This window comes from Hordeum vulgare, chromosome 5H, assembly GCF_904849725.1.
Source record: "Hordeum vulgare subsp. vulgare chromosome 5H, MorexV3_pseudomolecules_assembly, whole genome shotgun sequence".
Taxonomy (NCBI): domain Eukaryota; kingdom Viridiplantae; phylum Streptophyta; class Magnoliopsida; order Poales; family Poaceae; genus Hordeum; species Hordeum vulgare.
Genome location: NC_058522.1, coordinates 531,828,944 through 531,901,032, shown reverse-complemented (window position 1 = coordinate 531,901,032; position 72,089 = coordinate 531,828,944). Strand labels below are relative to the sequence as shown.

The 72,089-nt window shown below is 46.6% G+C and overlaps 2 protein-coding genes and 1 pseudogene across 2 annotated transcripts; all 3 read right to left on the bottom strand.

The window, feature by feature from the left end:
- Positions 1-31,644: 31,644 nt before the first annotated feature.
- On the bottom strand, positions 31,645-33,971 carry LOC123452362 (peroxidase 35-like). The gene is made up of 4 exons (XM_045129007.1): positions 33,495-33,971; positions 33,212-33,412; positions 32,914-33,079; positions 31,645-32,273 (listed from the first exon to the last, which is right to left on the bottom strand). The coding sequence occupies exons 1-4, from the start codon at positions 33,702-33,704 to the stop codon at positions 31,873-31,875; spliced, it is 978 nt and encodes a 325-aa protein (XP_044984942.1). The 5' UTR covers positions 33,705-33,971; the 3' UTR covers positions 31,645-31,872.
- A 13,373-nt stretch (positions 33,972-47,344) lies between these two features.
- On the bottom strand, positions 47,345-49,023 carry LOC123398444 (peroxidase 50-like). The gene is made up of 4 exons (XM_045092914.1): positions 48,642-49,023; positions 48,330-48,524; positions 48,085-48,250; positions 47,345-47,988 (listed from the first exon to the last, which is right to left on the bottom strand). Exons 1-4 carry the CDS (start codon positions 48,918-48,920, stop codon positions 47,594-47,596), a joined length of 1,035 nt encoding a protein of 344 aa, XP_044948849.1. The 5' UTR covers positions 48,921-49,023; the 3' UTR covers positions 47,345-47,593.
- A 2,183-nt stretch (positions 49,024-51,206) lies between these two features.
- Positions 51,207-64,413, bottom strand: LOC123397166 (annotated as a pseudogene).
- Between the last annotated feature and the right edge of the window lie 7,676 nt (positions 64,414-72,089).

Below are 72,089 nucleotides of genomic sequence, written 5' to 3'. Positions count from 1 at the left end.
CAACATTCGGTAACCAACCATATAACTCAAATACGCATAAAACAACGTCGAACCTTAAGTGTGCAGACCCTGCGGGTTCGAGAACTATGTAGACATGACCCGAGTGACTCCTCGGTCAATATCCAATAGCTGGACCTGGATGCCCATATTGGATCCTACATATTCTACGAAGATCTTATCGTTTGAACCTCAGTGCCAAGGATTCATATAATCCCGTATGTCATTCCCTTTGTCCTTCGGTATGTTACTTGTCTAAGATTCGATCGTCAATATCCGCATACCCATTTCAATATCGTTTACCGGCAAGTCTCTTTACTCGTTCCGTGATACAAGATCCCGCAACTTACACTAAGTCACATTGCTTGCAAGGCTTGTGTGTGTGATGTTGTATTACCGAGTGGGCCCCGAGATACCTCTCCGTCATACGGAGTGACAAATCCCAGTCTTGATCCATACTAACTCAACGAACACCTTCGGAGATACCTGTAGAGCATCTTTATAGTCACCCAGTTACGTTGCGACGTTTGATACACACAAAGCATTCCTCCGGTGTCAGTGAGTTATATGATCTCATGGTCATAGGAACAAATACTTGACACGCAGAAAACAGTAGCAACAAAATGACACGATCAACATGCTACGTCTATTAGTTTGGGTCTAGTCCATCACATGATTCTCCTAATGATGTGATCCCGTTATCAAGTAACAACACTTGCCTATGGCCAGGAAACCTTGACCATCTTTGATCAACGAGCTAGTCAACTAGAGGCTTACTAGGAACAGTGTTTTGTCTATGTATCCACACAAGTATTGTGTTTCCAATCAATACAATTATAGCATGGATAATAAACGATTATCGTGAACAAAGAAATATAATAATTACTAATTTATTATTGCCTCTAGGGCATATTTCCAACAGTTCCTAAGAATGGCCAGCTTCATAGACTCCTCGACATGATCGATATCTCCGACGACCCCCGTGTCGTTGTTGCCTTCACGAAGGCCTACAACCTAAAGGTGAACGGAAGGGAAAAAGGACATGTAAGGCACTTGTCACAGGAATGATCCTGACAATAGTACCGTGGGTACGAATGAGGGGCGGAGCCTAGCTAAGACGCAGAGGATACACTCGAATGTACGAGTTCGGGGCCCACTCGGGAGTGGTATCGACCCTACGTATCGAGCCCCGGAGGCTGGTGTTCAATTATAGAGTATGAGATAGTACAGAATGTTAAATCCTTGCTCAGGAGCCCGGGGTGGCTTATATAGAGTGCGCCACGACCGGCCGGACTTCATTACAAGGGCGAGTAAATGCTAATAGCTATGGAAGTTACTAGTAACGACAGCTCTAACTTTAGTGTTACTGGTAACGCGCGTCTTCACTGCACTTTATGTGATAGTTCAAGTTTGTGACCGTTGTAGTCTCTTTGTCGCCCACATTCTGCTGCGTTCCAAGTGTTGAGGGACGTCCGACTGATACGAAGCAGGCCGAGTGAAGTCATGTGAGCCGAGTGACATACACTTGTCCGAGTGAGACCATGACTGTATAAGTGACTTTTGGGACGCTGTTGTCCATGTAGGGTCTTGGGCGGGCCTAGGGACTCATGTCCGTAAGACTACCCCTAATGTACAACCCTGTCAGTAGCCCCCAAATCGGTTGAGGTTTTACTGTCCAATGCTTGGATGATGTTGCCCGTTCTGGGAGTGACACAACTCGTAGAACTCCTCTGAGTCGAAGTTAGTTCCGTTGTCAGTGATGATGTTCTGAGGGACTCCAAATATGAAGATAATCTGCCGAATGAAGCTGACGACAGTCGCTGCGTCCAGGATTTTGATGGGTTTTGCTTTGACCCACATGATGAGCTTATCCACCGCAACTAGGAGGTGGGTGAATCCACACGTACCAGTGCGCAAAGAACCGTCCATCTCGAGGCCCCACACGACGAATGGGTAGGTGAGCGAAATCGTTTTCAGCGCGGATGCATGCTGGTGCGACTTATTTTTTATAGAACTAGCATCCAACGCATAGTTCGACCAAATCTTTTGCTGCCTCATTCGCTCGGGTCTAATAAAAACCTGCTCGGAGGGCCTCGTGGTTGCACGTCGCGGCCGCCGCGCTGGCGATGCTCCTCATGCTCGACCGCGAACCAAACCTTCCAGTCGAGAGAGTCTGCCGCGTACACTAGATTGAGCCGCTACTCCGGCGTCAGCTGCCGCCGCCAGCGACTCACCTCCTTCGCGTGCATCCGCACCGACCACGGCACGGCCGACACCGGGATCCTCTCCGGATCCAGGTCTCACTGGTGCGGGAGGGTCCCGTCCGGTTATGGCAGTGGGATGTGGTGCTCCTAGTGCCACCGCGCTTGGTGCACCGGGACGCTGGCAAGCTCGCGAGGCCGACGAGAAGATCGTGCGGGGATAGACGGGGGACTTGCCCTTGTTTTGGGAGGAGCCTCGCTAGGGTTTGGTCGCCGATGAGGAACGGAGAGGTGACGAGACGGGGACCGGAGGGGGTCTGAAAGCAGATGAGGCAGAACCCCATCACACGTTCGGATTAAAAAAGGCCGACCGCGATCGCTGACGCGTGGCCTCGTGGAGGGTGACCGTAATTAATTAAGTTGACTTAGGGTAGTTCGGACGGACACGGCCCGTGCGCCCGCGCTGACGCATTTGAATCGCAAAGTTAGACCGAAAATGAATCGGGTGAGACATGTTTTGACAATAGATCCTCGCGTTGGGTTTACTTTTGTCCGTACGGATCCAAAAGTAATCCAATAGACACTACGGGAATCAGGTAATTTGCCATCTGTTAAGATCTTTGCCGTTAGCTTTTCTTCGTGGATGACGGCAAAGAGCACTTTTGCCGTCAGTTGCCGTCAGCTGCTGACGGCAAAGAATGACTGCCGGCGTAAACATATTTTGCCGTCTATAATAAAAATTGCAAACGGCAAAATTATTTTGCCGTCTGTAAAAATAAGCGGATGACGGCAAAGACATAATTTGCCGCCTCTAATAGAAAGTGATGACGGCAAAGAAGAAGCACAACACACGGATCGATCACGTGGATCGATGACGTGGCAAGATATGAGACACACCAGCCTACCCCATCCCACCACGCACGGACATGGATGAAAAAATATTTTGCCGTCTTTAAAAATAACTAGATGACGGCAAAGACGTATTTTGCCGTCTGTAAAAATAACTAGTAAAAGTAACTAGATGACGGCAAAATAAGAAGCACAACACACGGATTGATCACGCGGATCAATGACGTGGAAAGATCTCAGACACACCACCCCACCCCATCGCACCACGCGCGAAAGTGGGTGAAAAAATATTTTGCCGTCTGTAAAAATAACCGGATGACGGCAAAGAATTAATTTGCCGTCTTGAAAAATAACCGGATGACGACAAAGAGAAAGCACACCACGCAGATCGATCCCACGGATCGATGACGTGGCGGCCCATCCCAGCGTCGCTGCCTCTCCCACCCAGGATCCACCCCATCCACTCAACCCGGCTGGCACACCACTCACCTCCACCCGACCTTATCCTCTCTCCACCTCTCTTCTCTCTCGTACCCATCCATCTCCCCCGCCGCCCCCGTCGCACCACGCACGTACCCACCGTCTCCCCCACCGCCCCCGTCGGCCGCCGGCCCCGACTCCTCCCTCGTCTCCCCCGCCGCCCCCATCGGCCGCCGGCCCCGACTCCTCCCTCGTCTCCCCCGTCTTACCACGCACGTACCCACCGTCTCCCCTGCCGCCCCTGTCGGCCGCCGGGCCCGTCTCCTCCCTCGTCTCCCCCGCCGCCCCCGTCGGTCGCCGGCCCCGACTCCTCCCCCGTCACCCCCGTCGGCCGCCGGCCCCGACTCCTCCCCCGTCGCCCCTGTCGGCCGCCGGCCCCGACTCCTCCCTCATCTCCCCCGGCACCATCGGCCTCCTCACGCGTCGCCCCTGGTACTGCTGGCCTATGTGCCCCATCACCCACGGCGCCACCACTTGGGAGTGGCAGCGGCTGCGCCGGCTTTGCACGGGGGGCAGGGCAGGGGCAGGAGCAGGAGCGCACGCAGGGGAGCGCTACCGCGCCAGGCGGGCGGGAAGAAGAGGCGGGGAGGCTGGGCTCCGGCCGGTGACCGGTAAGGCCGCGAGGTCGACAAGAGCGCGATGCGGCTGGGCGTTGGGCAGTGATGCAGTGGGTGAAGCGGCTGGTGTATTATGTGTATTGTGATGCATTATGTGTATTGTGATGCATTATGTACATCGTAGTGTGTGTATATTGTGATAATTGATGATTGAGCCTTTGGGTTTTTTAATAATGAAGATTATGTGTTATGCAATACATTTTTTGATAACTGAGGATTGTGCATAACCTGTGCATTGTGGGCTTAGTTTTTTTAATTAAAGAGTTCTTTGTCGTCTTTGATAATTGAGGATGACGTCAAAGATGGTAGTCTTGCCGTGTGGGCTATCATGAGGCTGACGGCAAAAAGACTAACGTCGTCCGTTAGTCCGACCGTTCCGTCTGTTAACTTTGTTTGCCGTCTATAGGGTCTTGCTGACGGCAAAATATATTCACTCACGGTAATTTTTTTGCCGTCTGCCCGAAAAAATGCTGACGGTAAAATTATCCTTTGCGGGCACATGGTCTGACGACATTTTTTGCCGTCATGGGTTGACGGCAAAAAATTTGCCGTCTGTAATTCTCTCTTTGCCGTCTTTAGCGTCCTGACGGCAAAATGCCCGATTCTTGTAGTGTTGTGACCGTTGTAGTCTCTTTGTCGCCCACATTCTGCTGCGTTCCGAGTGTTGAGGGACGTCCAACTAATACGAAGCAGGCCGAGTGAAGTCATGTGAGCCGAGTGACATACACTTGTCCGAGTGAGACCATGACTGTATAAGTGACTTTTAGGACGCTGTTGTCCATGTAGGGTCTTGGGCGGGCCGAGTGAGACCACGAGTGCGCAAAGAACCGTCCATCTCGAGGCCCCACACGACGAATGGGTAGGTGAGCGAAATCGTTTTTAGCGCGGATGCATGCTTGGGTGACTGATTTTTTATAGAACTAGCATCCAACGCATAGTTCGACCAAATCTTTTGCTGCCTCATTCGTTCGGGGCTAATAAAAACCTGCTCGGAGGGCCTCGCGGCTGCACGTCGCGGCCGCCGCGCTGGCGATGCTCCTCATGCTCGACCGCGAACCAAACCTTCCAGTCGCGAGAGTCTGCCGCGTACACTGGATTGAGCCGCTGCTCCGGCGTCAGCCGCCGCCGCCAGCGACTCACCTCCTTCGCGTGCATCTGCACCGACCACGGCACGGCCGACACCGGGATCCTCTCCGGATCCAGGTCTCACTGGTGCGGGAGGGTCGCGTCCGGTTATGGCAGTGGGATGTGGTGCTCCTAGTGCCACCGCGCTTGGTGCACCGGGACGCTAGCACGCTTGCGAGGCCGGCGAGAAGATCGTGCGGGGATAGACGGGGGACTTGCCCTTGTTTTGGGAGGATCCTCGCTAGGGTTTGGTCGCCGACGAGGAACGGAGAGGTGACGAGATGGGGACCGGAGGGGGTCTGAAAGCAGATGAGGCAGAACCCCATCTCACGTTCGGATTAAAAAAGGCCAACCGCGATCGCTGACGCGTGGCGTCGTGGAAGGTGACCGTCATTAATTAAGTTGACTGAGGGTAGTTGGGACGGACACGGCCCGTGCGCCCGCGCTGACGCATTTGAATCGCAAAGTTAGACCGAAAATGAATCGGGTCAGACATGTTTTGACAATAGATCCTCGCGTTAGGTTTACTTTTGTCCGTACGGATCCAAACATACCAGGTGAGACGGAATTGGTTGACACGCGTTGCACTTACTCTAACAGCGGTGAGTGAATGGGATTACAGGGAGGTAGGCGTGCTCACGTCAAAAGCACGAGGCGATTTCTAGAAAATGGTTCTCAAGTGCCGTATTACGTAGCACTACGAGCTTTCTCGATGCCCTGCACCTCGTCGTCGATCGCTCTCGCGAGTTCGGCCAGTATGCATGCAACATGCGCCGGCGGTGGATCGAGGCGAGTGGGTCGCTCTCTCAGCCGTCGCCGTCCCCGTCGCCGGCCGATGTGAACACATGTATACATGGCGCTGTTGCTGGCGTCGTGCATGCACCGCGACGCAGCCTGTCAATCGCATACTATCTCTTGGGTTGCATCACTCGCAGGGTGGTAATAGTAAAACACAGACGAGTCCAAGCCTGGGGCGCACCATGGCCGGTCGTGTCGGCGTCACGCCGCCTTTTCGCGCCCGTGCCTGAGGATGAGGATAACTTCGCTGCGTCTGCGTGTGTGAACAGTCACACCCCACTGCCGCCCCTGCCCACTGGATACACTCCCATCCTACATGCCCTGGAAGGAACCGGAAAGAGTCGTTCTTTCTTCTCGTTCCAGAAGTTCACACCGTACGACTATCTCTGAATGGGCGCCAGTAGTACGTAGGAGCTTGCGTGTCGGTGACTGTCCACCGGTCAGGCGTATGCGCTAGCTGTATTTTCCATTTCGCCAACGTGTTGCACGCGACTAGAAGCCCATAATCTGTAGCCTATGGCCTATGGGTATGTCTGTCTGCTGTGGGATCGCGATGGGAGATTCTGAGATATCTGAACCAGTGAACACGCTTGCGCGTGGATTTTTATTTTTATTTTTGCATCCTGCTCGGCCAGTTGGATCTCTGGCCGCATACCAAATGGATGTTTTCGGCTCGTGTGTAGTAGTGCCGTCCCACTCTGAAATTGCGGTCGTGGGAAGTGGGTGCCTGTCCACCAACTAAACTCATTCGGAATCATCACGCACGGCCTCCACTGGTGCCGAACGATGGCATTCATTGGCCTGCTTAATTATCCAGCGTCATAAAGCTACTGCGGGAAATGAAACTCTACTGCTACCCAAGAGAAGAAAATGCTGCTCACATTCCATGGTTCTATTTGTGTTTACCGGAGCATCTGAGACTCAATCATTGTGCCGTTGATTTCTTATTTGAGGCCCCCTTTTGTTCATCGTGACACTAGCGGTTCCCAGTTATCCAAGCCTAATCCCCTGTGTAAAATAACCTGGATGTGTGATGCCAAAGACACCATAGAATAACAAATCCGTGGGCCGATTGCTAACGACAGAAGGATTGATGTTACTGCTAGCAGTGCTTAGAGTCGTTGAGGTCCCTTTTTGTAGTTAAAAAAATGCATTGGTTTCCGCGTTCTGTTCCAGCTAGTAGTTGCAAGATTGTTTGAACGTAGCTCCAGCTAAGATTAATTTGGAGTTCACTTGTTGTAGTTGAGCACGGCTTTGGTTTATTCCACACGCGAAAGTCATTCTCTCGCAAGATCGTGTGGGCAAACTGTGCACAGTTGTCTCGCTCTCTGTCTCGTTCTCCCCCGTCTTTGTCTGAACCAAGAGGATAAGTTCACAATCAGGTCATTTTTGTTTGTATTTGACCAGCAAAGGATAGCTGCAACAGGCGTGTACATTCAATTTTTCTAGAAAGGGCCCAAGGCGACAATTTCTTTCCTTCAATCCGCGCAGCAGGCCACCCCCTATGAGTTAATCACGTTGTCATGTAGGATTAGGAAAGAAAGCCAAACCGAGTCCTAATAGTATTAGGATTCCTAATCCTAGTCTATTTTCATAGTCCCTTGTGGACGTGTATAAAAGACACCCTAGGGGTGTTGATTGTAACACCAGAAAAACGAAAAGCAATACAAAGCAAAGGCTCGACACGGGCCTTTAGCCATCAAATCCATCGATCAGTTTTATTCGTGTCGCTAGTTACGCAAGTTCCGTCAAGTAGCCGGCCGAAGCAAGAATCGCGTAGGCACGCCTGTACAGCTGCATACGCACGTTCAAAAGCCAACATTTGGTATCTAGAGCCTCGACGATCTACGATCTACGATGACGGACAGCGACGCTGAGTCGGTCAAGTCCGGCAGCGGCGGTGCCAAGGCGAACAAGAACGGCGACAAGGTGAAGAAGGGCGTCAAGTCAGCAACCAGTGGTGGAGGAACGAGCGGCGCCAACGTCCAGGCGCATCGCAACATCCCCATCCAGTACCCGATGCTCACCGACGCCAACTACTGCGTGTGGGCGGTGAAGATGAAGATTATTCTCCGAACCCTTCGAGTGTGGCAGGCAATCACGGACGATGACGTCGATGACGAGTCCGACGAAGGTGCCATGGCCGCCATAGCCCAGTCTGTGCCGGATTCCGTGCTGATGACATTGGCGGAGTTCGAGACGGCAAGAGAGGCGTGGAACACACTCAAGGAGATGAGGATCGGAGAAGATCGCGTCACCAAGGCAAGGGCACAAGTGCTGAAGCGCCAATTTCACAAGTTGCAGATGGAGGAAACTGAATCGGTGAACGACTATGCCATGCGTCTTACTACTCTGGTGGGAGAGATCCGCGCGCTTGGTTCAAAGCTCGAGGAGACCGAGATCGTGGAGAAGTTTTTCAGTTCAGTGACTGATAAATTCACGTACATCATCGGCACGCTCGAGCAGCTTTACGACATCGACGACATGACCATAACGGAGGCGATCGGACGCCTGCGGACGTGGGAAGAGAATGCTCGTGGTTGTCGAAAAGGCAAAGGAGGAGGTAGTGACCAACTCATGTACTCGCGCGCAGATTGGGAGGCCCCAAGTAGCAAAGGAAGGCGTGACGGTGGCGAAGGCTCAAGCAACACGAAGGGCGATGGACAAACCGGAAAAGGCAAAGGAAAAGGCAAACCACAAGGTCGTGGTAAGGCGGGCCAATCTAAAGAGCAGAAACCACGGAACTTGGACTTATCCGAGGTCAAGTGCTATAACTGCAATAAGATGGGTCACTTTGCGAAGGATTGTCCAAAGCCTAACAAGCGGGAGATCAAGGCAAATTTGGCAAAGCAGGAAGACGAAGGTCCAGGTCTTCTGATGGCCGAAGTTTGTGATCTCGCTGAAACGGTGGTTGTAAAACCAAGCCGGAAGGTGCTACTTCATGAGGAAAAAGTGACACCAAAGTTATCCGGTGATCAGAACGTGTCGTGGTATCTCGACACGGGTGCCAGTAACCACATGACGGGGTGCAAGGAGAAATTCCTCGAGCTGGAATACGATGTTGAAGGCTCGGTCAAGTTCGGTGATGGTTCAGCTGTGGAGATTTGCGGGCAAGGATCTGTCCTCTTTGAGGGTCTCACAGGCGAACATCGCATACTCACCGGAGTGTACTACATCCCACGGCTGCGCAACAACATCATCTCTATTGGGAAGCTTGACGAGAATGGATGCAAGGTGAATATAGAGAGCGGAGTGATGACGATCTTCGACAACCTCCGAAACGTGCTAGCTCGTGTTAATCACACACGGAATAGGCTCTATATCCTCAACCTTCATCAATCTCAACCGGAGTGTTGGCTTGCCAAGAGTGATGATGATTCGTGGTTATGGCATGCTAGATTTGGACACGTTAACTTCTACGCCTTGAAGAAGATGTCAAAGATGCAGATGGTATCCGGGATGCCAGTTATCGACCATGTTGATCGAGTATGTGACGGGTGCTTGGTTGGAAAACAGCACCGCAGGCCATTCCCTGCTCAGTCTACCTATCGTGCAAGTGATGCACTCGAGCTGCTCCATGGTGATCTATGTGGCCCTATCACCCCGGCAACTCACGCTGGAAAGAAGTATTTCTTCCTTGTGGTAGACGACTACTCGAGATATATGTGGGTCATTCTCCTACGATCTAAAGATGAGGCGTTTGAAGCGTTCAAGAAATTGAAGGCTGCAACAGAGATGGAACACAAGCTGAAGGTTCGCGCTCTACGGACAGATCGCGGCGGAGAGTTTACGTCGAATGAGTTCAACGACTACTGCGAGAAGATTGGCATAAAGAGGTTCCTCACGGCACCTTACACGCCGCAGCAGAATGGGGTCGTTGAAAGGCGCAATCGAACCGTTGTTAACATGGCAAGGAGTTTACTCAAGAGCAAGAACCTGCCAGGGACTTTTTGGGGAGAAGCTGTCTCGACGGCGGTCTATCTTCTCAACCGGGCTCCAACGAAGGCGGTGATCGGCAAGACTCCGTATGAAGCAATTTACGGACGTAAGCCGAATGTGTCTCATCTACGGACATTCGGGTGCGTGGCACATGTGAAGACGGCGGAGCCGCACCTCTCAAAGCTTGCCGATCGTAGCACCAAGATGGTGTTCATCGGATACGAGAGCAGTTCTGGCACCAAGGCATGCCGTTTCTACGATCCACAAACCAAGCGTCTACGGATTTCACGCGACGTCGTGTTTGAAGAAAACCAAGCGTGGAATTGGAGCGCCGCAGCCGACGATGCTCCAAACAGTAACATATTTGCAGTTGAATTTCCAACTGATGATGATGCAGGGGAGGATGTCCAGGTGATTGGCAAGACACCCAACCAAGGTGACCACAATGGTAGTGATCATCATGGTGCCGACACCGACGATGACGCGCATAGGTCGCAAGGAGATAGCGACAACGCCGCGCACGACACAGGCGGAGATCTCGACGACAACATCGACAACGAGGCGCATAGTGACGACGACAATCAAGATGATGGTCACGGTCACGACGATTACGCCGACGACACGGATGTCGATGACACACCAAGGTCTCAGCCGTCTTCCTCAAGTGCATCAACACCGACACAATTTGTGTCGCCTCCTTCGCAAGCCACAACGGACTCCTCAGGGCCTCGTCGCTACAAGACCCTCAAGAAAGTCTACAAGTACACAAAGCCAGTTACGCTCGAGTACTCCGGACTATGTCTGTTCGGAGTTGAGGAGCCGGCGAACTTCGTAGAGGCGAGAAAAAGTCCTAGCTGGACGCACGCCATGGATGAGGAGATGAAGGAAATTGAGAGCAAAGGCACGTGGACTTTGGTAACTCGACCTCCAAACCGAAAGACGATAGGTTTGAAGTGGGTTTACAAGTTAAAGAAGGACACGGAGGGTGCCATTGTGAAGTACAAGGCAAGACTCGTTGCAAAGGGCTACGTTCAACGTCAAGGAGTTGACTATGATGAGATGTTTGCACCGGTTGCTCGAATCGAGACGGTGAGAGTGCTCCTAGCTTTGGCAGCACAAGAGGATTGGAAGGTTCATCATATGGATGTTAAATCCGCTTTCCTCAACGGCGATCTCACAGAAGAAGTGTACGTGGAACAACCCCTCGGCTACGAGAAGAAAGGCGAAGAAGGGAAAGTTTACAAACTCAAGAAGGCACTTTACGGGCTGATGCAAGCGCCAAGAGCTTGGAATTAAAGTTAGACCAAAGTATGGTCACACTCGGGTTCAAAAGATGTGCCCTCGATGATCCGAAGGACAGTCTACAAAGCACCGAAGAAGAGGTGAAGATTGAAGACACAACCAAAAAGGAGTGTTGTCATCGAGCTACGGACGAGCCAACGACAGTAAAGACGGTCCATAAAATGCTGCAAGGGACGACAAAGGCCATGCCAATGATAACAGTTGAGAAGCAGCAATCGTGTTTGGGACCCAGGTCGAAAGTAAGGACATCGTGATTAGGGGGTGAATGTGAGTTAATCACGTTGTCATGTAGGATTAGGAAAGAAAGCCAAACCGAGTCCTAGTAGTATTAGGATTCCTAGTCCTAGTCTATTTCCATAGTCCCTTGTGGACGTGTATAAAAGACACCCTAGGGGTGTTGATTGTAACACCAGAAAAACGAAAAGCAATACAAAGCAAAGGCTCGACACGGGCCTTTAGCCATCAAATCCATCGATCAGTTTTATTCGTGTCGCTACTTACGCAAGTTCCGTCAAGTAGCCGGCCGAAGCAAGAATCGCGTAGGCACGCCTGTACAGCTGCATACGCACGTTCAAAAGCCAACACCCCCCCTCCCCCTCCATCTTCGTCGGAGAGATTGTGCCTTCGCCTTCTTTATAATTGTCACTCCCACAGCTTTATCTTCGTTCCTCCTTGAGTTCGTCCATCGGGACAAGGGCACAATGCTCCAGTGCAGATTCATATCGGCTGCTTGGGACAGCAAGGTTAGATTTTCTCACCGTGGGTATACGACGGAGAGATTTGGTGTCCGATACTTCGGATCGAGTAAATGGATCAATCGCGATTGGCGCTGGTCATGAGGAACATGTGCACGAAGACTTAGGACAGGCTTGGTTTGCATTCACATTTTGCAACACTTTTTTGGCACAAGGCTGCAATATCCAAATGATTTTTTTTCTACAAGCTTTCATTGATCAGTCCAGTAATTCGAAATAGATTTTCGTCTGTTTTCTGAAACTTGCTACATGAAAACTTTTATAAATGTGATCTCCATACCCTCCATGTGGAGGAAGATGTTGCTTGTACTCTTGCCCAAATATTATGTTGCCAAATTGGGCCCTTCCCTTTTGAAGTACGTGTCTCGTTGCACTATAAAAACCTATTCCCTCCGAGTTCCTAAATATAGTTTTTTTTTAGAGATTTCACTATGGTTGACTTGGAAGAAATGTATCTGATATGGAAAACTTATCATTAAAACCACTAGAACGAGCTAACATGCTTGTTCACCATCAGGATAGAACACTTCTTCTAGTACAACACTAAATACTAAACACAATATTCATTATTTCAAAAGAAAATCCACAAAAATTAAGAAAACCACAAATTGTTCATCACTTTTGAAAAAGTTCAGCGGATTTGAAAATTAGTTCATCCATTCTGAAAATAGTTCATAAATTTGAAAAATAAAATCACCGAATTTGAAAAACTTCAACAAATTTGAAAAAGTACATCGAATTTGGAAAAAACTTTATTGAAATCAAACAAAGTTCATCCAAATTCTAAAAAGTTCATCAAATTCAAAAAGGTTAATCCATACTTAAAAACTTCATCGAATTGAGAAAATTTCATGCATTTTGAAAATAAAAAAGTTCAGCTGTTTGAAGAAAAAGTTTGCAAATTAGAAAAAGGAAAAAAGGATAGGGAAAAAGAAAAACTTCGCGGGAGTTGTTGTGCGCTTCACGCCCCATTTGCAAAAGGAACTGCCCACCTCTTCCGGGTAATATGGATGATAAGCATAAATATCATTTAGCTATCGAGGACCTATGTCCAGGGAAAAAGATTTTGGAAGGATGGGGGTTCCTATTATTAGTGACTTTAACCTGCCTATGTTTGCTTACTTGAGTAAGAGATATTTTGATGGTCGCCCAAATGATTGGAAAGCTTTGGTTAATTGTAAATGCAACAATGATATCCCAAACTTGCTTTGAACTAAATTGAGATGGCTTCTTCCTTCTAGAAAGGAGCAACTTGGGCCTTTTTAGCCGTGAGACCTTTTTATCACCGGAAAATTGATAATGGCCAAAAAATTGTCTTTTGGCATGATACTTGTTGTGGTGATTATGCACCTAACCAATTTTTTAGAATTCTTATTTTATCCACCAATTACAAAATGTTTCTATTATTCGGGTGTGGGATGGTTCTTTACTAAAACTAACATTCAGGAGATGTGCTAATGAGCAAATGGTTGCTGCCTTGACTGAAATGGTGTCTTCTTTTAGAAAAGTTGCTTTATCTAGTGATGAGTATGTTCCAGTTTGGTTACTAGAACCATGGTTACTAAAACCACCTGGAACCTACGCGATTAAATCCCTTTGTAAAATGATCAATTGAGGGAGGGGGTACTCGTGACATTAAAGACTATATTACGAAAATCAAACCGACTATATATGTTTTCTTACGGTTGAATAAGAGCTTTCCTAGAGACAATTTAGCTAAGAGTCATGTGGCAGATCCCACGTGTGTCTTTTGCAGTGTGTCAACATTTATATTTGATTGTATTGTAGTTATTACAACTTTTGAAAATTATTGTTAAAACACTTGATATCCTTATATCTTGTTGTTTTGAAGATTTGTCTTTCTTTTGGAAAAAGATAAAGAATGCTATTGTTATCAACATGGTCACTTCTGATATTCTCTGGAGTTTATGAACGTTATGGAATGAATTAGTCTGTCGATCATGGTGGACACGTCTCTACGTATCTATAATTTTTAAAGTATTCTTGCTACATTCACGTCAATTATACATGGTTTTGGTGCACTTCTGTATTATTATTTTTATTGGACAAACATATTAATTAGTGCCTAGATAGAGTTGTTATCTTCATGTTTTTTGTTTTTCAGAAAACCCTTACTTGTTGAGCTACAAAATACACGGAATTTACATTGATTTTTCTTTAAAAATAAGAGACACACGAGACTTAAACCCACCAGGAGAGGAGCTCTAGGGGCCCACACATGGCTTCATGAAGTGACAAAAGCCTAACATGTGAGGGGCACCCGCGTCGGAGGTGTGAAGATCGGTTTGGGCTCTAATTTAGTCACGAGGAAACTATTTTTATGGGAGAAATTCCATGAAAATTTCAGCCCGATCGGTGTTATGGATGTTCGTCGGTCGATAAAATGGTGAAACCTCCTAGATTTCAACCAATGGAGCTCTCGTGTAAGACTGACCCAAGACACGTGTAGTACATCTGGCGTCGTCTTGTGAGATTCGTCATGGGTTGCCAGTACGGCCGTCTCCACTATTACCATGCCAAGCTTGGTAATAGAATGGGTTCTGATGGGCCTATACTGTGTTGGTTTGACGGATCGGAGTCAGTCTAGGTCAGCGGCATGGCCGCTGAAACTGTATTTGTCGTGCGCCCCTATCTCGTACATGTGCTGACGTGTATCCACCTTTATTCGTAGATCCTAGTCCCAGCCTAGGGTTGAATGTGACTAGGACTGCCTAGCCGGCTAGCGGCCTCGCTAGCCGGCCTTGAAGTTGCCGTCTCGCTCCTAGCCGGCAGGCGCTTTCCAGCCAGCCAGGTGGGATTGCCGTCTCGTCCCTAGCCGGCGGGAGCGCTCCAGTCGGCCAGGAAGGATTGCCGTCTCACTCCTAGCCGGCAGGAGCTTTCCAGACGGCCAAGAAGAGTTGACCGTGTAGAATAAGCTAATGCTTCCCTTTACTCCTGGATGCAAAGGAGTAGGCACGATGAGCCTACCCCGGGGTTATCCCCCCGCCACGCCTCACACTTCTCTAATCGTTCGTGTCCATGTAACCATGTCATACCCCGAAGAGATAGGTGTCGTTACGGTGCTATAATAGGGAGAACACTAACTACTTAATATTTTTAAGTGAGAGATCACCCTAACAAAAAGCGATTATCGTGCAATCAAGAAGGGTGTATCATGCATAACAGATAAAATCTCAAACAATTCATAATAGCATGATATGGTATAACCCTTTCTGACGAGAAGTCATTAATTTCTTTGTCTTCGACATTTGCGTCTGTGTTCACCTTCGAGAAGATTACCACCACCTTGTTGATGCACTAGATAATATTGCTATCTCTATAGGTAATAAAATAAGTGCACTACATAAGTGTGACAGCCCGATGCCGACGTCCCACAAGATTCCCCCTTTATTTCCGTTTCCGTTGTGTGCCTATTTTATTTTATTGGTTGTATCATCATTTAGTTTGCATCATCGCATCATGCATGGCATCATGTCAACTGTGATTTGTCGGTGTTGCTTGTTGCTCCGTGTTGATGCTTGTGAGTACTTGTGAGTGTGGCGTTGTTCGTTGGCGTGACGAGAGTGGGTGCAACAGAGCCACTTCAAACCTTGTTGCACCGAGGACGTAAACCTTCTCCCCTTCTCTCCCCTCTTATTTCGTTTTTGTGGTTTTGCTAAAGTCTTCGTTTAAACCCCTATTTAAAAAGGTTCGTTTTCTTTTTAATAAAAGTTCCTTTTATTAAATGTGGGGGCAACCCTTGGGTTTTTATTTTATTCCTTCTTTTGTTTTATTTTAAAACCGTATCTTTTTTCTTTTCTCTTTTAAAAGGTTTTAATTTTATTCGTTAAATAAAAGAGGTTTATTTTATTCTTAAAAAAGGTTTCATTTTTATTTGTTTAAAAATGCCCAACTATTTCTTATAGTTGGGGTGTGGTTTTTAAAGGAGCCAAAGAGTATTTTTTATTTGTTTAAACCTTTTGTTTTGGTGTGTGTTTTTCTGTTTTTAAAGGAAAAAAAACCAAATAGGAAAGAGGGAGCGTGCCAGGCCTTCCCAGGCCCATGCCCAGCTGCCCTGGCTAGCCCTAGCGAGCCAGCTCCCTCTGTCCCGATCCCTTCCCAGCGCGCCGTCTCCTTCCTCCCCCTGCTGAGCCTCTCTCTCGATCCCCATCTTCCCTGGCGTGCCTCCTCCATCCGCCTCCTCCCGCGCCTTGGCCGACCTCCGCCACGGATCCCCTAGCCGCGCCGCCGTGGGACCTCGCCGGACCGAGTCGCGCACCCCCCAATCGCGCCCGGGATCCGCGCCGGCCCGAGGTCGCCCTGCTGAAGCCTCCAGCGCCGCCTTGCCCCCTCGCCCGCATGCGCGCCTCCAGGCCGCCGGCGCCGCCCCGCGCCCCGCGCATCCCCGTCGCCGCGCCTGCCCGGGTCGCCGCGCCGTGGCCTCTTCCCGTTTCCCGCGCCTCCCGCGCCCCGCCATGGACTACCCCGCGCCGCTAGCATCCAGGCTGTCATGCTCGTCGTAGGCTCGCCCTGCAGCGCCACCGTCCGGCCCGACCTCGCCTCCTGCCGTGCTCGCCTGTGCTGTCACTGCCAAGCTTGCTGCCGAGCTTATGCTGTTGCTCTTGCTGCCGTGGCTGTTGCGTGCAGGTTGCTGTTGTTGTTCATGCTGCTAGGCTGCTTCGTGTTGGTTGCTTGCTGCACTTGCTTGCTAGGCTGCTAGATAGATGCTAGTAGCTACTATAGTTAGTTGTTGTTGGATGTTGCTTGTGATGTTGCCGCTGGATGCTAGCTGATGCGTCTCTTGCTATTGCCTACTGCCGATGCTAGCTGCAGTTGTTGCTTGTTACTGCTTGCTTGCGTAGCTTGTAGCTTGTTGTTTGCTGCTAGGCTAGTTGATGTTGCTTGTCGCTAAAATGCTTGCGTGTAGCTGTTGCTCTTAGTTGCTGTCGCTTGTAGTTGTGGCCTCCGTCGCTAGCTTGTGCTGCTGTTTGCCGCCGCCGCGTGCGCCATTCCCTCCTTCATGGTTCCGACGAGACCCGAGTACCACGACGACAACTACGTCCTCGACGACCCCGACGACCCCGGAAACGAGTTCGACTACCGACGCCGAAGACCCGAGAACCACGACGTCGAGCGAACGACTACCGTCGACGAGACCGTGTACGACTACTTCCACGCCTTCCACGACGTCCACTTCGACCCGAACCCCTCCGATGTGCACGCTTCGAAGGTATAACGTTGAGACGTTGTCGTGACCGTGTGTAGTGTTGTATGAGTTGTATCGTTTGTTGCACCGTATGTTGCCCGTTGCACGTTGTCCTCTTATGTTGTGCCCGACACATGGGAACCCAGTATCGGGATCACCCCATCTTTATTTGCCGTTCCCGCACACGTTCCCAGTACGTTGGCACGAGATCTCGACGAGTTGTTGGGATAGGAACGTTGCCGTGGCTTCGTTTCCGTTTTGCCGCCATGGTTCCCTCTCGCTCGCCGTGACGACACATGTGTCTTCTTTTCTTGCCCGTGTTGTTTGAACTCGCATGCATGACGCATTCATGGCATATAATCTTGTGTTGCATGTTCTTGTGTCGTAGCTCCGTTCTATGTTTCACGTGTTAACCGACTAGTATGACAGGTAGAATCATCGCTTCATCCTTGCCATGTTAACAACAATTTAATATGGCCGTGTAAATAATCGGGAGTGAATTAAATAATTAAACATGGAGTTTCGTCGATATGCAACCCGTTGCATATCGAGCTTCACTTAATGTGTAGAGTTTGCGTGAGATGAATTGCCATGCCATCCCTTACATCGTTGAACTGATCATGCATCATAGTAGGTTGTGCATCATGTTGTGCATCGTGTGGTGAATATCTGTGTTGATGTTTGTTTCCGGTTTGCTCCGTCTCGATAGAGTTTTGCAAGCGCGTCGGAATGTGAGGACCCGTTCGACTACATTGGTTCGTCTGCTTCTCCGAGTTGTTCTTCTTCCAAGCGGGATCTCAGGCAAGATGACCATTTCCCCAGATACCATTACTATCATTGCCATGCTAGTTTTATCGCTTCTATCGTTTATGTACCGATGCCTACCACATGTTAAATATCAGCCTCTCAACAATGCCATGATTACCTTCAACTTGTTCGACCTAGCAAACCACCGATTGGCTATGTTACTGCTTGCTTAACCCTGTTGTTAGCGTTGCTAGTTGTAGGAGTAGTTGCTTCCATGTGATAACATGGGTTCCTTGTCTTATCACCATATTTAATGCTATTTAATTTAATGCACCTATATACTTGGTAAAAGGTGGAAGGCTCGGCCTTGCTAGCCTGGTGTTTTGTTCCACCTTTGCCCCCTTAGTTTCGGCTACCGGTGTTATGTTCCATAAATGACCGCTCCTAACACGATCGGGGTTGTTATGGGGACCCCCTTGATAATTCGTTTTCGATTAAAGCTCGTCTGGCAGGGCCCAACTTTGGTACTACATTTGCCTAATAACTAATGAAGTGCATAGGGAGTAATTAACCCGAGGAAATTTAATCAACCCCCGGGACAGTGCTCCTCATGAGTGTTGGTCCACCCACCTAGCAGTCGGCGGTGCCACCACGGGGCAACTCGAGGTTTGGTTCCAGTCCACTTTGCATAGACGGTATGTCCTGAGAACGAGATATGCGGCTCCTATCGGGTTCGTCGACACACCGGGTGGCCTTGCTGGATTAGTTTTACCTTTGATGAGATATCTTGTGCATCGGGATTCCGGTTATGCTTTGGGTAAACTCAGAGTTGAGGTTTTCCACTAGGGAATCCGACAAGATCGCGAGCTTCGTGATTGAGGATTTCTATGCGGCTTGTGGTAATTTGTGATGGACTAGTTGGAGCACCCCTGCAGGGTTTAATCTTTTCGGAAAGCCGTGCCCGCGGTTATGTGGCAATGTGGAAACTTTGTTTAACACTGGTTCTAGACAACTTGAAGTTAACTTAATTAAAATATGCCAACTGTGTGTGTAACCGTGACTGTCTCTTTCATGAGTTCCTTCTCCGATCGAGGACACGGTGGGGTTGTGTCTGACGTAGGTAGGTGTTCAGGATCATTCATTTGGTTATCAGTAGTTCACGTCCGTTTTGCGTAGATCTTCCCCGTCTTACTTCTTGTACTCGTAAGTTAGCCACCAAATATATGCTTATCCGCTGTTGGAACCTCACCACTTAACCATGCCTCACCCATTAAGCTTTGCTAGTCTTGATACCTTTGGAAATGAGATTGCTGAGTCCCCTGTGGCTCACAGATTACTACCACACCAGTTGTAGGTACATGTAAAGGTTACTGGACGCGAGCGCGTTGATTGTTCATTTGGAGTTGCTTCTTCTTCTTCTTCTTCATCGATCTAGGATGGGTTCCAAGCCGGCAGCCTGGGATAGCAAGGATGGACGTCGTTCTTCTTTTGTCGTTTATTTTCGTCCGTAGTCGGACCCTGCTCTTACTCTTGATGTTTATGTAATGTACTGCTCTGACTCTGATGTAGCTTGTGGCGAGTGTAAGCCAACTCTCTTTATATATCTCTTTTTTTCAGTACATGTACTTGTAACGATATCCATTCTTGCGACACGACGAGATGCGCTTCTATCCCTGACGAGGCCTTCGTGCCAAATTGAGGATAGGGTCGCATCTTGGGCGTGACAAGTTGATATCAGAGCAGTACCGACCTAGGAGCCCCCTTGATTGATCGAACTTGGCCGAGTCGAATCTAGTGAAAAACTGCTTTGAGTGTAGTTATATATCGGAGAGTAGGATTCTTTTTTCTCCTCTTCTATGCTCTGGTGAGGAATCTTGACGTAATAATTTATTTCTACTCCTCTTCTCACTCAAATTTTTTTTAGGATCACGCGGATATTTTTGAGATCTATATGATGCCGATGTGACGGAGTTCTGTCTTGGTGCCTCCTATCTGCTCTAAGTCTCACGGGAGTTGAGCTCCAGGGGATTCTTGAGCACATCGTTATCATTCAGATTTCTTAGTATCTCAGAACGAAGGATGTTCATAATTGCTTCAATACTAGTAGTGGCGAGATAACCCCGATGTCCCCAGTACTAGTGCAGATTGTTCGGGAGTACTGCCATACTTTGTATCGTTGTGATCACGAGGGTCTGTTGTAGATGAAGGTCCGAGATTCTGGTCGTGTGTTGACGGATGTGATACAGGCGACGGGTTAGTATAGGAGTTGTGTGATATTACTCCTTGTATCCGTGTACCAGATTGCATGACCAGATAATTTCGGGAATTCTTAGGTGGGAATTCAAGTAGTTACTTATAGGACAATCTTCCAACAAATGCATGATGTTAGGTTGGGGTTCGACATCTAGTGGATTCCTGTCCACGAAAATATCGGACGAAATCTTTCTCATGAGTTTGTTCTGGCTTGATTCATAAGCCTTTCCCTTTGTCTTGTTGATTATGGTAATGCGAGTTGCTTCGATGTCAATGGTGATTTCAGATCTTTCCTAATCGGTGTTCTCATATTTTTATGTGAATGCAATTCTTTGCTCAATCAGATTGTCTTATCATTTCTTGTCAACCGGAGTCGTCGTGCTATTTTTTTTTCAACCGGTGTGTTTCTCTTCAAGTAATCCTATCCTCTCCAATTTTGCAAGATCATTCTCTCATTTTATTCCGGAGTTCATCTCATCCGTCCCAAGTTGTCTTTGTTTTTTCCCGCCCTCCCGCCCTTTTCTCAGTGATTCAATTTTTATCCAAGAGTTTTCTTTTCATTGTGCTTCCGCTGTCTGTTCTTTCTCTTTTACCCGGTGATTCATTGTGAAGATTCTCAGGAGACTCGTGTCATATTTGTTCATTCTTGTCATCTTTTTCCGGTGAATTCAATTCAGTTATCCGTGTTCATCATATCCTTTTCGTGCTTGTAATTCTTTCCTATGTTGGAGATTCGTTTCAGCCTATCTTGTTTATTCAGTTATCTCTATTCCATCCGGAGCGTTGAAGATGTCTCTGAGTTTCTTGTTTTCAATTCCTTAAGTATTTTGAGGTGCTCAACCTCATCAAGTTTTCATTTCTACGGGTGCAATATCTCTCTTTCTAGCAATCTTTTCAACGGTGGTTTCTTTGAGTGGGCCCATAACCCACAGGTTTTTCCCAGGATCTTATATGTCTCTTCTAATCTTTTCGGAGATTATTAATTCTTTTCAACTATGACGTAAGTATGAATTTCATCATTCATATCCCTTCTCCAAAATCTATTCGAATTAATACTCATATTTGACTCAACCTTTCAGTCGTCATTATTCCGGAATGTCTCATTAATTCTTGGTGGTGTTCTTCTCTTCATTCTTTTCTTTCAAGACCGAAGGAGTGTTTCTCTCGAATCTTGGTACATTCTCTTGCAGATTCATCATTTCAGCTTTGTGCCATCATCTTATTTGTTCCAATCATGAGTAATCTCTTTCTTGCTATCCGGTGCGTTTCTGAGTTGTTTTTATTTCTCGTTCTTCCGAAGGCCATCATTTCAGAAGATTCTTCGTTCTCAGCTTTCAGCTTTCATCCTCAATTCTTCTCAATTGTTGTCTCTTCGTTCGTCTCTCGGTTATTCCGGCGCTTTGTTCAAGTTTATCTCTCAGGTGGCTCATGAGCTCTTCATTTTCATGTATCTTCATTAATTCATAGTATTTCCATTAATTGGTATTCTTACCGGTGCTTCTTTCATTTATGCTTCAAGTGGTGCTTATCTCTCTGCCTCTTCAAGATTCTTTCAAGAAGAATAAGTGGTATGCTAAATCCGTTGCTTGTCATCAATTTAACTTGATGAAGGGTAAGCATAACATAATTCTTATTCTTGTTCATAGTAATCTGAATTCTTCTTCCGGAGTGGCTCATGATATCAATTCTTTTCTCAAGTGCTTATCTTTCTTTTCCGGAGTTCCAAGTTCTTTTAAGTATCTCTTTGTGAGGCTTCATCTTAATTTTGGCAAGGTCATAATCTTATTATTTCATTCTTCATATCTTTGCATCATTTATTTGTATACGGAGGTCCTTCATGGTGATTCATCAAGGTTTCAATTCATTCTCAAGTGTTCTTCAAGATTCTTGTTGGAGAACCTAAGTATCATTTCTCTTGCATTTATATGTGCAATTGTTCTTCCTTTACCCTTTGAGGTGGTATTATAGCATTCTTGTTAGTGTAGGAGCCTCGAAGAGATTTCCTTTCAAGAATGAGATAATTAAATCCATCGATTCTGTGATCATGAGATATTTTCAAACCTTGATTTCTTCATTGAGTTGTCTTGGTTTGGATTTCACCTAAAGCGTTTCCTATGGATTGTGCTATCATGGTGCTTGTCATTAATCCCAGTTCTCAATGCACACTCTTGGTGTAAGAAGTTTTGATATCTTTGCTTTCAACTATCCTTGTTTCTTTTAGTGGTTGGTTGTCACCTCATTTATGTTGAGATGATTTTCATAAGCCCACTACTATCTTGTTCTTTTCGTTGTTGGTTTTCCAACTACTCTGTCAATTCTCTGTCCGGAGGCTCTTCAATCCTATTGTGATGATAGTTGTCTTTCTTTCTTCATTCTCTTCTTCTGCTTGAGCTAGTTCATATTGTCTTGTTCCGTAGGCATTGTGATGTTGCTCTTTTGGGTCTATTATGTTGTTCTATCAAGATCATGGTGTTCCCTCGTTCTATTTACTTGTTTGTTATGAATATTGTCCAATTCTCTCTTCTTATCGAATTTTTTTTGTCCCATTTTCCTACCGAAGTGCTCCCGAAATTTTCCGTGAATTCTTGCTTCTTTCTCATATCATTCCTCATCTCGTTGCAACCTTCAAGGATCGTTGGTTTCACTCGTTTGTCAAAGACGCAACTTAGTTTTTACCTCTTGTTCTTTCTCATCCTCTCCCCCTTTCATTCTTGGATCTCGGGGCGAGATCCTCTTGTAGTGTAGGAGAGTTGTGACAGCCCGATGCCGACGTCCCACAAGATTCCCCCTTTATTTCCGTTTCCGTCGTGTGGCTATTTTATTTTGTTGGTTGCATCATCATTTAGTTTGCATCATCGCATCATGCATGTCATCATGTCAACTATGATTTGTCGGTGTTGCTTGGTGCTCCGTGTTGATGCTTGTGAGTGCTTGTGAGTGTGGCGTTGTTCGTTGGCGTGACGAGAGTGGGTGCAACAGAGTCGCTTCAAACCCTGTTGCACCGAGGACGTAAACCTTCTCCCCTTCTCTCCCCTCTTATTTCGTTTTTGTGGTTTTGCTAAAGTCTTCGTTTAAACCCCTATTTAAAAAGGTTCGTTTTCTTTTTAATAAAAGTTCCTTTTATTAAATGTGGGGGCAACCCTTGGGTTTTTATTTTATTCCTTCTTTTGTTTTATTTTAAAACCATCTCTTTTTATTTTCTCTTTTAAAAGGCTTTAATTTTATTCGTTAAATAAAAGAGGTTTATTTTATTCTTAAAAAAAGTTTCATTTTTTATTTGTTTAAAAATGCCCAACTATTTCTTATAGTTGGGGTGTGGTTTTTAAAGGAGCCAAAGAGTATTTTTTATTTGTTTAAACCTTTTGTTTTGGTGTGTGTTTTTCTATTTTTAAAGGAAAAAAACCAAATAGGAAAGAGGGAGCCTGCCCATGCCTTCCCAGGCCCAGGCCCAGCTGCCCTGGCTAGCCCTAGCGAGCCAGCTCCCTTTGTCCCGTTCCCTTCCCAGCGCGCCGTCTCCTTCCTCCCCCTGCCGAGCCTCTCTCTCGATCCCCATCTTCCCTCGCGTGCCTCCTCCATCCTCCTCCTCCCGCGCCTTGGCCGACCTCTGCCAGGGATCCCCTGGCCCCGCCGCCGTGGGGCCTCACCGGACCAAGCCGCGCACCCCCAATCGCGCCCGGGTTCCCGTCGGCCCAAGGTCGCCCTGCTGAAGCCTCCAGCGCCGCCTCGCCCCCTCGCCCGCGTGCGCGCCTCCAAGCCGCCGGAGCCGCCCCGCGCCTCCCCATCGCCGCGCCTGCCCGGGTCGCCGCGCCGTGGCCTCTTCCCGTTTCCCGCGCCTCCCGCGCCCCGCCATGGACTACCCCGCACTGCTAGCATCCAGGCTGCCTTGCTCGTCGTAGGCTCGCCCTGCAGTGCCACCGTCCGGCCCGACCTCGCCTCCTGCCGTGCTTTCCTGTGCTGCCGCTGCCAAGCTTGCTGCCGAGCTTATGTTGTTGCTCTTGTTGCCGTGGTTGTTGCCTGCAGGTTGCTGTTGAGGTTCATTCTGCTAGGCTGCTTCGTGCTGGTTGCTTGCTGCACTTGCTTGCTGGCCTGCTAGATAGATGTTAGTAGCTACTATAGTTAGTTGTTGTTGGATGTTGCTTGTGATGTTGCCGCTGGATGCTAGCTGATGCGTCTCTTGCTATTGCCTGCTGCCGATGCTAGCTGCAGTTGTTGCTTGTTACTGCTTGCTTGCGTAGCTTATAGCTTGCTGTTTGCTGCTAGGCTAGTTGATGTTGCTTGTCGCTAAAATGCTTGCTAGATGTGCTAGTTGCTATTGTTAGCATTTCTAGCTGTAGCTGCTGCTTGCCTGGCTATCTAGCTAGTTGCTGTAGATGTTATTGCTTGCTTGCGTGTAGCTGTTGCTCTTAGTTGCTGCCGCTTGTAGCCGTGGCCTCCGTCGCTAGCTTGTGCTGCTGTTTGCCGCCGCCGCGTGCGCCATTCCCTCCTTCATGGTTCCGACGAGACCCGAGTACCACGACGACAACTACGTCCTCGACGACCCCGACGACCCCGGAAACGAGTTCTACTACCGACGCCGAAGACCCGAGAACCACGATGCCGAGTGAACGACTACCGTCGACGAGACCGTGTACGACTACTTCCACGCCTTCCATGACGTCCGCTTCGACCCGAACCCCTCCAATATGCACGCTTCGAAGGTATAACGTTGAGACGTTGTCGTGACGGTGTGTAGTGTTGTATGAGTTGTATCGTTTGTTGCACCGTATGTTGCCCGTTGGACGTTGTCCTCTTATGTTGTGCCCGACACATGGGAACCCAGTATCGGGATCACCCCATCTTTATTTGCCGTTACCGCACGCGTTCCCAGTATGTTGGCACGAGATCTCGACGAGTTGTCGGGATAGGAACGTTGCCGTGGCTTCGTTTCCGTTTTGCCGCCATGGTTCCCTCTCGCTCGTCGTGGCGACACATGTGTCTTCTCTTCTTGCCCGTGTTGTTTGAACTCGCATGCATGACGCATTCATGGCATATAATCTTGTGTTGCATGTTATTGTGCCGTAGCTCCGTTCTATGTTTCACGTGTTAACCGACTAGTATGACAGGTAGAATCATCGCTTCATCCTTGCCATGTTAACAACAATTTAATATGGCCGTGTAAATAATCAGGAGTGAATTAAATAATTAAACGTGGAGTTTCCTCGATATGCAACCCGTTGCATATCGAGCTTCACTTAATGTGTAGAGTTTGCGTGAGGTGAATTGCCCTGCCATCCCTTGCATCGTTGAACTGATCATGCATCATAGTAGGTTGTGCATCATGTTGTGCATCGTGTGGTGAATATGTGTGTTGATGTTTGTTTCCGGTTTGCTCCGTCTCGATAGAGTTCCGCAAGCGTGTCGGAATGTGAGGACCCGTTCGACTACATTGGTTCGTCTGCTTCTCCGAGTTGTTCTTCTTCCAAGCGGGATCTCAGGCAAGATGACCATTTCCCCAGATACCATTACTATCATTGCCATGCTAGTTTTATCGCTTCTATCGTTTATGTCTCGATGCCTACCACATGTTAAATATCAGCCTCTCAACAATGCCATGATTAGCTTCAACCTGTTCGACCTAGCAAACCACCGATTGGCTATGTTACTGCTTGCTTAACCCTGTTATTAGCGTTGCTAGTTGCAGGAGTAGTTGCTTCCATGTGATAACATGGGTTCTTTGTCTTATCACCATATTTAATGCTATTTAATTTAATGGACCTATATACTTGGTAAAAGGTGGAAGGCTCGGCCTTGCTAGCCTGGTGTTTTGTTCCACCTTTGCCCCCTTAGTTTCGGCTACCGGTGTTATGTTCCATAAATGAGCGCTCCTAACACGATCGGGGTTGTTATGGGGACCCCCTTGATAATTCGTTTTAGATTAAAGCTGGTCTAGCAGGGCCCAACTTTGGTACTACATTTGCCTAATAACTAATGAACTGCATATGGAGTAATTAACCCGAGGAAATTTAATCAACCCCCGAGCCAGTGCTCCTCATGAGTGTTGGTCCACCCACCAAGCAGTCGGCGGTGCCACCACGGGGCAACTCGAGGTTCTGTTCCCGTCCACTTTGCATAGACGGTGTGTCCTGAGAACGAGATACGCGGCTCCTATCGGGTTCGTCGACACACCGGGTGGCCTTGCTGGATTAGTTTTACCTTTGACGAGATATCTTGTGCATCGGGATTCCGGTGATGCTTTGAGTAAACTCAGAGTTGAGGTTTTCCACTAGGGAATCCGACAAGATCGCGAGCTTCGTGATTGAGGATTTCTATGCGGCTTGTGGTAATTTGTGATGGACTAGTTGGAGCACCCCTGCAGGGTTTAATCTTTTCGGAAAGCCGTGCCCGCGGTTATGTGGCAACGTGGAAACTTTCTTTAACACTGGTTCTAGACAACTTGAAGTTAACTTAATTAAAATATGCCAACTGTGTGTGTAACCGTGATTGTCTCTTTCGTGAGTTCCTTCTCCGATCGAGGACACGGTGGGGTTATGTCTGACGTAGGTAGGTGTTCAAGATCATTCATTTGGTTATCAGTAGTTCACGTCCGTTTTGCGTAGATCTTCCCCCTCTTACTTCTTGTACTCGTAAGTTAGCCACCAAATATATGCTTATCCGCTGGTGCAACCTCACCACTTAACCATGCCTCACCCATTAAGCTTTGCTAGTCTTGATACCTTTGGAAATGAGATTGCTGAGTCCCCTGTGGCTCACAGATTACTACAACACCAGTTGCAGGTACATGTAAAGGTTACTGGACTTGAGCGCGTTGATTGTTCATTTGGAGTTGCTTCTTCTTCTTCTTCTTCTTCATCGATCTAGGATGGGTTCCAGGCCGGCAGCCTGGGATAGCAAGGATGGACGTCGTTCTTCGTTTGTCGTTTATTTTCGTCCATTGTCGGACCCTGCTCTTACTCTTGATGTTTATGTAATGTACTGCTGTGACTCTGATGTAGCTTGTGACGAGTGTAAGCCAACTCTCTTTATATATCTCTTTTTTTCAGTACATGTACTTGTAACGATATCCATTCTTGCGACACGACGAGATGCGCTTCTATCCCTGACGAGGCCTTCGTGCCAAATTGAGGATAGGGTCGCATCTTGGGCGTGACAATAAGGTTGTCAGACAGGTTATTAAAGTGATAATCTTATGGCTCCAGCCATCATGCTGAGTCATGACTCGCGGGTCATGTTAATTAATTTACATCATATAGTCATGTCATACATAATCAAATTAATATGAGAATTTTCTATACCACATCACATGTCATCCTCCAAAATCAAGTTAGACTCCTCTAATCTGAGTATGCAAAATTTAATTTACGTGGCTTCTAAGGTTCTCACTTAAACCACAACTACGAAGGTTCTCACTTAAACCACAACTACCAACGTTTATCATCAAGTATTATTATTCAAGTTGCTAGATTAACTTTGTGTGGCGTATGAAACACGAGATAATAAAATCTGGATCCCCACACTAAACTTCGTCATATGCAAGAACCCCGTGGAGATCATATATGTGTTGCCCTTTAGTTTGCGAAACGTCCATCTTTCTTTAACTATGATAGAACCCAAAGAACTGTTAGCACTTCGTTGATCTGTCAACTAGCATACTCACGAGCAGCATGGAAGGATCACGGAGTTCGAGAACTTTGTAAGATTCTATCATGCTGTCAAGATCGGGACTACACGAATTCAAGGGAAGCAACAATAACATCGGGTAATAGATTTCATGTGCTACCCACACAAATAGTTTTCACCAATAGATCCCATCTACTACAAAATTATATCATGCAATACCTATAAATGTCATGTATTCTAGACCGTAACCTACATCTACGCATAGCACGGCTCTGATTCCATTGTAGGGGAACGCAACAAAAAACAAAATTTTCCGATACTGCGAGCACACCCAGGATCACTATGGAGATGCATACAAGGTTTTTGATGTGATCATTACCGACTCGTAACGCAGTGAAAGTAGAGTCGATGAAGATCGACGATGCGGATCCCCGCATCTATGATTTACAACCTCCCAACCACGAGGATGTCTTCTCTCGCCAGCTCCTTGGGCACCCCACTAGGAGGCTGTCACACATTCCCTCGGACGATGTCATGGACAACCCTTCAAGAGGCACTAACAGAATCTCGGACCGTCACTCAGACAGCCCTTCGGGGGGGCGCTCTCGAACTAAGATCGAAACTATGATCCCTCTACGGGGTTGCACACATATGGTGGCAGCTATCCGGCATGGCTTCGCCATCCAAAACTAGTTCCTACCAGAACCAGAACAACCTTTCAGCTCTACCAAACTATTTTGGTGAGAGGGGGAAAGAGAGCCAGATCATGCATGACATTTGTATGAGAGTGAGAGTGAGTGTGGAGAGCTCCTCTCCAACTCTATTTATATGAAAAATCAAGGGGTGGGGTGGCACTTTAAAATACCAAAAAAACATCATATATGACCTTCATAAGGGCATATAAAGGGAAGGAAACTGGAGCTCCATGGAAGAGCTCCTCCTTGGACGTCCACCCCCCCCCCCCCAACACACGCACAAAAAGGTGTTCCCACCCTTCCACGTCATCCCTAGATCTTTTGGGAAGATTTCCTTTAGATATTTTCCCAAAAAGCAATTAGTCATTGATTTTCACTATTCATCAAAACATTTTCTACGTCCGAAAAATCTGTAGGCCTAGAAAATTTCCAGTGCCCACTGAAATAAATTTGGACACGTTCCAAATCTTTTCCGAATCAATGGTTTTCTTCAGCAAAAAGCAACAAAGACATTTCCGGCTGCTCCAAAACATTTCCGGTTTTTTTTCTCGCAAAATTCCAGAAGTCCCCAAAACAATTCTGGCACTTCCAAAAAGTTCCACGCATATGCCGAAAACCTTTTTGGCTTAATGGTTTACTCTGCAATAACTTTTCGGTTTTAACAAAACTTTTCTCGTGTTCTCTCGGAACCTTTCTGTTTTCTGTGAAATCTTTCCAGCGACTTTCTCTCACACTCCCTATCTATTATTCAACACATAGATTACCCTTAATGTGTCACCCTATAGGTTCGGTCAAGTATAGACATGACCCGGAACACTTTCCGATCAATGATCGATAGCAGAACCCTGGACACCCATATTGATCCATATACCCACACAAATGAGTATTCGAGCAAACCTGTAGTTTATCGTGTGCTATTCCTGTTGCTTTGCTATATGATACAAACACCTGACATGTGACTTGTCGGCATCCCCATGGATAAACAACTTGTCCACTATGCTAGTTACCTCGTTACCAATTTTGTTCTCTTTTCTCGTTTCCATGTTTCGACATCCCTCTGATCAAATCACGTTGTGCCTAGATAGAGGATGATGGATACCATAACACCGAGAGGGCCCTAAGAATATATTTGTATCGTCGAAGGAGCAAATCTCAATCTTGAGCTATCAAGTTACTTGTCGTCCGTGAAACCGTAAGCAGTCGTAAATAGCTACCTTGTTACACATGACTTTTAACGAACCCCAAAGTTCACGAAGCAAGTACGAAGGAACTCGATGCTCTCATTGTCTAAGAAATTATGGAAACGTTAACTTTCTCTCTGATATGAACCATTTACTTGTGATGAATGTATCCCATAGCATAACATCAATTTGGGTTGATTCAACACAAATGTTCTTTTAACATTGTGCCCTCAAAATTGACGGCATACTCTTGACCATGACCACGAAAATATGATCATCATGCAATACTTGAGCTACTCTTAGAGGCATAACTAGGAATACATTTGAAAGTTTATTGTACCACACGTGCACAAGAGTTTCCATTCCAGCCTCAGTTATAGCATGAAACATAAACATTAATTACAAACTTGGAGATACAAAATAACTATTATTATTGCCTCTAGGGCATATCTCCTTGCGCCCACCTATTGCTCACCCGCTTCTCGCGCGTCGTACGACGTCCGGAACATGGCCGCCTGCGATGAGGCCGCTACCTCCTCCGTCGTAGCCGTTGCCAGTCTTACCCACCTCACAGCGGCTGCCGCCGACGAAACCACCTACTCTGATCCCGCCTCCACTGCCATACCGCCGCCCCATCTTTGCCACACCCTGGTCGGTCGCCGTGGCGACTACGCCCATAAAAAGAAGCAACCGATGACCAAGCCCCGCGGTGGAGGCCTGAAGCTTTTATGTGTGCAAATACAATATGAGGTTAATTTCATGTACATTCATTTGTAGTCTTGATGATGAAGCCTTTATGCGCGCGACAAATGTGGCAAATGAAGATTATTTCTTTCGATAGTACGCATCACAAGAATATGATAATCAATTTGATGATGCCAATCTCAACATGGACAAGGAGGGCTTCGTATTGAAGGGAAGAACCGCAAATTATACCAACACCGAAGATGTGTTGATTTGCACCGCATGAAAGAAAGTCTCTCAATATGCATCCGTTGGTGGGGACCAAGCCACAAACACGTATTGGGATCGCATCAAAGTTTTTTTGGTGAGCACAAACTAGCGGGCACTTTCAATCAAGGGACTATTCGTGAACGTTGAGGCACCATCAATGACGAATGCCAAAAGTGGGCGGATTGCTTGACAAATGTTGGTCGCATGAACCCGAGTGGTTGCGGGGGGATGCAACTTCGGTGGCTTGGTAGTTCTTTGATACATACACCGAAAGGCAGGTGCAGTAAGTCACTCGAGCGCAATCCGTTGCGGCGATAGTGACTTGGTAATTCTTTGTTACTTGTGTATGTTTTATCTACTTATGCATGGTTGTAGAAATCTAAAAATATTGCTCTTTCAATGTTCAAATGCAGATGTACGGCGGTTGTAACCATCGATCGATTTTACATCTTTATTATGCATAATCTATCAATGTTGGACTTTTGCATCATCGATTCTCAATATACATCATTTGATGGAGTTCAAAAATTTTAAGCGTAAATACACTTTTTGATAATGTAAATTATACATTACCTGGTTTTACATTTTTTAAATTAGCATCATTTATTATAAATGCTCTTAGAACTAGACCGTGTCCTGAAAGCTACTTGTATTATAATTTCAGCACCACTCCACTGTGTGGGCAAGCTAACCATGAACAACTGTTGATAGGAAATCCCCAAGCATCGATGGAGCTTGCACCGCATCTTGTTCTCCTGCCACTACCAAAATGCAATCGATCAGCTTCAGCTGTTGAGCACGCGCGAAGTTGAAGGAGGGAGGCGAGGCCGTGACATCACGCGTGTATATTCGAAGAAAATATTCGAATGAATCTCACTCCAATATTTAAACACACAATGAATAATCGAACGACGCGCAACAATGGCAGTAGATCAAAACAAATGTTGCTCAACTCAACTTAACAGCGTCCTCAACCATTAACCTTCTGATGGATTAGAACTAGACCTGTGTCCTGAAAGCTACTTTGTAGTATTATAATTTCAGCACCACTCCACTGAGTGGCCAAGCTAACTATGAACAAATTGATGACATCGATGGAGCTTGCACAGCATCTTGTTCTCCTGCCGGCCCAGCCAATGAAGAAAATCAACCAGCTTCAGCTGTTGAGCACGGCGCAGTCGCGGCGGATGTTGCCGAGCGCCGGGTCGGTCTTGACCCCGACGCGGCCGAGGTTGGTCATGGCGGCGACGAAGGCGGCCTGGAAGTCGGAGCTGTTGGCAGCCCATGCGTCGACGGTGGGGCGGGAGCGGAGGTCGGCGTAGAGGACCTGGTCGGAGGTGAGCAGCCCCATCCCCTTCTGCAGGTTGATGAAGTACTGGTTGTCGAAGGCGTGCGGCGTCACCGGGTCGATCTCCAGCGCCACGTTCGGGTCCACCCCCGCCGGGCACGCCGCCAGCAGCTGCGACGCGTACCCCGGGTCCATCGTCGGGTCCACCGCCGCCGTCTGGATCCTGCCCGTGAACGTCCCGCAGTGCGCGAACCCCACCGTGTGCGCCCCTGCACCAAACCACAAAAATCAGGGTTGTCACGGGTGCCAAAAATATTTTTGAGATCGTGTACAGACGATGAAGATGACTACATTTTTTTTTCATGTATTTAACAGCTCATTTTGCAGGCCCATGGAATGCGAACGGATGGGCCGAAATGGAGCTGTTGGACGCTTCTGGGTTGCGACGAACTGTCGACTCAGGGGTGCGAGCGATTGTGGCGAACGATACAAATCCAAACGATATATGGCAATAATGCAGCTGACACCTTTCTTTCACGTGCAAGCAAAGGCACTACAGCTAGTCCTCCACAGTTTGACCCCTTTCAGATCTACTGACCAGCACCCAGCCACAGTGCACGCATACTCCACTGACAAGGTCCGTCTAACGGGATAACTAAAAATATACTGGCAGTACCAAACGATGAACCACAATATTTCTACTGTCGTCCCAACAAAAATCCCTCGATCGGCACACAGAATCCAGCCCTTTTCGCTCGGCTTGTGTGGGTTGCAAGACAGGGAAACAGAGCACATGGGGAGTACTTCCTGACACGAACGCGACCGGTACAGTACAGGCAGCGGCTAAAGTAATTCGGGGGTTGGCAGGGGCGGTTAGTAAACATCTCTTTAATAATGGCTTGGCCTTACCGGAGAGCGCAATCATGTCGGCCTGGGACAGGTTGTTCGCGGCGAAGATGGCCGTCAGCTGGTCCAGGTTGAACGACGGCGGCGGCAGGTTCCCGTCTACGTTGCTCGCCGTCGACACCAGCCCGTCCAGCCTCCCCAGCTCCACCGCGTACGCCGGGCCGCCGGCCTGCCCAAAAACAAAGATGCGGCACAACTTTCAGAGACATTGCTGCATTGCAGTTTAGCAGATAATAATATATATGCAGTCCTCGAAAGCTCGGTCGCTTTTGGTGGGTAGATCTCGAAAGGGTGCGCTTACCAGGCCGATGACGTCGCGGGTGGCCATGGTGAGGATGTCCGCGCACGACACCAGGTTGGGGCTGGGGCACTGCGTGTCCACGGCCGCCTTGGCCTTGATGACGGTGTCGAAGCCGTCGCCGGCAAGGGACAGGTTGCTCACGTGGTCCTTCTCCGCCGTGTTGTTCGCCGTCGACACGATGATGGCCGACGCGTCGCATCCCTGGAGACCCGCAGTCGTCAGGCCGGGCAAACAGGGGATGCAAATGAAGATGAAATCAAATGCAGGGGGAATCGAGCGGGACCTGGACGAAGCAGTCGTGGAAGAAGAGGCGGACGGTGGCGCCGACGGCGACGGGCGTCTGCTGGACCTTGAGGGCGACCGCGGCTTGCACGATGGCCTCCACGTTGGGGCAGCTGGCGGAGTAGTAGTCCTGCCGGAGCTGCGCCGTCGCGCCGCCGGCCGCCGCGAGCGCCAGGAGCGCCACCGCCAAGATCCTAATCCCGGCGCCCATGCCGCACCGTGCTCTCCTCTATCTAGCTTGGACGCCTCCCTGCCTGGATGCCTGACCGATGTGGGACTCGTCGAGGCTCTGCTCTGCTCCAGCGGCTAATGACGGCACCGCGAGCTATCTAGAAGAAGCGGTGGTGGTGGTGGTGGTGGCGATGATGACGGAGCCGTTGGGTGTCTGTCGCCGCGGCTGCGGGTGTGTTTGTGGGTGGCGTAGTTATTGTGTTGGAGTAGTAGTAGTAGAAGCCAAGCTTTCTCGGAGTGTGGGGGAGACGTGGTGGTGGCTCGTGGACGTATCCAGTCTGGTACAGCCGTGAGCGAGGCGGCGCGCCGTCTATCACGGCCGCGAGCTTCGAGATGCGTGCGCGGCGGTGGATGGATGCGGATGCGGTGGCGCGTGCGATCCAGATAGAAGCCGGGCGCGTCCCCACGTGGACGCATGCGTCTGTCCACGTCCGGGCTCATCACGGACATCACAGACCGGCTCTGGCTGCTTGCATTGCAAACATGTGTAGGGCTCGCAACCTCCACATGGCGCGGTTGTTGGGGCCCCGCTCCGTCCTGCGCTAAACCCTTTTTTGGTGGCACAACTCTCTCGATGAGTGATTAACTGACACTGTGTGATTTTGTTGTACTGTATTATTTTTGCAGAAACTGAAGCAGAGGAGAGACGTGCATCACGCAATGTACGAACGCGCACTGCAAACCGAACCCGGGAGGAAACAGCCACGGCAATGCAGTTCCGTGCGCACGCAGCGTAGACGGTGCGGAAGTCGACAGAGCAGATAGGGTTGGTTTCGGAACGCCTGTCTGGAAAGGCAAACGCGGCCAGGATGGGTTGTTCGTCTTTGTGATGAAAGGGGACGGCATGGAGACGAGCACCAGCTATGGCTACATACAGTATTAGCTAGGAGACGAGATCCAGCGCCGGAGCAGGCGGCATTCATGTGCCCTTTCGCGTCTTCACAGCCATGGCGGCCACCTGAAAAGGCTCGCGGCTGGTTGCTTCCTGCCGCTCCCCAACGGCGACCACGTTGTTGGAATGCCTTGAATTGCACTCGCCGTTTCCGAGAGCATGTTACGTGTACTTCTCAGTCCATTTATCCGGCGATGTTGACAGCTTGCAGCGGAGTGGATTTAGGGCCTCTTTGATTAGTACTCCCTCCGTTTCTAAATATAAATATAAAGAAATTCCACTAGTGGACTACGTACGGATGTATATAGACATACTTTAAAGTGTAGATTCATTCATTTTGCTCTGTACGTAGATTCTTAGTGAAATATCTTAAAAGACTTATATTTACAAACGGAGGAAGTAGGATTTAAAAATTATAGAATTATGAAAAGTATAGGGTTAAAATGGCATGTTTACTTGAAACCTATAGGATTAGCAATGAGCGTTGGATGTCACGAGAAAAAAACATTTAAAAATAATTTGATTTGGATGTTAGTTTTTATATGAAATGTATTATAAAAAATTCTATGAAAAAAGTTTCTATGTAATGCAATCCTATGAATCAGAAGATCAATATAGAAAAAAAAAAATCTAAGAACTTCAGTCGTTCATAAATCCTACTCCCTCCGTTTCTAAATATAAGTCTTTTAAACGATTTCACTAGCGGACTACATACGGAACAAAATGAGTGAATCTACATTCTAAAGTACGTCTATATACATTTGTATGTAGTCGTCTAGTGAAATCTTTAAAAAGACTTATATTATGGAACGGACGGAGTATAAAATTCCTTTGCATGAGACATGCAGTGTAGTGCTTTATCCGACGATCTGACAACATGCAGTCGAGTGGACTTTTTTTATTTTCGAACATGGAGATGCGGTGGGGTGTTTGGTTTAGAGTGTAGGGTTCTATGTGTAGTGGCCGGTGGAAAGGAGACGGAGATGGGCCGACATGCCTTTTTTTAGTGGGAAATGACGCTCCTTTTGAGCCTATTTTTTCTTCGTCTTTTTAAGGAACACGGCTTTTGAGTTCTGACGAGTTGAGCGAGTGTGTCGTGAACGTACTACATTTATGTCCGCTCCTCAGCGGGGCCGCGGCCCCAACGGCTCAATGCAGCAGCTAGCTAGCTAGCGCTGTAGCATGATAGACGGCCCGGCCCATGGCTTGTAACGCGGCACTTGTCAGCCCATGAGAGAATAAACAGGTAACGGTTCTGTTTTCTGAAGATGGAAACCGGCGACAGTTCTGTGTGGTCTGAGTTTCAGTTCAGGCAATTAAATCAAGCTCAAGTTGCTTCAGCTGAGGGAGACACCATGGATTCTCGTCGTTTATTTCAGCGCGAGATAAGGTAATGAAATGAGGCGACTTGGATCGTTTCGGTTGGCACGTCGATGTCCGGGGTGGTTGTTCAGTCCCTAGCATCGGCGGCTTCAGGCTTCAGACAACTTGCCAGGTCGATCATCGGACCGTCAAGTTTGCCACGGCACCCTGGACTACACGCGTCCAGCGCGTGCGTTCACTGAAAGCGTCTCCTGTGCTCTCTCCTCCTCCTCGTAGCAATTTTGGAAGAAAATGGGCCTTCCCGTAGCTTGTAGACTTGGAGAGCTTTGCGAGCTGGACAGGTCAACCGGTGTGTGCCATAGTTTCAGAGCTCCGTAGGGCCGATTCCTGGGCATGGAAACGGAGCGTGTAGATGGACTTAAGCTTGGAGATTCTTTGTTTTATTATACGAAACGAAGAGGTTGTTCTCCAAAAAGAAAATGAAGAGGTTGACCTGTGGTGGTAAGCTGAGAGGAAGTTACCATCAGAACTATAATAATGTGCTCAGTATGTTTGATTTTTCCGGATATTTATTCGACGAACTTGCTAGAGGTTGTTGATTTCGTTTGAAATTTTCACCGCCTGTCGAGGTCAGGCTGTACATATCGGTGACGAGATGCCGTGTTTTATGTCTACACAAGTGTTTGCCCAATAATTGGCGCGGATCCGAAGGACTTGCGGAGTCTTCCTGACGATTCATTTGGAAAATTAATCATCGACGAAGAATACGGTGACTGCTCGAGGATAACTAAGAGCGATGTTTGTGAGTCAAGACAATAATTCTCAAATAATAACGCTCATACGTATGACATTTTTACATTCATTCATACGCCTTAATCTTTATTTATTCTGGTTTACACGAATTTAATGATTTTTAATGAAATTAGAGTGCCACATAGACGTAGTGTGTTGTGTGTGGGTTAAAGCGTTTGCCCACACAACGGAGTGAGCATGGTTGTCAACTCCATCGTGTGGGTGAACCAGTCCTCTCCCATACGGACAACATCCAGTCCAAGCCGTATGGGTAAACTGCTCTTTGCTCACACGACGTTCGTACTGTGATAGAAGGCAACTACAGTTGTGCATATATGACAACCAGTTAATCACATATGACAACTATGGTTGACCATACATGACAATTATGGCTGGGCCAGACGTGATAACTAGTTAATCACACATGACAACTATGATTGATCATACATGAAAACTATGGGTTGAGCACATGTGACAACTACCGTTAATTAGACATCACAACTATAGTTAACCAAAATAGAGAAGTTTCCATGATTTACAACTAAAGTTGCCATCCCCGGGTAACTAAAGTTGCCATAAAAAAGTGAGGAAGGAATTGCTTCGTGCCACGCATGCAGGGTGAGGATGAGTTGTTGTTGTTGGACATGTGACACCAAGTAGCTGCGTTCGGACGTGTGGTAAATTCTAATGATCGTCCACACAAGACTGTTGGGCTGCCTCCTGGATATACCACACAGAACCGTGTGGTGGATATCATGACCCATAATTTATTATAAGCAAAGGGCATCGGCTCGGTGATCACTTCGGTGGCATGGCTCCTCTGAAACTGAAAGCATCGAAACGGTTGCATTATCGATGGTATGCAACCCTCCCACAACGCGTTTGTCTGCGCAATACAAGATGAAGCTCGCGTGTCGGGGGAGCCAAAGGGTGCATTTGGTTGCGTGCACTCATTTTGGGGTGTTTGCACACATTTCTAAGATGGGTCTGGTTAAGGAAAATAAAAAATCCTCAAAACCATCATCGACACATTGATTGGTTGCCCATATATAGATTAGTTGCATGAGAAAACTAATTTTGACCCGTTGTTTGGTTGATTGCGTTACATTAGGCACACATAGGACACATCGTTTGGTTGCAACCTGCATCAGGTGCTCTCACCACTTCTTACTAGTGGTGACCTTACCACACACGAAGAGTATCATTCCTAGATACAAAATAAATTACGGTTCATCCTAACTACTATCAAATAGGAGTACACATTATAAAAAGTTGATCAGTTGAATGGGAAAGTTCATCATCCATCCTCTTCCTCTTCCTTTGCTGCTCATGCTTCCTCTTCCTCTGCCGCTACTATTGCTTCCTCTTCTGCTGCAGCTCTTGCTCTTTTTATTCTTATTCTTATTATTATTCTTCGGATCCTTGTCTGGCCTATGTTATCCCACATTTCATGTGCTCACTCCAGCCTTTTGGTCTTCCAGGCTTCGTTGTCAAATGCATCCACACCAAGGCCACCGAGGTCAAGATCCTCAAGCGTCACATCTTCCTCCTCCGGCACCAGATCATCAAAACCCCACTGCAGGATCTAGTTGTGCAGAATGCAACATGCAAGAACAAGCTTAACCTGGGCGGGGTAAAGGTGGCATGGATTTTGATCCAGGATCTTGAACTTGTTCTTCACATCTCCAAATTCCCTCTCAATAGTTACACTAAGGCTAGAGTGTCTGTGATTGAACAACTCGTGTGGAGTCCTAGGGTAGTGATCTAGGGTAGTGATACTTGTGATCTGCGTTGGGTTTTCCATGAAGAGAAACGGATGATGCGGTACAATATAGGTAAATATTTCCCTCAATAGAGAACCAAGGTTTATCAAAACCAATAGGAGTAACAGCCAACCCCCTGTTGGAAATATGCCCTAGAGGCAATAATAATTAGTTATTATTATATTTCTTTGTTCGTGATAATCGTTTATTATCCATTTTATAATTGTATTGATTGGAAACACAATACTTATGTGGATACATAGACAAAACATTGTCCCTAGTAAGCCTCTAGTTGACTAGCTCGTTGATAAAAGATGGTCAAGGTTTCTGGCCATAGGCAAGTGTTGTTACTTGATAACAGGATCACATCATTAGGAGAATCATGTGATGGACTAGACCCAAACTAATAGACGTAGCATGTTGATCGTGTCAATTTGTTGCTACTGTTTTCTGCGTGTCAAGTATTTGTTCCTATGACCATGAGATCATATAACTCACTGACACCGGAGGAATGCTTTGTGTGTATCAAACGTCGCAACGTAACTGGGTGACTATAAAGATGCTCTACAGGTATCTCCGAAGGTGTTCGTTGAGTTAGTATGGATCGAGACTCGGATTTGTCACTCCGTGTGACGGAGAGGTATCTCGGGGCCCACTCGGTAATACAACATCACACACAAGCCTTGCAAGCAATGTAACTTAGTGTAAGTTGCGGGATCTTGTATTACGGAACGAGTAAAGAGACTTGCCGGTAAACGAGATTGAAATAGGTATGCGGATACTGACGATCGAATCTCGGGCAAGTAACATACCGAAGGACAAAGGGAATGACATACGGGATTATATGAATCCCTGGCACTGAGGTTCAAACGATAAGATCTTCGTAGAATATGTGGGATCCAATATGGGCATCCAGGTCCCCCTATTGGATATTGACCGAGGAGTCACTCGGGTCATGTCTACATAGTTCTCGAACCCGCAGGGTCTGCACACTTAAGGTTCAACGTTGTTTTATGCGTATTTGAGTTATATGGTTGGTTACCGAATGTTGTTCGGAGTCCCGGATGAGATCACGGACGTCACGAGGTTTTCCGGAATGGTCCGGAAACGAAGATTGATATATAGGATGACCTCATTTGATTACCGGAAGGTTTTCGGAGTTACCGGGAATGTACCGGGAATGACGAATGGGTTCCAGGTGTTCATCGGAGGGGGGGGGGGGCAGCCCACCCCGGGGAAGCCCATAGGCCTTAGGGGTGGCGCACCAGCCCTTGGTGGGCTGGTGGGACAGCCCAAGAAGGCCCTATGCGCCATAGATAGAAAATCAAAGAGAAAAGAAAAAAAGGGAGGTGGGAAAGGAGAGAAGGACTCCACCTTCCAATCCTAGTTGGACTAGGATTGGAGGAGGACTCCTCCTCCCTTGGTGGCGCAGCCCTTGGGGCTCCTTGAGCCTCAAGGCAAGCCTCCCCTCCCCTCCTCCTATATATATGGAGCTATTAGGGCTGATTTGAGACGACTTTTGCCACGGCAGCCCGACCACATACCTCTACGGTTTTACCTCTAGATCGCGTTTCTGCGGAGCTCGGGCGGAGCCCTGCTAAGATTAGATCACCACCAAACTCCGGAGCGCCGTCACGCTGTCGGAGAACTCATCTACCTCTCTGTCTCTCTTGCTGGATCAAGAAGGCCGAGATCATCGTCGAGCTGTACGTGTGCTGAACACGGAGGTGCCGTCCGTTCGGCACTAGATCGGAGCGGATCGTGGGACGGATCGCGGGACGGTTCGTGGGGCGGATCGAGGGACGTGAGGACGTTCCACTACATTAATCGCGTTTCTTAACGCTTCTGTTGTGCGATCTACAAGGGTACGTAGATCGGAAATCCCCTCTCGTAGATGGACATCACCATGATAGGTCTTCGTGCGCATAGGAAAATTTTTGTTTCCCATGCGACGTTCCCCAACACCCCCATCTTCAACGGCTGCAAACAAAGAAGCAAACACTTGCACCCAACACGGGAAAGGGGGTTATCAATCCCCTTGGACTCGTTATTTGCAAGCAAGTAAAGTGTGTACATAGAGGTTGATAAATGCAAATGAAATAAAAAGTAAACAAAGGCACAGAGGTAATTGTAGCGCTTGTAAATTTATAAGTAAATAGAGTCGGGGGCATAGTTTTCCCTAATGACATCTCTCATGTAGTAGGCATACAGTGGGTAAACAAATTACTATTAGGCAATTGATAGAAAAGCGCATAGTTATGTGATATTCACGGCAATGATCGTGTGTATATAGGCATCACGTCCATAAGCAAATAGGCTAAGTCCTGCCCGCACCTATTACTATTACTCCATCCATCAACCGCTATCCAGCATGCATCTAGAATATTAAGTAAAATAGAGTAATATTTGGAGAACAATGACATGATATAGACAAAAAGAAGTCAATCAACATGAATTAACCCCATCATTTTATCCTTAGTGGCAACAATACAAACATGTGTCCTTGTCCCTTTCTGTCACTCAGATATAGAACTCTGTGAGATTGAACCCACTACAACGCACCTCTCTCACTGAAGAAATATCAATCTAGCAAATAATAATCATAAAACAATTCGGAGAAGAATCAAATATTTATCATGAATAATCTGAACATAAACCACAATTCATGGGATCCCAACAAACGCACTACACAAAAAAGATTACATAAGATAGATCAAAGCGAATATGTGATGATCATTGTATTGAACATGAAGAGAGAGAGAGAGATAACTAAGGACCCGTAGGTCTATGGTAAAACACTCACACATCACCATGGGAGTAGCAAGGTTGATGTAGAGGTCCTTCGTGATCGATCCTCCCTCCGGTAGGGCACCGAGAAAGGGCTCGACATGGGCACACAGAGAAATAGCGACTTGCGGTGGCGGAGAAAGTGTTTGTGGTGGCTTACTTAGGTTTTCGGACATTTGATGATTTATAGAATGAAGAGAGACATTAGGAGATGCCTGGGGTCTCACCACACATCAGGTCACGGCCACCCCCTGGGCGCGCCCTATTATGGCTCCCTTGTGTGGCCTTCGATCTCCTCCCAAAGCTCTGAGGTCTTCTTTCAGTCCAGAAAAATTATAAAAAAATTGAGGCAATTGGATTTTGTTTGGTACTTTAAACTTGAAAAGCTAAAAACATGAAGAAAACAACAACTTGCACTGGGCGCCGAATTAATAGGTTAGTGCTAAAAAATAATATTAATTGATATATAAACAACCAAAAAGTATCCTAGAGGGATAATATTATAGCATGGAATAAACAAAAACTATAGATACATTGGAGACGTATCAACATCTCCAAGCTTAATTCATGTTCGTCCTCGAGTAGGTAAATGATAAAAACAGAATTTTTAATGTGACATGCTACCCAACATGTAAGCTATTGTAGATTTGATCATTGAGAAACGATGAGTTAATAAACATCAACATAGTAATATTCATAAATGTAAGCAACATAATAATCATGTTTCGAAATATACGATCCTTAAAAATGTTCACCCCCTATTCATTTTATCATATAAGCATAGCATGGCTCCATCTTTACCACATATATACAAATGTTAAGCACCACGGCGTCAAGTCAGGCAATTGGATCGTACTCTTTAACGTGCTTCAACTTTTTATTACTCACTCAATATATGAGCGTGAACCATGTATGTAGCATAAAGGTGGAATAGAATATGGTGATAGGTTTCAAAGGGGTGAAAGTGGAGAAGAAAGTATCGCGGGTGGTGGTGAGGCTAGAGGAATAGGCTATCCGAGAGGGAGAGATGGTCGGGTAAATGGGTTGGGTGAGGGGCGAGCCTAGATTTGGTATCGTGTCGACGTGTCTGATTTCCATCTCCCTCCATCCCCACTCACTTTCATCCTCCCCCTTATGTCTACTACGTAACTTTATTCTTGTAGACATTGTTCGGCCTCCAGGTGCAGAGTTTTGTAGGACAACAACAAATTTTCCTCAAGTGTATGACCTAAGGTTTATCAATCCATAGGAGGTGTAGTATGAAGATGATCTCTCTCAAGCAACCCTGCAATAAAATACAAGAGAACACCCTAACAAGCATTGTCATTCTACCCAGAAGACCCTAACCATCATTGTGATTCTACCAAGAATACCCTAATTACGAATCTAGCATTGTTAGTGTGGGGAACTAGCATGAATACTCTAAGCACTAGCAGATGATGGCTGCTTTAAGTTTCGTGCAGATGCGAGTCAGCCCACGGCATTCCTAACCAAATGCACATTTCGTGGACCAACTGGGCCTGGTTGGGCCGGATGCGGGCAACCAAACACGCCCAAAGAGCCTAGGATGATTAGAGCATCTACAAACGGACCCCTCATACTCCCCTGAAATGTTCGGGCAAGCCGCCTGATCACTGGCCGGTCATAAGAAATTGACCTAGCGGGCATCTCAAACGGACCTCAAACGCCCGAGCTGGCCGACACCCCTCATATCCAACCCAAATATGGGGAGGATATGGGGGAGCCCGGGCACGCCCACCATGTAGGCTTGTCGGCGTGGACCCAGACGAAATTGCCCGGAAACCCGGTGGTTCGACGGGCGCCTCGTCCGTTGCCGCGGTGTGAATGTCATGTGGCGTCACACCGGCGAGCCACGTAATCCTAGCCCGGCGGGCCGCGTAATCTTAGCCGGACTATTTAAGTCAGTCGCCGGCACCCAAACCCTACCCCTCCACATTTTACTTCTCCCGTCTGCAGCAGCCATGGACCATGCACCCACGACGCCGCCACTACACGATCCAACACCGGCTTTGGCAACTTGAGCAAGTAAGGATACGACAGGCCACGGGGCTACCTGTGGATATAGAGGAGGATTTGGAGGAGGAAGAGGAGGAGCAGGAGCCGACACAGGAGGCATCGATGGAGGAGGATGTGAGGAAGGAGGAGCGGGTGTCGACGGATGAGGATGTGGATCTGCGGGCGGAGCACTAGGCCATCATGAACTCCGTTCGCTTGGAGTCGTCTACGGAGGCCAGTCATCTTCGTCGGCACGACATGGAGGCGGCCTTTGCCGCAGCTTGCGGCGGACGTGGACATGGCGCACGCTGTGACGGACAAGAGTGAGCTAGAGGCCATCTCCGACGATGAAGACTAGGATAGTACGTAGTATGTAGGAATATCTTTTGCATGCTTTGTAAATATTCTAATTACATCAATACCTTAACCAGCATTGTGATAATAAAGAGAACACCCTAACAAGCATTGTGATTCTACCCAGAAGACCCTAACAATCATTGTGATTCTATCAAGAAAACCCTAACTATGAATCTAGTATTGTCAGTGTGGGGAACTAGCATGAATACCCTAAGCACTAGAGAGAACACCCTAACTACCAATCTAGCATTGTTGCGATTCATCGAGAATCGATTGGAGTCAAGTCGAATCCAATCCAATCCAGTGCAATCAAATCCAACCGATTCAAAACTAGGCAAAAAATCTAACTACTAACAAGAGCACGAGCAACAAATTTCTTACCGAAATTGTTGTCATAGAAGGGAATGCCGACCGTCGACGAAACCCTAGCGAAAAGAGGGGTCCGACTGACGTCGATCTGAGGGCCCTCGACACTTCAGCGGTGCTCCTTCTGACACACGTGGTGGATGAAGAGGGCACCATCGCCAATGCTCTGGCCGCACTCCCCTTGACCTATCCACAAGCAAGGGAAAAGAAAACTTCGAATAGGGGGTAAAAAACCTAATGGACATGACCAATGGGCTTCGTCGTCAAAGCCGACGTGCTTCCCTGTGTCGATGCACCATAAATGATTACCTCTAGAGCCGGAGCTGCATTGAGCATCACTACAACGCGTGGTGGTTCAATGGCCGCTAACCGTGGTCTCGTGCAAATGGGGGATGTCACTTTGATCGCCGACATCGGGTCAATATCAAACCGAATAAGGCCCGCCACCCACCTTTCTTCGATGTCGTTACTGCCAAACAGGATGAAGACGACGTGGGTGGGTGTCGGCCATTGAAGAGCACAAAGGGGCGATGAGAGAGATAGAGATAGAGATAGAGAGAGAGAGAGAGAGAGGGAGAGAGAGAGAGAGAGAGCGAGAGAGAGACAGACTCACTTGGATTGCCGACATCGGGTCAATGTCGGACCGGATGAGGCCAACCACCAACCTTTCTTCGATGGTGTTGCTGCCAAATAGGATGAGGACGATGCGGGTGGGTGTTGGCCATTGAAGAGCACGAAAGGGCGATGAGAGAGAGACACTTGGATTGCCGACATCGGGTCAATGTCAGACCGGATGAGGCCAGCCACCCACCTTTCTTCAATGAAGTTATTGCCAAATAGGATGAAGACGGCGCGGGTGGGAGTCGGCCATTGAACAACACCAAGGGGCGATGAGAGAGAGAGAGAGAGTCACTTGCATTGCCGACATTGGGTCAATGTCGGACCAGATGAGGCCAGCCACCCACTTTTCTCTGATGGCTTGCTGCCAAATAGGATGAAGACAGTGTGGGTGAGTGTCGGTCATTGGAGAGCACGAAAGGGCGATGAGAGAGAGAGTCACTCAGATTGTCAACATTGGGTCAATGTCGGACCGGATGAGGCCGACCATCCACCTTTCTTCGATGGCATTGCTGCCAAATAGGATGAAGACCACGCCGATGGGTGTCGAACATCGGGGAGAGAGAGAGAGAGAGAGAGAGAGAGAGAGAGAATTATGAGATGTAGCTTCTTCTCCCACATACACGCAAGAGTAATGGGTGGCTCGAGCGAGCCTGGCTCGTAAACGGTCGAATCGGTCGTTCCCGCTCAGCCTAGCCTGGGATTGCTTTAAATTTTGCGCGAGCTGAGAAATGCATGTAGTCTAGAGAGAAGATTTTCTACCATGGACGGGAGGTCTCGTGCATGCATGTATCCACCACTTTTTAAAGTTGTGTGGGACCACTAACATCATCATGTTTGTCTACTCATTAAGTTTCATGCAAATAAATATACGCATGTATTTTGAAGTAAAACTTTGGTTTACAATCTGACTGTACAATTGTATTTTTTCTGACAAGATTTTTTAAACCAGACTAATATTGAATATACTATTAGGAATTGATTTTTAGACAACTAAAACACCATACTTCAAATTTGTTTCATACAAATTTTTAATTTCATGCCTAAAAATAAAAAAATGTTTCTATGTCGTAAAAAAAGTCTTACCGTTTCACTATGGCTCGTCGTGTTCCGTTCCGTATAATAATGTTACATTATGTGCAAATGTATATGAAACTGATTCTTATTATTTTTACACTGTTTCACCATGTTTCAGATCTTCAATTTTAAAACTTGTTGAAATATATTCAAAAGTGGTCTTGTATTAAAGTTCTCGTTGTCATAAACACAAATATGCAAATGGGGCCTAAATTGTACTTCTGGTTCAAAAGATAAATTAGATTCTAACTTGGAAATAAAATGGAAAAGTATGGGATGATGGAGCCTAGATAGAAGGGTGTTTGTAGAAAGAAGTAACCAACTACCAGCAGTATCAAACAATCAAGGACGCTACTACAAAGCGCAACTACCTGTGCCTTCCGGTATGGTGGCCGCCATCGAGCCTTTTTATGAGGATCGTGCTCCGCTGCTCGTAACAGAGGCGTGTATTAAGACTGAAAAGCAATGCATGCAATAAAAAAGGAACGACAAGGAGTATAAAAGTTAAAAAATATACTATGTTAGGCACAATAGTAGCCACTAGGGACCGTGGTAGGCATTATTCACCACATAGTACAAATCCAACTGTATGCACACCGGTTATTATTGCCCGGTTTAAACTGTTTAGTTGTCAAATTATAATAGTTAGTTTTAGTATTGAAAGCATTTAATTGCCATACTAAACATGTTTAGTCATCATATTTTTTCTCGCAGTTGTTTGGTCATCACATTAATTACAAGTACTTTATTGTCATATTAATCATGCTTAATCACCGGATTTGTTATACTTAGTTGTCATATATTTAAGCATATTTAGTTGTCATATTAACCATGTTTATCACCAGATTATATTATACTTAGTTGCCATATATTTGAGCATGTTTAGTTGTCATATTAACCATGTTTATCATCAGATTATATTATACTTTGTTGCCAGATATTTAAGCGTGTTTACTTGTCATATATTTGACCAGATATTCAGGAATGAAGGGAGTATATTACAAATTACTACTCCATTCATCTCAAAATAAAAATCACAAAGTTTAGTATAAAGTCATAGAAAGTACTTAACCGGGACTATCAGAAATAAAATAAAAATTGGTCAAACACTATAGCGTAGGATTTATGGTCAAGGTTGTGTAGTGTATAGCTTGTACCTGTACTAGCATACACAAAAAATCTTGTAGTAAAATCGCTATACATCGCGTCACTCTGTAGCCACATGACGGAGCGCGCCGTTCGTAGCGTTTCGTCGTACAGGAACGCAAGGGTGCCCGTGCACTTCTAGTTAGAATTTCCCAACAATCAATGCATTGCATGGCATCGGATCTTCAAAGAAAATCAAGGGCTCTTCCATGCACGGAATGTCCCGTCCATGGGAGAATTGCTTTTCTCATGCAGTCCAGCCTACCAAACGTTCAATGTTTTATTGAAACAAGGCAAAAGACTTGCCATTTTCAATTTGCATGGCTTGAGCGTGGTTGAGCCTGATGCAGGCTATCAAATGCATCATACATGAATACGAGTTGCAAATTCTAGGGCGGCGAGAGTTTAGGTGAAGAGAAAATTCCGTTAGCAGATAAAACTACAAAAGGTGACATTGTACTTAGCAGTTATGCCCCCCATTACTTATGCGGAATGCTTCTTATTCATTTGATTTGCATATATATAACTTCGCACGTTCGAATTCAACGAATCAAACAACATATAGTACAATCATTTACAAACCCCACAGAACTGTGAAACCCAACGAATCTCTGTGCCACAGATACACATTTCGTGTACACATGCACCTTTGACGCATGCGCGTACACTAGTTCAGACTTCAGACAGCGTAGCAATCCCGGTGGAATATGCATTTCTCGATCCCTCTCGTCATCAGTTGAAGACGTCGCACTGCTTGCGTATGTTCCCGTCGCTGCCAGACTTAACCCCGACGCGGCCGAGCTTGACGATGGCGTCGACGAAGCCCCGGCTGAAGGCGGCCGTGCTGTTGGCCCACGAGTTGACGAGGGGGCGCGTGCGGTTGTCGTTGTAGAGGAGCTGGTCGGAGGCGAGCAGGCCGCCGCCGTCCTGCAGGTTCCGGTAGTACTGGTTGTCGAAGAGCGCCGGCGTGGCTTGGTCCATGAGCACCGGCGGGTCCGACGAGCCGTCGGCGGGGCACTTGGTCCTCAGGAACGCCGCGTACTTGGGGTTCAGCGTCGCGTCCGCCGGGCTGCCGTACACCCGGTCCCTGAACTTGCCGCAGTGCGCGAGCCCCACGGTGTGCGCCGCTGCATGCCGACCAGCCATGAACTGTCATGTTAGTAGGAGTACATCCACGCGGCGCAGGTAGAGGTAGGTACGGCTGGGAGAGGTGCGTGGTTCACCTGAGAGGGCGACGATGTCGGACATGGTGAGCCCGTGCGCTCTGAACATGGCGACCATCTCGTTGAGGGTGCTGGTGGCCTGCGGCAGCTTGCCGGCCACGCTGCTGGCCGTGGAGCTCAGCCCGTCCAGCCTCCCCAGCTCCACCGGGTAGAACGGCCCGCCGCTCTGTACGCAAATCAAACTTCAGGCTCAGGCATGTCCGGTGGGAAATTAATGTACCGATAGACGTGCACTGTGCGTGTACCAGGGCGATGGCGTCTCGTGTGGCGATGGTGAGTATGTCGGCGCAGGAGACCAGGTCGGGGCACGCGGCCTCCACGGCCACCTTGGCGATCCTCACCGTCTCGTAGCCCTCGAACGCCAGGGACTTGTTGTCGTCGGCGTCCATCTCCGTCGGGTTCCCCGGCGTCGACCGGATCAGCACCGACGCGTCGCAACCCTGCACGTACGTACCGCCGCATACACACACATAGATCAACCACTCGATGACTATAAGTTTTGAGAGCACGGGCATAACAAGCATCAGTGCAAGTGTTACTGCGTGCGGCGAACGTACCTCGACGAAGCAGTCGTGGAAGAAGAGGCGGATGGTGGAGCCGATGGTGCGGATGTTGTCGTCCATCTTCTGCGTCACCACGCCGCGCACGATGCTCTCCAGGTTGGGGCAGCTTCTGCTGTAGTAGCCCGTCGACAGGTCGGACGCGCCGAGCTGCGCGGAGAGGGCGACGACGAGCAGCGCCATGCACGACCAGGACCGGGACATCTTACTTCTCTGCCTGATGGCCTGTGTAGGTGGTGCAGGAATGTTGTAGGTGGTGCACAAATGAAGGGTCATTTATACATGCAAGAGCAACGAGGTGTGTGATGGATCGCTGATACAAAGATAGTTAAATTGCAAGGTGTGATAAACAAGATCTTGTCACGCTGTGGAAGAAAAGCGTGAAGAGTTGACAATCTTTGGTCTATGGAGAGATGCGTGTGTTTTGGTCTAATTTAGGACTGGTTCTTGATGTACATGTGTGGGATGTTTGGGAAATTTATTTTCCTTTGATGTGACGGTGTGTGAATTGAATGAACTCTTGGCGTTTGTATCATCTACCAATACTGTGCACTAATTGGTGAGATGACTTAGAGGGTGCTTGGATACGTTTTAGTCCCATGACTAAAAGTAGTGAGACTAAAACTTGCTAGCCTCACCCATGCTTGGATCCAAGTACTAAAGAGACTAAAATCAAGTTAATGAGCATTTATTATCCTCCAAACCCTCCAATCCAGAACTTGCATGAGGAGTTAAATGAGGAGAGAGAGGACTAATGCACATTTTAGTAGGGGTTCATGTGACTAAAAGATTTTAGTCTCTAGACTAGTTTTAGTCCCACTTTAGTCAGGGGTGATTGGAACTTTAGCCTCTCAAAGAGACTATTTTTAGTCAGACTAGTTTTAGTCCTATGGATCCAAGCACCCTCTTACTAGAGCATCTACAGTCGGGCCCCCCCTTCAATCCGCCTCAAATGTCCGGACAGATCGTCCAGTCACTGACCGATCATAAAAATTCGAGCTAGCCGGACCCCTCAAACGGGCCACAAACGTCCGGGTTAACCGGCACCCCTCATATTCAGCCCAAATATGGGGCGGATATAAGAAACCCGGGCATGCTCGCCACGTCGGCCTAACGGCGTGACCTCATGCAGACTCGCGTGAAAACCCGATCGTCCAACGGGCGCCTCCATCGTTGGCGCGGTGTGAACGTCGTGTGGCACTGCTTCAGCTCCCCGTCCTTATCCATAGCCGGCTATTTAAGCCGGCCGACATCACTCAGCCCTAGCACATCCCCCTCCTCCCTTCCTCCACCGCCACCCGAGCCCGTCAGTCATGCCCCCTCCCCCCCCCCCCCCGCCACCACTACACGGTCCAGCAGTGTCTCTCGCTCCTTGCGCAGGTCTGGATCCGGAGGGCCGTGGGGCTACCTCTGTATCCAGAGGAGGATTTCGAGGAGGCCGAGGATGTGGAGGAGGAAGAGGAGGATGAGGTGGGGATGGACGAGGACGAGGAGCAGGAGTTGGCAAAGGAGGCGCCGCTGCTAGTTGTTCGGGAGGACCAGCAGGAGCCGGCGGAGGAGGCGCCGCCGTTGGATGTGCGGGAGGAGGGGGCACCGACATGAAGGACGTGGATCTGTGGCCGAAACAGCTGGTTATCCTGAACTCCATCCGCTTGGAGTGAGCTGCGGAGGCCAGGGGTCTCCATCGGCAGCAGATGGAGGCGGTGCGGGCTGCGCAGGAGGCCGCATAGCCGGCTCAGGCTCCGGCGCAGGTGGCTCTGACCATCTCCGAAGACGAAGAATAGCATAGTATGTAGTATGTAAATTATTCATTTTGCATGCTTTTTATGGATCTAAGGGATAAAATATGAAAGAGTTGAATGTGGACGAGTAGACTTGAGACGTGACTGGTCAGTGTCCGCGGACGCATCCGGACGCGGACGCGGGCGTTTGAGGAACCGGATTTGCAAGTTACGATTGTCAATGCTCTTAGAACATGTGAAACCACAAACACAAAAGTCGGCCCCCAAACGCCCAAGGGCAGTTATCCGACAGCACATAAAATTACTCCTTCACAACCATGAAACTTAAACTTCGCACTTTAAATTCATACTAGTCATGCAAATAAAATCTTATGTACTAGGGGCTGTTTGGTTCGACACCTAGCAATGTCATGCTTTTCCACATAATGTTGTCACATTTGTTTAAGGTTCGTTCTTCAAAATAAGAGCCACAAGTTGGCAAGCCTAGGAGAATCTTACCACACTTTTATGTGTGTATGTAGTGTATGACGTTAGTGTGGCTTGAACCAAACATCCATCTAAGTTGATTAAACTTGTCTAACTTTAGGTGTGACAACCTTTGACAAAGTTAGCCTCAAAGCAAACAGCCCCATAGGTACATAACTAAAATTACTCGTCGTCATAGATTTCGACAATTTTCGTGCCCGTTGGTAGACATGCAAGTGAGGCAGCTCATGTGCCTGCGGAGCCTCCTCCCCCCTGCCACCTCCTCCGCCCCCGCCACCTCCGCATCCAGTTTGGGAAAGAATGCCTTTGTCGTCGCATGTTCTTGCCGGATGAACTACCGGTTGGCCTCGATGTAGGCCTTGTCCTGGATGAATTCAAGGATGGCGGTCTGCTCCGCCATCTCCATAGCTTGGGCGGCCTCGTACTTTGCCTCCGCGTCCGCTGTGGCGAAGCCCGCGACCTGGATTGCCTCCACCTTCTCCTCCTCAAGCTCGGACGCCTCCTCCTCCATGGGCTCATCTTCTGGCGGCCGCCTCGCCTCCTCCTCGCCTGCATGCTCCTCCTCATCCTCCCCTGCCTCATCATCATCATCCGGCGGCTCTGAGAAATCCAAAGGAAGGCATGCGGAGAAACAAGCAGCCCGCCTCACATGGATCTGCTCCAACAGCTATAACCTCCGCTGCGGAGTGAGCATGGCGTAGGTAGTGTTCCTGCACCACAACATGGAAGCGGCGAGCTGGTTTGCAGTCTCATCGGCAGAGAGAAGATTGGGAAATGGAAAGAGTAGGGTTTGGCTCCCGCTGTCGGACTTAAATAGTCGGCCTCCTTCCTCTGCCGGTATGCGAGGGTGGCGTCATGTGGCGTGGAGTGGAGGAGACACCCGTCATACCAGGGGTCTCTCTGTATCCACGTGTGGCCCCTAGCAATCAAACCTTACGTGATGGGCCTTTGTGGGCGCATTCGGACGTCCCCGTGGCAACCCTAGATTCGGCTCTGATATCAAGAGCATCGGTTAGTCTGGGTGTTTAGGTCGATTATGGATGGCCCGCTTGGGTGACAAAATTTCTTCCACGCACTGGTCGCGCAGCCCGCCTGAGAATTTGGGGAGGGTATGAGGACTTCGGCACCCGCAAACCGAACACCGCATCCATCCACACACAGGGACGCGGACACGGATGCAGGAGGTGACCATCCAACGCTATTTGCATACGTTTTAAACCACCTTTCAACTAACCGGACAAAATAGATGAAATTCATCAGAGTTCGGATAGAAAATAGCACAAATCGTTCATACATAGCATGCAAACAAATCTAGTACAATAATAGTTTAAATTCAACAAAATTAATCAGATGTTCAATAAGTTTTTTCCATGAACGGATCATGACGTCCGACACATACTGCACCTTGAGCTTGATCCAACGGTGCATAGATGGTGTGCCCTCTAGCCTATGGTACATCACGATAACGCTTGCATGCTACACAATATGTCGAGCAACATTCAGTGGATGAATCAATCAATCAACAAGTTGAGCAAGAACAAGCAAAACTTAGGATCTCCACGTCTGCCGTGTGCAATGGCCATATTACCTCGAGTCGATCAATCACGCCATAAAACTTGGCCACGGTGCTCAGGATGGTGTATCATCGTACGCTAACGACTTCACATTGCGTTCATGAATGATGTGCATGTCGTAGGACGCAATGTGCTTTCGCGTGTGAAATGGATCATGCACACGCTGTCAGAAGAGCCATCTTCTGCTTCTGCCTATGAAATCCGCGGGTACGTCCAACCACACATTGGACAACAAATCATCATCCTTGCTTAAGTACCCCACATCCTTCATACTCTAAAAAATGACATGAAGATTGTTAATAAGCTCAATGGCATTTGTTTGAACACACGTCAGACAGATTCAACATATTCTAGGTGGACGGTGTCGTACTACGAGGCGAGCGGATGCGTGGCAGTTCAGATGTCCAACAATGTGGGAGGAGGAGGGCATGCATGCAAAACAGGGGGACATGACTGATTGGGAGAGAATGAGGCTGTAAGGGGGGTTCGAGTGGGCCGGGGTATCGGAGTACTACGTTGCTGTTGTCCGGGCTCTCACAAAATCTCCCGTGTGCTTTCAATTTGTGGGAAAGACACACGTGAACAAACCGACGGATCGATACATAATCGTGTTAGATGACAAAACATGTTCAAACCACTCGGTCCGAATGAATGCGGTGTGAGCGGAGGTGGATGGTTTAAGGGTCTACTTTGAAGATGCCTAAAGAATTTAGGTGCTAGTCTGTGACTAAGTAGTTTCCTCATCACATGCTCAATGCTCCAGTCCAAAACGGCAACTGGTAGCAGTATTTGAGAACTCTGCATTTTACTGCGAGCTTCGTTCACAACATGCATACAGTGCTTGATCTATGACTAATTAATCAGTTTCTATCGAGTGAAATTACAACGCAGGTATATATATCATTTTTACATGTATTTGTCAGCTAGCATGATGTCATGTTACTGTGATCAGCATTACTTGTTCAATCGCCATTATTTCATCATTATATCACTGTCAACGTGCTTTCGGGCAATCTTCCGAGAATAAAAAAAAATTATTGAAAAAATAAAAATAGGATGACTTATTTGACGATAATGTATTAGAGCATCTACAACCGGAGTTAGCAAATATGACCCTTTTAAACATCCGCGAACGCGTTCGATTAATGACCGGGGGCATCTGGTTTGTAAAGGATATAGGGGTTTGGCTGTACATGCTTTTAGATGGATGATGATTATATGGTCACAGAAAAATCAAGATGATTTGAGTGCATCATGTGCTGCGTTTAATCACGAATTTCATGATATATTTGGATCATTTTCCGATCGCACTCAGCAGACTATATGTTTCCGTGAGAAACCATATGGTTGATGTCACCTTTGCCATTAGTTTGACCAAATAATTTATCCTCATTTTCTCATATATGACCAATTGTTGGACCGTGTTCTTTAGGAGGAGTAATAGGACACTCAATCTACACCGGCTTAAGATTATAGAGTGCATAGTTTGATGACTACATCCTAAACATACTATAGGTCAAGTGGCAATCAAGTTAATGGTGTAATTTTGCTCGACATCGACGACACGCCACGCGTAACCAGAGTTGAAAATGATCGTGTGACGCAATAAACAAACTGACCACTTTCATTAATATAGACATCTTCCTTGACAATTAGCAGTACTCCTCTTTGATCGGGCTGTGATAAAAAAGAATATAAGAGACTTCAAAATTTTGTTCGCAACTGGTATACAGCATCATCGTCTGAGAACATCCTAGAGATAGAAAACGTTTTCCCATACAGTTTCTTGGTTAAGACCTGAGACTATGCTGCCACTCATCTTGGATAAAAACATCCCTGATCACCTGCTATAATCATGATCACCTGCTATAATCATGTACACACCACCATATACGTAAACTATGCCGCCGGTATCCATTTTTTGTAGCGTAGATCATATAGGCAGCAAAACGTACGCGGTGGATAACCACCAGGGGACATGCGATTTTATCATTCAACACAAATATCGTTTCCGCATAGATCGACCCTCATACTCTGCAAGTATACTAAAGTTGAAATGTATGTCGTCATGCGAGTGACCATATATATTGATAATCCTTGTTTACGGATTCAAATTAGATGATATTTAGATGATTGATCATATAAAACGCATGAATTTATGTTAGAAGAAGAGGTGTTTAATTATTTCATCGTGCTCACAATGACAATACTTTTTTGCTTCTCTGCTAATTCTGGCGAGCATGGTTGTTCTTGGTCAAAACAACGCATGACAAAGGTACCATACAAAAACTTTAATTTTTAGTGGTATGTTTGACTTCCAAATTTTACTATTGTTCTCCACTGAAACCTCCTAGTGCGAAAGATCCGATACAACATAGAGCAAACCGTGAAAGACCCATGTTGAGTTTGGTCCACTGAAATTTATCATGTCCTTGTTTTAGGTTAATTGGATCCAAGTGGACTAGAAGATGGTTCTATGACACTAGACGAGGGCCAAGCATATCCCACCTAAAAGATATATTCAGTAGAGAGGATGTCGGGACGTATATATAAGAGTACCGTTCTTATCACGAGCAATGTGATACAAGGCAAGATACTATTCTTGAAGAGTAGCATTACCCAGTCATCACTTGTCCTTCCAGGAGTGAACTCAGAGTGGTTCTTGATATCGAAGGAACCAAAGCAGAAAACATATTTCTTTGCCGCCATCAATCCATTCCAATGGTGAATCAAGAGGCTTCCAGCTTGCCCAAGACATATCTTTTAAGCCTAAATACTTTATGCACAAGAGGGTTGACCACATGACTTCATTAGTAAGAAACTTGTATAACCATTTATTGAGCAAGGCATAATTTGAGGAGCAAATTAATAAAGGACTAACAACTAGGCTTCTACAATAAAATACTAGATTGAGCTTTTAAAATAAGTTGGGTAGAGACAACATATTTCCACAGCCTGCCATGAGCCACGAAAGAATTGACCCTTACCCGAATGCCCATGCCACCGAAACAGCAACATTTGGGCCAGGCCCTAAACTCTAGCCACCAATGTCTACATTCAAACAGAGTACATACGTTTTACTCTTTCTCAAGAAAAATTACATTTTCCTTGTAGATTTCGGAGAGAAAACATAAGTGACCAAAACAATTCCATTTATGTGTAAGATAAGGGCGTTGTTTGGCACAAGAGATATTAAAACCGTTCAGCTAACCGTAAAAGGAACGCTGAACATGTCGAACTTTTACGCTTCAACATTTAGAATCAAATGTTATTTCACAAGAAACTTTCCAAACACATGTTGGGGTGAATTAGCATTCCTTTAGCTCACATGAAAGATCATCTTGTATTCCAAGTTATCTACATACTGTAAACGAGCATATATGGCGGATCGACCTTAGTTCATGGATATTCAATTGAATGCCCATCATTTTTGTTGCTCTATGTATATAGCATATTCAATTGAAAAATGAGTTTAACAAAAAAAGAGTATGAAATCACTAACTGAGTGGTATTCCTATCAAATGTTACTCCCACCTTCTCAGGTTGCGACAAATGGCGCATTGCATGTGTTTCACTTGTTGCAACCTATGTGTTCAACCTTTTCTCTAGGTCTGTTTATTCAAAATATTTTATCTCTTAAACCGTGCGTCTAAATCTCGAATTGTTTTCACCTTTGGATTCCTCACGTCGAGATCTTTGGAATTAAATTCCATGTTAATAGGTTTTAACAAAAAAATCTCGAAAAAATCATTCCAATAGCGGAAGAATAAACGTGCTTTTCGTTTCCGAGAGGCACGGCCATGCCTCTCATGCAAGCAAAACCGTACCTTTCGTAGAAGAATAAAAAACATGTCTTTTTTCTTTTCCGACAGGCACGCTCGGGGAAGCAAAACAATGCCTCGGGAAACAAAGAAACGCATTTATTCGTTTCCGAGGGGCACGCCATGCCTCTCGTGGAAGCAAAAGTTATGCCTCTTGAGGAAGGAAAAAATAAACTATGTTTTTTAGTTTTCGAGAGGCACGACCGTGCTACTCACGGAAGCAAAATTGTATCTCTCGAGAAAAAAAAAAGTTTTTTTTGTTTCCGAAAGACACGTCGCAGAAGCAAATTCGTGCCTCTCGCAAAATCAAAACCGTGCCTTTTGAGAAAGGGGAAATTTAAAAAAAATCTTCGAAAAGCTAAGAAAGACGGGTGAAAAACTGGAAAACCGAAAAAACGGGAAAAACAATCTAAAAAGGCTACAACGTGTACGGGGAAAAGTTATCCGAAGAAAGTGTTTAGAGGACGACACATGTCAACAACTGAGAACGCATCAAATGACGACTTCTCAAAGTGGTCTTTGAGAGGTTCCGATGGAGCGCTTCGTAGATAATTACTCCCGAAAAAGTATGGCTATCCTTCTTTTTTGTGAATTGAAAAGTATGGCTATCCAAGCATCCATCCCACGCACAATGAATAACCACCCACCACCTGATGATTCTCTCCCTCTCACCGGACATTGCCCATTAGCCCAATAACTCACTCCCTAGCCCAACTCATTCTTTTAAAGATAGGGTTGAAGTATGTGGGACGACAACTCCTATTCGGCACCTTCAGTGCCCGTTACTTCAATTTTCGCACCCATTGGGCCGACGCATTTACCCCTTTTTCTGTTTAAACTCCACAAAAATGCACACGAGGTGTGCTCTGGACCTCCTAATTCGGTGTAAGCTCAAATAACCAACAAGACTCCACACTTGGTGTGATTAGTTATAGCTTTTTTATCCTTTCTTCTTTCTTACTTTCTAGTTCCTTTTTTATTTTTCCCTTTCTTTCATTTTCTTCAAAATGCACGAGCTTATCAAAAATGATGAACTAATTTTCAATCAGTGAACTTTGTTTTTCTTTAAATCTGGTTAACATTTTGGATTTCGTGCTTTTTTTCAAGATCGATGAACTTTATTCGAATTCCTGTTTTCTATAAAATCCATGAACTGTGTTTCAAAAATAATGACTTTACTTTAATTTTTTTATCAAAAGCGACAGATTCCTTTCAAATCCCTGAATTTGTTTCAAAATCCGGCAAACTTTTTTTCAAAATCATGAAGTTGTTTTTCATGGGGCGGCAAAAAGTTAGTCGGTCGCACAAGGCAACCTGGCTGGCACACTATGTCCGCTAGTGGGTATAGTAACAAGGAAACTATTGTAGCTCTTCTTTTAATCAGGTTCAAAACATAAAAAGGTCATTTTTAGAAAACGTGAAAGTTTTATAAAACACGGTTTTCAATGGTGAAATTTTTAAATAAAATTATACTTTTTCGGAAACTTAGTTTTTATTTGAAAACACAAACATTTTATACAATTTGGTAATTTTTTAGAACTTAGTTTTTTAAGTTTTTAAACATTTTACAAATTTTGTACTATTTAGAAAATAATTATTTTTTCCAAATAAGGAAACTTTTTAAAATGCAAATATTTTCCAAAATTGTGAATACTTTCTTAACAATATCACGTTCTTCTTTTTTCTAAATTGAAGAATTTAAAAAATAAAAGTTAATTTAATAATCAAGAAACAGAAAGGATAAATGAAAGAAAAGGTTAAAAAATTAAAAATAAACGTGAAGGACAAGTAAAGAAACAACAAAAAAGGAAACCGGTTAAGAAACCTTCTAGAAGGTTACCCCAAAAACTAGAAAATGTAGTACATTCTTTATCGATTTGGTTGGTTGCTCACCCTTGGCAATTCGTCACAGAATTTAGCGAATAGTATTTGCCGAAGTATGTTTCGACCATTACAACCCGTTGCTCAACCGAACTAAAGAATAGCCATTATTCTAGAGAACAACCGAACTAAAAAAATAGCCATTAAACACAACATGCACGAGGCACACGTTCATTGATTGCTCGTGCAGTCGTGCTCTGCTCCTCCGAAGTCCGAACCATTCCCCAATTAGGTTCACACTACTTCTATCTTAGTATTTTTAGTTTAGCGGCTTGTTTGTATTAAATTATGAATTATTTAGACAACATAATTTGTAGTATGACATGTGAATTTGCAATATTCAATTGTTTATAATTATTATTTTTTTAACATGAATCGAAAATTACCTTTGAAATTAAGGAGGGGGACATGATTACTCATTTTCCAAGCTTTAAGGATCGGGAATTTATTCTATAATTTGTAAAATTTCTTACCATGAACATGGAGTTTCTACTCTCGAGCTCAAATGCACATCGAAACAGTAAAAATAAAAATATATTAGAATAATTAAAAAGCAAATCTATTTTTGAAAAAATGGATTGTTCAATTTTCTACAGTAAATTTTCATGAATAGAAAATATTCTTAATGCTTTGGGCGAAAAAAAACAATACTACGAAAGGAGCCTTTCTGAAAGCATTTTGAAGTGCTGATTTTGTTAATTTTGTTCAGACCTTCATGAATGTGATTTTATCACGAAAAATTGCACGCATATTAAGCAATGTTCGTTGTAAAAGGAAAATCAGATTTTGTTTTTTTGGATTTGACCGTTCATAGCAAGAGCTCTTGAACTTGGGGTTAGAGCATCTACAAACGGACCCCTCAAATGCACGCGCAGGCCGTTCAGTCACTGTCCGATCACAAAAATTCGATTCTGTCGGGCCTCTCAGACAGGTCTCAAATACCCGGACTCACGGCACACCCATTTCCAGCCCAAATATGGGCCGGATATGGGGGAGACCGGGCACGCCCGCCATGTATTACCCGACAGCCCGACCCTATCGCAAATTGTACCAACTCCACCTCGCAGAACTGTCAGATCCATTTCCTGTTTTTCTCTCTTCTTCCTCCGCGCGTCGTCCGTCTCGCAGCTCCGCCGCCATGCTTACTCCGTTGCCTATTAGCCTCTGCCATCCCAGCCGCTCGGTCAAAAGGAACGTCTCTCCCGACCTCTCCGTGGAGGACGTCGTCGCCGGCCCGGAAGACCACGCGATACGTCCGTCAACCCTTTGATTGTGCCTTGCGCGGGATGTGTTCGACAGAATGTCTGGCCGGATTTATTGGTTTGTAGCTTATGAATTTTCTGCAGATGCATCAGAATCTACAAGATCATCACGTGCACACACAACTACTCAATGATCTGGTGAACCATATGTGGACTCACAATGGAAATCAAAAAGCAACAATAGATTATGCACTTTAAATAATTAAACACTTTTTATGTTCGGTACCAACATTTATTTTATGTGCGGCATTTATTATCGGATGATCTACGTGCATGGCTTTGTATAGATTTGTGATTTTGAATATAAGGCATGTGAATGCACGGAGCGAAATATGAGGGGCCGTCCGGATACGTCCGCGGGCATATAATGGGCCAGATTTGTCCAATCCGGCTGTAGATGCTCTTACATGTTGCCACTTTATATGTTAAACAATTAGGTATCTACATGTTGAACAACTATTAGTTACTAGCTAAATGTCTGTGCGTTGCCACGGAACAACATAACAATGTTGCATTGGTTGTATTTGTCCCATCAGCTTCATCTCTTTTTTCGTTGGTTTAATTTTTTTCGACACACATCTTCTTTATCTTACCCAGGTAAGACAACCTCTCCTCTAGCTTCGGTGTCATTACACTATTTTATTCCATATAGTTTCACTATGAAATGATAAGCTAGATCTTATTTGTCATTCGATATTTTTATGGATTGGTAAGGTTCATATGTAGGTGTATGTTTTTCAAGTATTTGGATTTTGGACCCTCTGTGATTTTCTTGAGCTGAACGTATTGTCATTATCTGATCAAAGCGAGCGTTGCATAAAGCCATAAACATACTGGTTTTCAAAGATGAAAACAAAAAATGCATGAATTCTTACCAAAATCGTATAAGGATATATAGAAACTGAAGAGAGTTCCATTAGTACATGCTTGCCCACCAAATGGATTATTAACCAAATACATGTGAGAAATAATCTAAGTGCACACCGAATGCCATATCATTTATTCATAAAGTCAGAGTGTGAAATTTTCGGACCAAGTATTGAACCAGTTATTGTTTCAAGTCAACCTGATCTACGGAAGCACCTCAGGATCAACATATAATTTACTGCAGGAAGAATGAAAAACAAGGGAAAGAACCTTGAACCACCCATTAACCCACACACAACATCCAACACAGAAGTTGCAACATGCCAGTCTCGGCTTGTGACCCAATCAGTAAAAAAAAACTTCAACAATCTGTAATCTTTACCTGTATAGTCGCATGCGTTTGTTAGAAATCAGCCTGTGCACATCAATCTACCAAGGGCAAGCGTGGTGGAGCACAAGCTAGAGGTATCCGGTCCATGGTTGGTCCCAACCAACGAACACACTCTGTAATTATACAAGAGTTATAACCATATAGGCATATGGCAATGGAAGGAGAAGATATTGTGAAATGTAAACTATGTAAATTGTAAATCGACAACAGAAAAACAATGACAAGAACATAGAAGGCATGTGTCTCCTACAACTGAAGCATGTACATCTAGCAAATCAAAGCAAGTCCGTATAATTAGTTTGAGGTTAAGCTCGCGCATTACCATACATCTTTTACAAGGAAGAAATCATACATCACCCAAAAACTGCAAGAAGAATGAAAAATAAGGAAAGAACCTCTTGAACCACCCTCACTGTCGAACAGCTCGTATGCGCGCCGAGCGTGCTGTTCCCAGGTCTTCAGGGCTTCTATCTGATATACGCTGATGGCAGAGGCCGCTAACTCTTCGAAATCCAACTTTCTGTACTGAAGGGTGCATACCTGGTACACCATCTTGGCAGGTAAGTGGGCGTCCGAGTCTAACAAATCATACAACTCAAGATATGGAGAAGGCTTACCGTGTTAACAAAGTTGATAGCCCTGTAATCCTTCATTGCGTCCGTGGAATTCTTCACTAGAGCCTGCAAGTTCCATTTTCCATTTTCAGCAACTGCATGCTATAAATTAGACTGAGTATCGAATGTAATATTACTAACCGATTTTAAATTATGAAAGGAGATATCACCACTCTTATTTGGACCCAGCAATTCAAAATGCTCTTTCAGATAGAACAGTTGATTTGCTGTCAATGTCTTAGCTAGGGCCTGCGAAATAAATGGACATCCGTAAGACATGGCCTCAGGACATAATGGTATGAACCTAACAATACAGACTAATATATTTATATAACAGCGACCTTAGGTATCTCAAGTACTCAATGCAAAAAAAATGTGGGAAAGAAAATAAATTATGGATTGCATATTGAAGAACAAATTTGCAACAAATAATATGCATAGAATCCTATACGCTTTGTTTTCTTAAGTCTGTTTCAAGTGCATAGTGTATACCCTCAAAGCAGACTTCCGCAATGAAGATGAAATGATATAAGCTCACATAAGCTTGTAGATTATCATATCTAAAGGAATCTTCACTTGTTGTGCATCTCGGATCCATGGGTGACCTGCACGTACCATTGCACAAGTAAATAGTTAAGCATCATTCTACAGAAGGATAGTCTTCCTAAGGAGGACATTATTGTACATCAGTGCCAAACAAATATAGTTTTTACTAAGAGCTTGTGAGGCAGTCATCCTCTTGTGGTAATCCTTATTAAGCAACCTTTTTACGAAGTCTTTGGCTTCAGCAGAGAGAGTAGGCCATGGGGCCTGATCAAACCTTGGTTCTGCCTTAAGGACAACTCGAAATATTCCACATTTTGTGGGTACCCAGAAAGGTCGGCTCCCACAAAGCAAAATGTAGGCAATTACTCCAATGCTCCACATATCTGTTGGCGAACGTCACATGGGAAACAAAAAATTTCCTACGCACACGAAGACCTATCATGGTGATGTCCATCTACGAGAGGGGATTTCCGATCTACGTACCCTTGTAGATCGCACAGCAGAAGCGTTTGTGAACGCGGTTGATGTAGTGGAACGTCCTCACGTCCCTCGATCCGCCCCGCGAACCGTCCCACAAACCGTCCCGCGATCCGTCCCACGATCTAGTGTCGAACGGATGGCACCTCCGCGTTCAGCACACGTGCAGCTCGACGATGATCTCGGCCTTCTTGATCCAGCAAGAGAGACGAAGAGATAGATGAGTTCTCTGGCAGCGTGACGGCGCTCCGGAGGTTGGTGGTGATCTAATCTCGGCAGGGCTCCGCCCGAGCTCCGCAGAAACGTGATCTAGAGGTAAAACCGTGGAGGTATGTGGTCGGGCTGCCCTTGAAAAGTTGTCTCAAATCAGCCATAATTGCTCCATATATATAGGAGGAGGGAGGGAAGGCTTGCCTTGAGGCTCAAGGAGCCCCAAGGGCTGCGCACCAAGGGGAGGAGGAGTCCTCCTCCAATCCTAGTCCAACTAGGATTGGAAAGTGGAGTCCTTCTCTCCTTTCCCACCTTTTTTCTTTTCTTTTCTCTTTGATTTTCTATCCTTGGCGCATAGGGCCTTCTTGGGCTGTCCCACCAGCCCACCAAGGGCTGGTACGCCACCCACAAGGCCTATGGGCTTCCCCGGGGTGGGTCCCCCCCCCCCCGGTGAACACCCGGAACCCATTCGTCATTCCCGGTAACTCCGAAAACCTTCCGGTAATCAAATGAGGTCATCCTATATATCAATCTTCGTTTCCGGACCATTCCGGAAACCCTCGTGACGTCCGTGATCTCATCCGGGACTCTGAACAACATTCGGTAACCAACCATAAAACTCAAATACGCATAAAACAACGTCGAACCTTAAGTGTGCACACCCTGCGGGTTCGAGAACTATGTAGACCTGACCCGAGTGACTCCTCGGTCAATGTCCAATAGCGGGACCTGGATGCCCATATTGGATCCTACATATTCTACGAAGATCTTATCGTTTGAACCTCAGTGCCAAGGATTCATATAATCCCGTATGTCATTTCCTTTGTCCTTCGGTATGTTACTTGCCCGAGATTCGATCGTCAGTATCCGCATACCTATTTCAATCTCGTTTACCCGCAAGTCTCTTTACTCATTTCGTAATACAAGATACCGCAACTTACACTAAGTCACATTGCTTGCAAGGCTTGTGTGTGATGTTGTATTACCGAGTGGGCCCCGAGATACCTCTCCGTCACACGGAGTGACAAATCTCAGTCTCGATCCATACTAACTCAACGAACACCTTCGGAGATACCTGTAGAGCATCTTTATAGTCACCCAGTTACGTTGCGACGTTTGATACACACAAAGCATTCCTCCGGTGTCAGTGAGTTATATGATCTCATGGTCATAGGAACAAATACTTGACACGCAGAAAACAGTAGCAACAAAATGACACGATCAACATGCTACGTCTATTAGTTTGGGTCTAGTCCATTACATGATTCTCCTAATGATGTGATCCCATTATCAAGTGACAACACTTGCCTATGGTCAGGAAACCTTGACCATCTTTGATCAACGAGCTAGTCAACTAGAGGCTTACTAGGGACAGTATTTTGTCTATGTATCCACACATGCACTGTGTTTCCAATCAATACAATTATAGCATGGATAATAAACGATTATCATGAAAAGAAATATAATAATAACTAATTTATTATTGCCTCTAGGGCATATTTCCAACAATATCTCCCTCAATGCCATAAGATCGATGAAGCACCTGAGGAGCAACATAATACGCGCTTCCAACAATGTCATTGAGTCTTTCATCCGAAGATGTAACAGTTGTGGTGTGTCACAATACAGTCACATTTAAATGTAGTAAAAACAAAATGTTAAACAAAAATCTGAATGAAAATATGTTAGACTAACCTGGCTTTACAAAGTCAGACAAACCAAAGTCTATGACCTTCAAGGGTGAGTTTGGTCTTCCTCCTCCAACCTATCTGCTGGTGTGCCATCATTGAGATCGGCGGCACCTCCTCCTCCTGCACGGCCTGCCCTCGAAGATCAGATTTGTTCCTCTTCCTCACCTTGCACGGCCGCGAGGCACGAATGGTCGGGCTCGCCGACATGGCGGCCTTCGTCGTGGCATCCTACCTCAGCCCCCTCGTCCACACCCGCACCCACGCCCAGACCCCTCTCAGCTTTCGACTCCCACGTCCCACGCCGCCTGCCCATGAAACACCACCCGCCTGCACCGCCTCATCCCAAAGGGTGAGGGACAAGGTGCGGCGATGGAGGGGGAAACGGCCTGAAGGGAGTTGGGGAGCGGCGACCGGCGAGGCGATAAACGGATCGCCGGCTGATTTGGGCGGTGTGTGCATGGGAGACGTGGGTGGGGATCTCCAGGACGGGGCGGGCGTGTGTGGGCTTGGTGCGTGCGTGGGCTTGGTTTTCCTTTCGATATTTTTGGATCGCAGGAGGAGGAGGTTACGAGGGAGGTGCGTTTTCGGGTGGTGCGTGGGTTGTTCGAGGCCGGGAGGTAGAGGGTTTTCTCTGTGAACCTTTTTTTCTATATTAAATCGATTGGTTTTTGGAGGGATGGAAAAATCGATGAAACTGCTAGTGTGGCAGTGCTAGCGAGGGGGATCTGTCATGGTCGAACCATCACGACAGACGGCAGATCCCTCTTTAATAGTAGAGATGATCAATTCTACCATCTAAAATACTATGACATATCTTGTATATACTTCACAACCGGTATAATAAAGTGCTATAATGGGCTATACACGTAAAAAACAAGGCTTTAGCCTTTCAAAAAACAGCCTTTGAAATCCTAACTACAGATTCTTCAAACTTCCCATTTGCCGTTGCGCATGGACCAGATCCAACAGACCAAGGCCATGCGTATGCCCTTGTGATGTCAAGATCGCCTCGGCCTTTGGGGCTCCAAGTTTTCGGTTTCGTGCGTGCTTTCCCTCAAAGCGGAGAAGCACAAAGGGCCCATGCATCATGCATCAAGCTTAATTAGCTCTTTGCCTGTGGGCTCATTTCCCTGATGAAAGCGAACCGCGTCGTGTGTGTCGCGCCCGGTGCTGCGCTTTGCGAGGAGGGCTACAAGACGCATGTTCCGATCCGTGGTGCTTTCGCTGCCAAGCTTTAACCTTTTGAAGACTGCCTACGTATCATTGTGCATGTAGACCATGTATGTTGGTAGGGCTCACTCGCTACCCCAAAATATGCTTTCAGCTTGACTGGCACAGTTCTTGGTCGTCGTGCCGAATTTGATCAAATGATGGTATATTGACTATTGGCAAGGAAAGTGTTTCTTAGATCCAATGCAGCTTATTCTGGCGTGAGACCACCAGGGTGCCTTTTCTATGCGGGAATTTTTTTGATCCGTTCATCTTTAGTCATGGCAATACAACAAATATTAAAAATAATAAAGAATACACCTTCTTGAATCATAGACCGTTTGGCGACGGCTACAAGCAGTGAAGAGATTCGAAGGCGTGCTGTCGTCATTGCCCCTCCCTCGTTGAAATCGTGCAAAACTTATTGTAGTAAGCATTCCAAAAGTCGTTGTGCTACGACCCCATATAACCGACGCATCAGAACAACAACCTCCGTCGATCAATAGTAGAGTAGATCGGAAGGATCCAACATGAAGACACATGAACGTAGACGAATAACAACCAGATCCGTCGGAGAGACAACTCCACGTGACCACCATCGATGCTAGACACATCTCCGGAGTGAGGGCTAGGCGAGGAGAACCTTATTCCACCGTCGGGAAGTAGTCTTCATCAAGTCTTCTTGAACAGGATACAAACACTAACAAACATGTAAAAACGGGAGCTCTTTTACGGTACCCGGGGACAAATATTGACCGTTCATTTGTGAAATCTAACGCTCGCTATCGATCTATACCGACTCAATTCAAAAATGGAATCGCGAGCGGTATAGATTGCACTGCTTCGCTCCTTTCCTCCAGTATACAAGTTCTAAGGGCATTTTAGGAAGTAAAAAATTCAGCCCACCCCGCCGGCCCGCGCTCGCCCTCCCATTTCGTTCTCGACCCCGAGCGTGAGTTCCAGCCACCACCAGCGTGTGTCTGGCCATCTATGGCGAACCAGGAGGTTGTCGAGCTAGGTCATCTTCCTCGCCATCAACTCCCAGCCGCTCTCTCCCGTCCCTCCATCCTCATCCTTTTCTTCCTGCCGCTAGGGCGCTAGGCGTTGGATAAGAACCCACCACGCCCACACCATTGCTCCACCGCGAGGCCGCGACTGGTCTCTCCACATCTTCGTATCCACAGGCGCGCTGCTGCTCTTGCTCTCTCTCTCTCTCTCATCCCTGAAGGCACGACCTGCCCTGGGGTAGCTCGCGCTACCTCACCCCTGCTTGGCCGCGTCGCTGACTTCAGGCCCGCATTCTCGCCCTCCGTGCGATGTACTGCCGTTGCAAGGACGGCTGGGTCGGCAAGGTGGAGGGCCTCGGAACCGACAGTGACACCCTCGGACATCTGAAGCCTCCCGGGGCACGGTGCTCGTCCAGTCGTCCAGGACGGCGGCTGGCCGTGCCAGGTAGGCGAGACCAAGGTGGTTGGCTGCCATTGTCTGCCCTCTAGGATCGCACTGACCGCTGACAGCGACGAGGCGACGTGAGGGCTGCGGGGCTACTTGCGTTCGTGAGGCGGAAGCGGTCACTACGAGGCTGTGGCGCGTGTGCTGCGGCTGTCCTTGCGGGCATAGAGTGCGAACGGCGTGCGTGTGGCTGGGTGTGTCATGTGTGTGTGCGGGGGACGAGCTCCAGGGACTAGTCCTTGATGGACAGGGCAGAGGGCACCGGCTTCAGTGAGACGATGCTACGGTGGACGAAAACGATAGGAAAGGAGGCGAGAATGAGCACCAGCTCACCACGTGCTCGATCGACGCGGCGAGATGGCCGCGGACGCAGTGCAGACGGCGAGTGAGCACGCCGATGCCTGCGGTGGTCCTCGGGTGTGCCACGAAGAAGATGAGCTCCAGGCAGAGGTCGTGTTTGAGGACGACCCCTCGGGGGTGCCTCTGTGCAGGCTGCAGGCTGCATCGACCGCACGAGGTCGAAGGAGACCATGGAGTCCTGGCCTCCTCGGACAACAAATCTATTTCCGGTCGTGCCATTATTTGCCGACTAACAACGAAGCTAAGGTTCCCATGAGCATGACAACAAATCTGTGTCTATCCTACCCTCGAAAAATGATTGGTTGGATTTTAGTATACTGCTCCCTACCCTGTTAGCGGTATAGAGTACAGTAAAAACTCTCAAAAACGGAGCCCCCCTCCCCCGGCATAGGCTGCGAACCATCACGCCACTATGTCCCTAAGGCCACCGAAAACGAGACGAACTCCTGGCGGCACCGGCAGGAGGCAGAGGAACCCTAGGATTTTTATTGGGGAGGAGGGCGGGTCGGGCGATGAAGGTTGGACAAACCACCATGGTGCCTGATGGCATTTTCAACGTTATACCGTCGACAAGAACTATGAAACGTACGAGGACACATGTCACACCTGAATGTGTGTGTGGACAGCTAGGGAGCCGATCGTCCAACCATACCGCCCTTTTTTTACTTCTTCGCCCCTTGATCAATGGAAATAGGAGAGATGGAGAAGGGGAGGGAGTTGTGGTGGGGTCCAAACCTAGGTTGTGGAGTCAGCTCACACATCCAGACCCCCATACTTCTCCATTGATTTTATGCTGGAACTTGGGATTTTGGACGTCCGTACATGTCCTCAAACACTTGAGAGTTAGGAGTGAAGGTCTAAAAATGTATGTCGGACATTTGTTTGAGAGTAAGGATTCACGTTAGAGATGGCCTAACCAGGTTGAATCAGTCCAACTCTCGTTTATTTTAAAATAAAGAGCTCAGTGTTTACTGACCGAACAAAAAACAACACGAAACACTAAACACAAAATAAATAGATATTTATTTGTCAATAGAAGTCATTTTTATTAACTCATAATGCAACATGAAAAAACGAGATACAAGGGAGACGATCCTCATGGACAATATATCAAAAGAGAGCCCACGTGGATGAGATACCAAAAATTCGTTCTTGACGGGATCCAAACCGCTGTTAGCCGGGATGGCTGGGTGGTTCACACTCGTCCACTTTCATATTAACTTGGATGCACATAGTCCTCTTAAAAAAGATGCGCGTAGTCAACACCGATGAAAACACACAAAGGATCACATTTGTAAAAAGTAGTCATACAGGACCAAAAATATGCGTAGGAGAAATAAAAAATAAAACCCCCAAGAGAGATAAAAGGTGATTGGCGAAATACATCATTGATCATTGGCACCAACCATATCTTGACAATACAAGGACTATGAAAAAAGTTCTCCAAATGCAACATCTTTAACAAGGGAACGACGTGCATGGGCCGCCGTCATGGATCCAAGTCCAACCATCAAAGGCCAGCTCAAGGGTTTTCACCCTCAAGATCAAGTCCACACATACTTTAAGAACATACGTACTTCAACAAGATAACGACGCAAAAACATTGTCATTGGGTGGTATAACCAAATAAGGTCATACATAAATTTTCACCTTGGAACCCCATAACATGGATTCGAAAGGCAACATCAAATTGAAGTCATCTAGTGTTGTCGTTGTTGCTTTACGTGATCCTTGCAACAACATATGCAAACGGTCATGATGGGAGGTGTCACACGAGTATGACCATGCCCGTACAAGTAGTCGGTCAAGCCAAGATAAGAGCTGCTCACCGCAAATTTGTTGAACGATGCAAGATTTTCGTCACACATGTGACGAAGCCACTGACGAGGAAGGAAGGTCACCTGGACCACCAAAATTGTGAATTTGTGATGCCCTAACCTGTATCATCTTTATAGGTGGCAGCTAGTGATGGATCTTCCTCAAACACCACCACCACGCCTTGCCTCTTACCCCGTCGCCCTAGCTTATTGCAGCATATCACCAACTAACCAACATACCAAGGAGGAGGAATGTCTGTGGAGCTTTGATGACATACTCCCCAACTAGTCTCGAAATGTCGTCGTAACTGCTTCACAACCATCACCACTCCCTCAAGTTATTGCACGCGTATCGGATCATGCGGCTGCGCACAGACGACCGAAGGATCCCCATCCTCGTTGGAGATCAAAGTCCGCCACTACCATCCAGGCTATACAACTCGCCGTAGGGATTGCATGCTCTAAGCCCATCGACCCTGGGCCTCGCAGCCGCCGGATCAGGATCCAACGTTGAGAGCAGCGTGGAGCATCGTGCCTAGCCGTTATCCGTGCAACTAGAGCTTGTAGCCGCAGACATTGGGCCATGGTGCTCCACATGGGAGACACCTTTCTTTATTGCGCCTTGGATGAGCACCACATGTTATGAAACTCGTTGGGCTACCACCGCATTGAGGGAGGGCACATCGGTGGTGATCGCAACGTCCATCATGATCCTTCGAGGAAGAAGCCTCAAGAGGGAGCAAGCCCCGCCGCTGGCATGCACTTCCTTCACATTACGGTGGCGGCGAGGGGCTTGAGGGTTTTAGAGTCCAGTATTGGGAACAATACTTCAAAACAAATGAAGACTTGAGGGACAGCGAGATTAAGGAGAAAATGATAACATTATCCGATCCTAAAACGAGGGTACCTATGCAGAGTACCACCCAACAAGCTGTAATCCTAAATATTCGATATTCATATTCGAGAAAACACTCATATGATATGTCATCCTTTCAATTGGAACTAAAATGAAAAAAATGGATGTGAAGAATATATTAATATATTTTATAAATACAAATACAACTGTTGTGAGGAATATAAAATAAATGCGGATATAAAGATGGGAGCTGCTAGGCGTCCACCGATGGATACATACTAAACATCCGGCACTCGAATGTCCGTTCGATGTACGCGCTCCAGCCGTCCGATCTACCTGCTAGCACACGGCTCGGCTGCCTCCCCCAACCAATTAATTCCTGAATCAACGATCCAGTTGCAAAAACAAGCTCCTTGTCCCGGTCCAGACAGACCTGCGCCCAGCGCGGCGCCACACGCAACACGTCATAATTTTCACAACATGTTGTAATATTTGCAATATGGATCAGAAGATGTCGTAATTTTTGCAACATGTCGTAATTTTCGCAATATGTCATAAATTTTTGCAACATGGATCATAAGATGTCGCAATTTTTACAACGGGTCAGAAAATAAAAAAAGGAAGTTTGTGCAACACGATCGGTTTTTCTATGACGCGGCCGTTGTTTCAGGAATTGTTTTTGGAGCGCGGACATTGTTTTTGCAAGTGGTTTGTTGTTTCAGGAATTAATGTGTCATGAAAAACTTAAATCCAGCCGCTCGCCCTCCTAGTCACACGAGCCACGAAACACCCATATTGTTACCCAGTATCAGAAATATCTGTCCTGAAACAACCAGTGAGTTGTAGGAAAATGAAAACGACTTCAGCAGATACGGGGACGCTGTTGACCGTATAACCAACATATAATCAAACGGCTATAGAACCAACGGACGGAGGCGTGCGATCGGCCGATCGGTAATTTTTTCCAATAAAGATGGATATTTTTATACCCGGATAAAATTTTGTTAGCCAACTTAAGCAATTCTACCCCGTATGCCTTCTGTCCAATATCTAAAAGGTTAAGGAGTAGTCAATTTCTACTTTTTGTAGATTAACCTTATAAACTTTATGCAATATAGTAATGGTATTTATCTGCATAGCAGTGTATCATATATTTTTCTTGCGAAGTTGTAGCAGTGTATCATTAACTTATTGCAGTAGCTTTAATAAAGTCATGACGATATAAGGCTGGTCACAATGGGGAGGAACTTAGTAGTAACATCACACACTCCAATACAAGTTTGCTTACGTGGCACGTATTTAATGAAGAGAGAGGTGCTTGTGGTAACTAGCTAAGTTACCGTAACATCACACACTTCAAGAAACAATGAGTCTATAGCCTAATAAATGCAACGTTGCATGACACTACATACATGTTACTCCCCATTGTAGAGGTAGGAACATAGTCTAGGAAAGTGTGTATGTTACTATCTTATGTTACTCCCCATTGTGACCAGCCTAAAAAGAGATGACACCTAACATTTGTGCAAACTCGAGGGTAGGAGATTAAAACGCAGGAAGCATGCCATAGCAGGTTGCAGCATCATGTCATCGGGCTTGCTTCCAAAGAATAATCTGTCAGTAATTAAGAAACGATTACGTTTGCCCTGACTCATGGGCATCTCCATGATGATCCCTAACGGCATGAGCATGATAGCTTGGCACAAGCCACGAGTTGGAATGTTAGGGTTTTACAAGGCATGATGAGGTCAGGAGCCGCAGATAGAACTCGTGCTTGGCGATTGTTTAAAGAGAACCATGGAATTAGGTTGCTAGGATCGATGCGCTTTTGGGGAAAGTTCATCACTGAAATTAAGCACCTAGCTAGGCTTAGCCTCTGGATTGCTGCCAAGCATGCATCTCCCTCATCATTGCTCCCATTTCACCGCAGTGTCAAAAGGAAAACATACTTTTGGAACTACCCTAATCATTCTTATCTGCTCGATGTTTCGCATATGCTCAGTCCATCGTCCAGGAAACTTTTGGTTAATCAAAACTGAAATTAGCGAGGTCAGTCATTTAAGTAGCTTCTAGCTTGTATTCTTCGCACAGTATTGTTAATATATTTAGCAACGGATTATATGGATAGAATACAGGTTTACAATTCTTTTTAGTATGGAAGCACTTGTTGTTATCGGGTCGCTCTAACT

Bases quoted from the DNA above. Each gene is read 5' to 3' on its own strand.
- LOC123452362 (XM_045129007.1), bottom strand. From the start codon at position 33,704: ATGGGCGCCGGGATTAGGATCTTGGCGGTGGCGCTCCTGGCGCTCGCG. The intron at 33,080-33,211 runs GTAAGCGCACCC...GTTTTTGGGCAG, and splicing joins CCCGCGACGTCATCGGCCTG to GCCGGCGGCCCGGCGTACGC. The intron at 32,274-32,913 runs GTAAGGCCAAGC...GGTTTGGTGCAG, and splicing joins CGACATGATTGCGCTCTCCG to GGGCGCACACGGTGGGGTTC.
- LOC123398444 (XM_045092914.1), bottom strand. From the start codon at position 48,920: ATGACCCTTCATTTGTGCACCACCTACAACATTCCTGCACCACCTACA. The intron at 48,251-48,329 runs GTACACGCACAG...ATTTGCGTACAG, and splicing joins CACGAGACGCCATCGCCCTG to AGCGGCGGGCCGTTCTACCC. The intron at 47,989-48,084 runs GTGAACCACGCA...GTCGGCATGCAG, and splicing joins CGACATCGTCGCCCTCTCAG to CGGCGCACACCGTGGGGCTC.